Source organism: Myotis daubentonii, chromosome 5 (genome assembly GCF_963259705.1).
Source record: "Myotis daubentonii chromosome 5, mMyoDau2.1, whole genome shotgun sequence".
In the NCBI taxonomy this organism is placed as follows: Eukaryota; Metazoa; Chordata; class Mammalia; order Chiroptera; family Vespertilionidae; genus Myotis; species Myotis daubentonii.
Window position 1 is genome coordinate 21581873 of NC_081844.1, and position 70246 is coordinate 21652118.

At 51.2% G+C, this 70246-nt stretch overlaps 1 protein-coding gene and 1 pseudogene across 4 annotated transcripts; one reads left to right on the plus strand and one right to left on the minus strand.

Annotated features, from left to right (window-relative positions):
- Positions 1-2541: 2541 nt before the first annotated feature.
- Positions 2542-49427, plus strand: NOTCH3 (notch receptor 3). 4 transcript variants are annotated; one of them, XM_059696472.1, is made up of 34 exons: positions 2542-2725; positions 4849-4959; positions 5313-5391; positions 10122-10264; positions 10342-10680; positions 10772-10894; positions 10989-11222; positions 11810-11965; positions 12053-12238; positions 12827-12940; positions 13185-13298; positions 14031-14264; positions 14372-14482; positions 14922-15114; positions 15195-15346; positions 15553-15666; positions 16115-16270; positions 17445-17670; positions 18072-18273; positions 18447-18600; positions 18989-19173; positions 20011-20143; positions 20227-20484; positions 20565-20683; positions 21036-21601; positions 22762-23094; positions 25534-25688; positions 25779-26001; positions 26448-26532; positions 27571-27733; positions 28858-29162; positions 29405-29552; positions 32609-32706; positions 33476-35575. In XM_059696472.1, the coding sequence occupies exons 1-34, from the start codon at positions 2626-2628 to the stop codon at positions 34526-34528; spliced, it is 7065 nt and encodes a 2354-aa protein (XP_059552455.1). In that variant the 5' UTR covers positions 2542-2625; the 3' UTR covers positions 34529-35575. The 4 variants fall into 4 exon arrangements, with proteins under 4 accessions (XP_059552455.1, XP_059552457.1, XP_059552456.1 ...); XM_059696474.1 differs by lacking the exons at positions 32609-32706; positions 33476-35575 and adding an exon at positions 48306-49427; XM_059696473.1 differs by lacking the exon at positions 4849-4959.
- On the minus strand, positions 39055-41429 carry LOC132234896 (atlastin-2-like; annotated as a pseudogene).
- Positions 49428-70246: the final 20819 nt, after the last annotated feature.

Here is a 70246-nt window from a genome sequence, read left to right on the forward strand (position 1 = left end):
ACCAAGAGAGACAGAGCCTAGGCACAGAACCTACACAGAACGTTCTCTAGAGACAGAAGAACTTCGCTGGAGAGAGCATGCCGGAGGATCCTGGACAGGGACTGGCCTCGGAGCCTGGAGGCGGAGCCTGGCTGGAGAGCCTGGCTGGAGCCTGGCTGGAGAACCTTACTATGCTGATCAACTGAACGCTGCCTCCATGGTCCTTCCTTCTTCGCCAACTCCGTCCACACCTTTGGGGACCCCTGGACCTGCTGGGGTTGGACCCCGGCATTGTGGAAGACACAGAAAGGCTGAGGAACCAATTCAGACGAAAGGACAACAAGAAACAACCCGCGACGCCCTCACCGGTTTGGCTCAGTGGACAGAGCATCTGCCTGTGGACGGAAGGGTCCCAAGTTTGGATCTGGTCAAGGGCATGTGCCTTGGTTGCGGGCACATCCCCAGTAGGGGGTGTGCAGGAGGCAGCTGATTGATGTTTCTAACTCTCTATCCCTCTCCCTTCCTCTCTGTAAAAAAATCAATAAAAATGTATTAAAAAAAAAAAAAGAAAGAAACAACCTGGCTAGTGTGGCTCTGGTTGAGTGTTGACCTATGAACCAGGAGGTCACTGTTGGATTCCCGGTCAGGGCATATGCTTGGGTTGCGGGCTAGATCCCCAGTAGGAGGCATGCAGGGGGCAGCCGATCAGCGATTCTCTCACATCATTGATGTTTCTCTCTCTCTCTCTTCCTCTCCCTTCCTCTCTAAAATCAGTAAAAAGAAAAGAAACATAACAATTAAATGCAACACATCATCAGAGATTAGATCCTGGACCAGCAAAGACACATGCTACAGAGATATTGTTGGGGCAACAGAAAACTTTGGATATGGGCTGAGGGGGAAACTGCTGTGTTTAGATAAGAGAGTGCCCTTGCTTTTAGGGAGTATATATGTAATCATAAAGCAAATGTGGCAAAGTGTGGGTAAATATGGACCAAGGGCATATGGAAATTGTATTATTGTGCATTTAAAAATATTGTAAAAGAAAAAGGTTTAGGCCTGGCTCAATTGGTTGAATATGGTCCCACGAACCAAGTGGTCACCGGTTTGATTCTGGACACATGCCCAGGTTGTGGGCTTGATCCCCAGTAGGGGATATGCAGAAGGTGGCTGGTGAATGTTTCTCTCTCATCTCTCTCTCTCTCTCTCTCTCTCTCTCTCTCTCTCTCTCTCTCCTCTTCTCCCTTCCTTTCTTTCTCTCAAATTAATTTTTTTTAAAAAGAAAAGAAAACGTCTTAAAATTGCCCAAAGATCTCAGGGGTGCCCATGTCAGGACTCCTGTATGCTCAGCCCCGACTTTCAGCTGCCTTTTGCGTGGTCCTCAAGCTCCTCAGATTAACACCTCACCCTCAATCCATTCTTCCTCCCTGCAGCCTCATCACCAAGCCAGATAGCAGGGGGCCAGCCTGACCTCTGTCTCCTCCTCATGGCCAGCCCCACCCCGGGCCTGCCCATTCTCCCTCAGGACTCTGCCCCCTTCTCCGGATGTAGGACTGTCCCTCTGCTGGAGCGTCATTCCTTCAGTTCATGCAGGCTGAGCCTCACCGGATCCTCCTCTGGGAAGTCCTCTCTGGAGGTAAAAGGTGCACCCGGCCTCCGGAACACAGCCAGACAGAGAGCTGGAGCTTTAGACCTACCTGCTGAATTAACGAATGAAGAAATAAGGAACCCACGCTCCAGGCAGAACCCTCACCAGCCCTCCCCGGACCCTGCCCCTTCCTCTGTCCCAGCCCCGAGCCCACAGTGCTGGGTGCATCTGTGTCTGGCTCTTTCTTCTGCAGAATGACAGCTCCTCCAGGGCTGGGCGGGTGGCCTTTCAGGGGTCCCCTTTCTCACCGTGGAGACATTTTGGAAAAGTCAGTTGATGGAATTGAGTGGCAGAGCTGCGTGGGGTACGGGTGGGACGGGAGTCACCGCTGGGGCTCACACAGGGTTGTGGAGCGGAAGGCTGTTAGGAGTGTGAGGCTGTTAGGAGTGTGTATGTGCACCTTTGCCGTTATTCATGAGACTCCTCTTAGCTGGTGTCTGAGGTCTGAGGCTGCCAACGGCCCCAGGCTCAAGGCTTGGCTGGGCCTGAGTTTCAGGTTTTCCAGCGTTGGAGGTTTAAAGTCCCGGTGAAGTTCGGTGCATGTGTCTGCATTTGTGCCTGGTGGCTGTGTGCTCCTGAGCCTCTCGGGACCCGCCTGGTCTCGGTGTCGGGGTGTCTGGGGGGTCTGTGCTTGTGTCCGGGCCCTGCGTGTCTCTGGCTCTGGGTGTGTGGGGAGCAGAGATGATCACCAGGCTGGGATGTCTGCCCCTGCGGGTGGGTTGGCCCCGCATCTCCCCGCGTGGCCGGCCTGAGTTTCTGAGGGTCCGCGGGTCCCACGCTGTGTGGATGGGTGGAGGGTGCGCAGGGACCCTGGGAGGCCGGGCGAGGGGCGGGGAGCGCGGGGCTGGCCCCGGGGCGGGGCGAACCGCCGGGGCTGGGGGCGGGGCGGCCCGACAGCCTCACTTCGGCGAAGTTGGCGGCGCTGAGGCTGGCCCGGGACGCGCCCGGAGCCGAGGGAAGGAGGGAGGAGGGAGGAGGGAGGGTCGCGGCGGGCCGCCATGGGGCCGGGGACCCGGGTCCGCCGCCGCGGCCTGATGCCGCCGCCGTCCGTGCGGGCGCCGCTGCTATTGCTGCTGCTAGCGGGACCCGGGGCTGCAGGTGAGGGGCCGGGACCCGAGGGTGGAACGAATGGGGGGAGGAAGGGAGGAGAGCGGAGTGCAAGGACCCCCAAGTCTGGTGCTGGTGGGGGACCCTGGAAGCCCAGGACCAGAGCAGGGGCAGGCGCAGGGGCGCTGGAGCCCAGACTGCGTGCCAGCCCCGGGGGACAGGTACTCAGAATTGGGGGACGGGGAACCCCAGAGGCCCAAGGCACAGGGGCCCAGGAGCGATCGGGGCTGGGGATATAGAGACCCAGAAGTCCGGGACTGGGAGCTCGAGGTGCGGGGACCAGGGACTCAAAATTGGGGGCGGGGGACCCAGAATCTGGGGCTCCCTCTCCACCCACGCTCATCCGGAGTCCTGGGAAGGTCACGACTGGAGCTCAAGTGCCCCCAGGGCGGGGACCCCTCGTACAAAAGCCCCACCCCACCCCCACCCCCAACTCTCAGACCCGCGGGGCGGGGGTCGGAGGGCGGGGAGGGGGCGCGAAGTTCTCGCAGCTCCGAGCTCGGAGGAAACTTCCCAGGCCGGAGCACGGCAAAACCCGGAGCCGGAGCGGCCGCGGGAGCCGGAGTCGTTGGGGCACCCGCGCCCCCTCCCCGGCCCCGGCCCCGGCCCCGCTCCCTCCCCCAGCCGTCGGGATCCGGCGGCCCGGACCCGGTCCCCGCCCTGGGAAGGGAGGGCGGGGGTGGGGGTGGGGGGGCGAGCCCACGTGCTCCTCTTCGACTTCAGCGCCCGGACCTTGCAGCCCGAGCCCCTCCCCAGCCGGCCGGGGCCCCCCGCCCCTCCCCCTCCACATTTTCCCCTCCCTCGCTTGGGACAATGGCCGCGGCGTCTAGACACCCCCTCCCCCCGGCCGGCCTCGCGCTTTATTTGCCAGACAAAGCGGGATGGGCGGCGGGGCCGAGCGGGGGCTGTGGGGGCGCATCCCCCCCCCCCCCAAGGGAGGCCGGGCGGGCGGAGGAGGGACGCGGGCCCAGCAGCCTGGCTGAGGGTCCGGGGGCGCCTCTGTGGGGATGGGTTCTGGGCGGCGGGGTGGAAGCGCATGAAGGCCTCCCAAGCGCATACACCACCCCCACCTCCCATCCTGCCCCCACCCGCTCCGGGCAGGACCGGGCAAGAGCTGCCGCCCCCGCCAGGCCAGCGGGCACCCACATGGTCTGTCTGTCACACACTCGCAGGCACACACAGCCCTGGGTCACACATATCGAGATGTAGATGTGCACACACAGAGTACACCCCCAGACACCCCCCCCCCCCAGCTCACACAAGACATACCCAGGCACACACAGCTCACACACTGATGCACAAATCTAATCACACGTATTCACACAAAGTGTGCACACCGGCCCAAGGCCTTGCACATGCTGTCTTCACACACCCAGACACATACCCACACAGATCCAAGGGCATGCCCAGCTCACACGTGCAGATGGGCACATCCAACCTATGCACAGCCACACGTACACACACAGACACCAAATACACAACAGACCCAGCCTGCACACATATGGCACACACGTCTGAACACCCACGCACATCACGTACACATGTGTGGCTCACAGATCCCACAGCTGAGAGAGGCCCTCAGGCTGGGTCTCATGGCCCCCAGTGTGAGTTTGCAAACACCCATCAGCCCCCTATGGGGTGATAGTGTCCTGTCCCTGCTTGTCCCCTTCCTCGGAAGCCATATGCCATATTGGCCCATGCTCATGTCTCCCTTAACTCCTGTCTCTACGGTGTCTCCTTTTCTATCTCTCTGTCTCTCTACTTCTCTGTCTGATCTCTCTGTGCTGCCTGCTTCTCGTTTCCTTTTTTTATATCTGCCTCTGTTTTTCTCTATCTCCCTCCATCTTTCTATCTCTGTGACACACACACGAACACGGTGGCTCCACACCTGCCAGCACACACAATTCTCCACTGGCTCACACCCAGCCATGCCCCAGACCCGTCTGGCAGGACAGTTAGACCGTGCCACACCCCAGAGGGACACAGCCCTCAGGGTTGGGGATGCTGGACAGGGCAGTACATGTCTGGGGCCAGCTGCCCCTCCCTTCAACACACACCCTGCAACACCCAATGCTGGCTACGCCTGGGGTACATGCCCTGGCCTCTCTCCCCAGAGCCGCTGCACAGGGCTGCACAGCTGGAGAAGATTCCCAGCGTCACTGGAAGAGAGGGAGCCATGGCCCAGGACCCCCTGCCGCTGCCCCCTCCATCACCCCAGGATCTGGGTACACAGCCTCAGACCTCCCTTCAATGCTCAGCACCCTCACTTCCTGCCTCTGCACCCCCCATTTTGGCCACTTCCTCAGCCCCCACATCTGGCACAAGTCAGCACCTCCTCTTGTCCGACCCTGCCTTGTGGTTCCCAGGGCTCAAGCTGGCAGGGACAGCTGCGGCCCCAACAGCTGGGGCCAGGGTGGGGAGCCGTGGGAACCTTAGATGGAGGGGCTCCCTGCACCCTCAGAGACACCCCCAGCTCCGTGCAGCTGTTGCCTGGAAGAGGGAAGGAGGGGGGCTGTCACTCTGAGCTGGGTTTCCTGGGCACCTGGCTGACCTGCCCACCTCTGTTCGCCCCACACAGCTCCCCCTTGCCTGGACGGAAGCCCGTGTTCAAACGGAGGTCGCTGCACCCAGCTGTCCTCCCGGGAGGCTGCCTGCCTGTGAGTGCCTGGCTCAGAGCCATTCGTGGGCCCTGTGTGGGGACGCAGTCTGTCCTGCCCCCCTACTTCTGTGTCCACCGTGAATGCCTCTACTACTTCCTACATGTGTGGCTTGGGCAACTTCTCGATTCTCCTGGAATCAGCAGGGTTAAGAGCAGGAGCTCTGATGTCTGCCTGCCCTGGCTTCAAATCCCACATCATGCTACAGACTGGCTGGGACTTCAACTCTCTCTCTCTCTCTCTCTCTCTCTCTCTCTCTCTCTCTCTCTAAATATGTTTATTGATTTTTGAGAGAAAGGGAGAGGGAGAGAGAGAGAGAGGAAAACATTGATGTGAGACAGAAACATGGACTGGTTGCCTCCCACATGCACCCGGACCGGGAATCAAACCTGCAACCTGGGCATGTGCCCTGACCAGGAATTGTACTGGCGACCTTACACCTTTCAGTGCATGGGATGGTACTCAACCAACTGAGCCACACCGGCCAGGGCGGGGACTTAACTCTAAATCTCAGTGTCCTATTCTGGAAAATGAGCCCAGTAATCCCAACCTCACAGAATTCTCAGCTGCCTGCGGTCATATGTAAAGCCCCTAATGGAGGTAGTTATAATTTTTTTCAATATATTTTATTGATTTTTTACAGAGAGGAAGGGAGAGGGATAGAGAGTAAGAAACATCGATGAAAGAGAAACATTGATCAGCTGCCTCCCGCACACCCCCGACTGGGGACGCGCTCACAACCAAGGTACATGCCCCTGACCGGAATCGAACCCGGGACCCTTCAGTCCGCAGGCCGACGCTCTATCCACTGAGCCAAACCGGTCAGGGCGGTAGTTATAATTTAATCAACAAATCTTCAAGGACCAATAGCAGTGGCTTGGGAGGGTACACCATCTGTACCCTCCCCTAGCTCAAGATTTCAAGGTGGGGGCACTGGAGGCCGGTAATACAGCCCAGCTCTGCCACTTCATTGCTGTGTGACCTTGGATTACTCATTTCCTCTCTCTGAATCTCACTGCATCTGTGAAATAGGGGCTTGTCTCCAGGAAGGAGCCCAAGAGTTTGGGAAAGGCAGGGGGCTGGGGGGAGTAGGGAAGAGGCTGGGAGAGAACTGAGCAGAGGCAAATAGCTCAGTTTAAATTCTGGGTTCTGGGTTACCTTGTGCAAGAGCTTTGAGCTCACGGAGCCTCAGTTGTTGCATCTGCAAATTGGGGCAATAACAGTTCCTTATTTATGAGTTGATTGTACAGATTTAAATAAATCCTTCATACAATGAACTCAGCATACTGCTTGGCATACAGCAAGTGCTCAATAAATAGGGCTTATTTTTATTGTTTAAGAGCTTTATTGACAGGTGCTTGCAGTTTGTTGACTTTTTTAAAAAGTTGTAAACCTTTATTTACAAACTAAAAATGAGGATCTTAAAAAACACAACCTGAACAGATATGAAACAATTTAAAAACTTTTATAGGTGAATTGAGAAAAACTAGGCTTAAAAAAAAACCCACCTAAAATAAACCCCAAAACACCCATATTTGTCATTACCAAAAAGAGACATCTTTAGGTAAAAAATGCGTATCTGGTCATTGGGCAAAAAGCCAGCACTGAAGGTCTTCAGCTCCCATCTTATGTTCATTTCTTAATGCTGGAATTTCATATTCATTTCTTCTTGCTGGATGACTAAATCAGATGTCACACTTTGGATAGAGATGGTATTTACTCAGCCTGGCCTGTTTAGCCTCTGGAGCAACGAATGCTCAGCCTCTCAGCCAGTAGATCTGCGGCTTTTGTCTCTGCCATCTTGTGGCTTAGGGCTTTCTGGGCAATTGCATCGGTAATGGAAGTTGCAGCGGTACCGGTACCATCCTTGCTGTGGCTGCTCACCTTGGGTCTCATCTCCTTGATTTCCTCGTCTTCTTCATTGCTGTCCTCTCTGGGCTGTCTTTAGTGAGGAGGGCCGATAGGGGTTATCATCCTATATAATAAAGCGCTAATATGCTAATTAGACCAAACAGCAGAAGGACCGTCTCCCTGAGGACCTTCCGGATGAAGCCAGGGCTTCTAGGGCCAGCAAGGCTGCAAGGGCGGAGCCCCTTGCACCAATTTCGAGCACTGGGCCTCTAGTTATAAATAACAGCAGGGACACAGGAAGTAGGTGCCATAAGGGGGAACCTCTCAAGATTATGGGGAAATGCTTGGTTCCTTTTGTAATATTGTCCTTAGTAAGAGCAGTTCATCCCGTAGCCATTAATTCATTGGTTTACTCATGTATTCAACAACATGTGACTTTAGACCCAGGAGAGCCGCTTTGAAGGCATACACCCACTTTGAATGGAGACCACTTGAGCCCATCTGGGTGGGGAGGCTTAGTCTGGCTGAGCGGCCTTTTCGGGTTGGGAGTCCGCAAAGGTGAAAACAGGGAAAAGTGGGAGCAGACCTGAAGCCACTCACCTGGAGGTGGAGCCGCGGGCGGGCGCCTGCGCAGTAGAGCTCCGCGCCTGGAATCCTGCCGACAGGTGAATGCGCCCGCGGCTGCCCCGCCCCTCGACAGGTGAATCACCGGCGCGCGTGGCCGCCCGGAGCCCGGATTCCCGGGAGTGGAGCGGACTCAGGCCCCAGAGCTGGGCTGTGGGATCCACTCCCCACGCACCCCCAGTCTCCTTACACGTCCCAAATATTAGTGTGCTTTCAGGGGCGCCCCCCCACGGACTCTCAAGTCTTGCCCCCAAAGTAGGCTTCTAAGCCCTTGTCTCTGTCTCCCAGTCCTCGCCTCCCCTGCCCCCCCAAGACAGCTCTCCCCTCGGTCTCCCCCGAAACCCAGGCCGTGGGGCGGGGCACGGGCGGAGGCTGGAACCGGCCCGACCGGTCGGCAGGGGCGCGGGGCACAGATCGTGGGAACCCGCCGGGGGCGCGGGGAGAGGGCCGCGAGCCGCGCCCTGCCTGGCGGGTGGGACCCGCAGTCCGGGGCGCCCCCCCCCCCCCCCCCCCCGTGCAGCGCGCCCCCTCCTGGCGCGCAGTGGTGGTGGCTGTCCTGGCCCTGCGGGCCTTTGAGGAGGGGGCTGGGAGCTGGCTTCTCCCCTCAGGACACCACCTGCGCCCCTGTCCGGCCATGTCCCGACCTGTTTCGCTGGGGGCCGGGGTGGGGGGATCTTGTGGGTGACGCTGAGGACTGAGTCAGCTGCTTGAGTTTAGCCCTAAGCGCCTGGAACAAGCCAGAGGGAGGGACCAGCAGGAGGGTGGGCAGCGTCGGGGTGGGGTCTGGGTCCCCGAGCCTCTCCAGGCCCCTCCCTCTGACCAGGCAGGAGATTTCCAGTCCTAAGACCACCCCTTTTCCAGGTTTCACATTTCCCTCACACTCCGTCCAGCTGGCTTTGGGGTGGGGACTGCGGGCTAAAGGACACCCCCCCCCTCACTCCCCAGCTCCCCCTCCGCTAAAGAGGGCATCATTATTAGTGTCTACCTCGCTCCCACCAGTGGAAAGAAGGGATGTCTGTGTTCCCAGAAAGGGAGTAGATGTTTTGTGGGGCCCTTCTGTCTATCCATGTGAACGTTGCCCCTCTCTGGCCGGGCCTGTGGGCTGGTGTCTGAGTATTTGCCAGGCAGCATGTGGAGTTGGTACGTTTGTGTATGTCCCCGGATCTGTCTGTGTGCTGGCTGCTTGTCTTCTGCAGTCTGAGACTAGTTCTCTCTGCCTGGAGCACCCTTCCCCACACAGCCCATGGCCTCCTCCCTCCTGCCCCCATTCCTCTGTGCCCCTTATTTTGTGTCTTAGCTTCCGTTTCCTGTAGTTGCTGTGACAAATTACCCAAAACGGAGTGGTTTAAAACAACAGAAATGTACTCTCACAGTTCTGGAGGCCAGAAGTCTGAAACCTCGGTGTTGGTGTTGGCAGCCACCCAGCCACCCGTTCTCCAATGGCCTTCGGGGAGAGTCCTTCCCGCCTCTGCCGCCTTCTAGTAGCTCCGGGCTCTCCTTGGCTTGTGGGTGCAACACTCCACTCCAGTCTCTGGCTCTGCAGGGCCTTCTCTTCTTTCTCCCAAATCGCCCTCTGCCTTTCTCTTAAAAGAACATTATCATTGGATGTAGGGCCCACCTGGAAAATCCAGGATGATCTCATCTCTTTTTTAAAAAACTATTAAAAAATATATATATTTTTTATTTCAGAGAGGAAAGGAGAGGGAGAGATAGAAACATCAAGGAGGAGGTAAAATCACCGATCAGTTGCCTCCTGCATGCTCCCCACTGGGAATTGAGCCCTCAACCGGGCATGTGCCCTGACCCGGAATTGAACCGTGACCTCCTGGTTCACAGGTGGAAGCTCAACCACTGAGCCACACCAGCTGGGCGAATGATCTCATCTTGATGTGTCACTTAGTTACATCTGCAAAGACTCTTTTTCCAAATAATGTCAGCCACGGGTTCTGGGACGTGGACATTTCTTCCCTAGGGCCACCACTCTATACTATACCATGCCCTTCATGGCCATCATGCCCCCACCACCCCCTGCCGGCATGCTGTATACTAACGTGTGATTTGTATATCTTCTCTTCCCCCAAGCTAGCTGTGAGCATCAAGAGGGTGGGACCATTTTATTGTGTTTGCTGCTGTATTCCAATTGCTAAGAACATAGTAGGCACTTAGTGAATGTTGCGTGAGTGAATGTGTTTCTTGCCTGTCTTGTGTGTATGTCTGTGTATCTCCTGCCCCCACTGAGCTGTCTCTGCCTACAGGTGCCCACCAGGCTGGGTGGGTGAGCGGTGCCAGCTGGAAGATCCCTGCCATTCGGGCCCCTGTGCTGGTCGTGGTGTCTGCCAGAGCTCAGTGGTAGCAGGCACTGCCCGGTTCTCCTGCCGCTGTCCCCGTGGGTTCAGAGGTAAGGGATGATCTGGAAGGGACCCCGAGGTAGTAAGGATGTGGTCCACCTAACTCACCCTATTTTGGTCCCTCCAGGCCCTGACTGCTCCCTGCCAGACCCCTGCCTCAGCAGCCCCTGTGCCCATGGGGCCCGCTGCTCAGTGGGGCCTGATGGCCGCTACCTCTGTTCCTGCCCACCTGGCTACCAGGGCCGCAGCTGTCGAAGTGACGTGGATGAGTGCCGGGGGGGAGGTCCCTGCCACCACGGTGGCACATGCCTCAACACACCTGGCTCTTTCCGCTGCCAGTGCCCAGCTGGCTACATGGGGCCGCTGTGTGAGACCCCTGCAGTGCCCTGTGCTCCTTCACCGTGCCGTAATGGAGGCACCTGTAGACAGAATGGCGATCTCACCTATGACTGTGCCTGCCTTCCTGGTGAGGAAGCTGCTCTCGGGGGAGGCAGCAGGGGTGGGAAAACAGCAGGCCAGCCGACAGTGTCAATACTCGCCTCCTCCTCCCATGCTAGGGTTCGAGGGCCAGAACTGCGAAGTGAATGTGGATGACTGTCCAGGGAACCGCTGCCTAAACGGGGGGACATGTGTAGATGGCGTCAACACCTACAATTGCCAGTGCCCTCCGGAGTGGACAGGTGGGCACTGGGGCTGAAGGGAGCTGGGTGGTGGACCGTGGGGGGGGGGGATGCACAGTCCAGGTGATTGTACTGGTGCATCTGTGTGCCACAGGCCAGTTCTGCACGGAGGATGTGGATGAGTGTCAGCTGCAGCCCAACGCTTGCCACAATGGGGGCACCTGCTTTAACACACTGGGTGGCCACAGCTGTGTGTGCGTCAATGGCTGGACCGGTGAGAGCTGTAGTCAGAATATTGATGACTGCGCCACGGCCGTGTGCTTCCACGGGGCCACCTGCCATGACCGCGTGGCCTCCTTCTACTGTGCCTGCCCCATGGGCAAGACTGGTGAGTGGCTGTTTCCCATGGAGGCGGCAAGGGAGCCATTGATGGTTCTTGAGTGGGGGCAAGGATGGCATCTGACTTGAGTGTTAGAATGATTATGCTGGAGGCCAGATATGGGGAGAAGGGTACGCCTGGGAGAGGCCTGGGAGGAGGGGTTGTGTGTGGGACAGGACAGAAGCCAGGGAAATAGAGAGATATACTGTAAGCAAGAAAGAGAGGAGACCCTTGCAAGTGGCAAAGGTCAGAGAAGGTGTTTGGAAGGGGGATTTGAAAATGGAGGGAAGGGCATGTCAGGCAGAGGGTGCTACAGAAGCAAAGGCTTGAGGTAGGAGCCTTTCATGTTTCCAACTCATTTTCAAATGATTCAGAAAAAAGGATAGATCAGCCTTACAATAGCTGAATCTAGGTGGCGGGTGTATACCTCAACCTCTCTGTATGTTTAAAATTTTTCATCATAAACAATTAGGAAAGAGGAGCTACTCAATATGCTACAGGTTAATAAAAACAAAACGTAAAACACGATGCGGGTCTGTGGGACCTTTGGACAGCGCCGGCGGGTCTGCCCTTGACCTCTGCCTGTCCCTTCCCAGGGCTTCTGTGTCATCTGGACGATGCCTGTGTCAGCAATCCCTGCCATGAGGATGCTATCTGCGACACTAACCCGGTGAATGGCCGGGCCATCTGCACTTGCCCACCGGGCTTCACCGGTGGCGCGTGTGACCAGGATGTGGACGAGTGCTCCATTGGTGAGGGGGTCGTTGTCTGAGTTAGAAGGAGGGGACAGCTCGTTCCTCAGCGGGCCATACCTACCCCGGCTGTGCCTATTTCCGCAGGCGCCAACCCCTGTGAGCACCTGGGCAAGTGTGTGAACACACAGGGCTCGTTCCTGTGCCAGTGTGGCCGAGGCTACACGGGCCCCCGCTGCGAGTCTGACGTCAATGAGTGCCTATCCGGGCCCTGCCACAACCAGGCCACATGCCTCGACCGCATAGGCCAGTTCACCTGCATCTGCATGGCAGGTGCGTGGTGGATGGGGTAGAGGCTCGGCCTAAGGCTGGGTGCCTGCCGGAGGGACGGGGTGGAACCGGTTCCCAATGGGACTCTGAGAAAGCGAGGCCTGGGATGAGGTGGAGGTGGGGCCAGAGTAGAACCCTGTGAGAAGCTGGGGCGTGGGCACATGGAACCGATGGGGTCTCCTGCTGAGAGTGGAGCCTGGACCTAAGGGCCGGCTGTGGGGCATGATCGATAGCGGGGCAGGGGCTGGAGTGAGGTTTAGGTGGAGCCTGCAGACTTGCTGGGGTGTGCACCAGGCCATGTGGGGCCTGGGCCTGGAAGCTGGGGACAGGGCGTGCCTGTGGACCGGAGAGGGAAGAGGGTGGTCCAAAGGCAAGGTCCAGACGGAGGAGTCTCAGAAGCCGTGGACTAGTGGGGACCACAGCTTGGTGAGGGTCCGGCCCGAGGACACAAAGTGAATGTAGGGTTGCGCTGGGGGGAAGGCCAACGCTGAGGGGAACTGATTGGGAAGGGGGGTACCTACCCCGTTGCTCTCTCTTCAGGCCAGAGGGAAACCCCACGACCCTAATATCCTCCCCCCCCCCTCCCCCCAGGCTTCACAGGCACCTTCTGCGAGGTGGATATGGACGAGTGTCAGAGCAGCCCGTGTGTCAACGGCGGGGTCTGCAAGGACAGAGTCAATGGCTTCAGCTGCACCTGTCCCTCTGGTGAGGACCTTGGGGCCAGGGGGCCTGACCCAGGAGGTCCCTGCAGGGGCACAAGCTCCAGGATGGGAGCCTGTGAGACCGTGTTAGCGGAAAACGATTGCAATAGAAACCGCGTCATGAGAAAATTTGAAAGGGATTTAAAACTAAGTAAATGGGCTTCCCACCCAGACAAGGCAGAACTGGCGAGGGGTGACTGCTCTGACCCTGTCTGGGCCTCGGCTCACCCCACGCCCTCCCGACTCAGGCTTCAGCGGGGCGCTGTGCCAGCTGGACGTGGACGAGTGCGCGAGCACGCCCTGCAGGAATGGAGCCAAGTGCGTGGACCAGCCTGACGGCTACGAGTGCCGCTGCGCTGAGGGTGAGGGCTGGCCAATTACAGGCCGGCAGGGATTTGGAGGCGGGGCTAGTAGGGGGTGAGGGCCAATAACAGCCTTGGAAAGGGCTTCGGGGCAGGACTGCATCAAGTCAGGGCCAATGATAGCCAGGGGGCGGAGCCAATTAAGAACTTTAAAGCAGGGGTAGGGGCCAAAGCTGGTGGGATACTGGGCGCAGGGAAGTGTGCGAGGCTTGACCAACGCTATCCCAAGGCACCTCCCATGTGTCCCCATTGGCAGTTGAGGGAGAGGCAGAACTGGGCTGAGGGTGGGATTTAACCGTGGGAGGGTCTTTATAAAAAAAATATTTCTTTATTGATTTCAGAGAAGAAGGGAGAAGGAAAGAGAGAGATAGAAACATCAATGATGAGAGAGAATCATTGATTGGCTGCCTCCTGCACGCCCCCCACTGGGGATCAAGCCCGCAACCCAGGCCTGTGCCCTTGGCCGGAATGAAACCTGGGGCTCTTCAATCTGCAGGCCGAGGCTCTCTCCACTGAGCCAAGCCGGCCAGGGCTCGTGGGAGGGTCTCGGTCCGGGGCGAATTGTGTAGCTTGTAGCTGGACGCAGTGGAGGCCACTAGGGACAGGGCGGGAACTGCCCCGCTTTCTGCTGCCTCGATGGGCCTGAGGCAGAGCTGAGCCAGGATTGATTGGGAGCGTGGCTGCGAGCCGGACCTGGGCCAGTGGGCGGAGCCTGACCCTCTGGCCCTGCAGGCTTCGAGGGCACGCTGTGCGAACTCAACGTGGATGACTGCTCTCCCGACCCGTGCCACCACGGGCGCTGCGTGGATGGCATCGCCAGCTTCTCCTGTGCCTGCGCCCCGGGCTACACTGGCACGCGCTGCGAGAGCCAGGTGAACGAGTGCCGCAGCCAGCCCTGCCGCCACGGGGGCAAATGCCTCGATCTGGTGGACAAATACCTCTGCCGCTGCCCTCCTGGCACCACAGGTGGGACCCGGGGCTGGGCTGGGGCAGCAACAGTACATCCGGAGGGTTTCGGGAGTTGGGGAATGGTGTTCCCGGCGCTCTACCCCTGTCTTGTTCTCCCTCTGCAGGTGTGAACTGTGAGGTGAACATCGACGATTGTGCCAGCAACCCCTGCACCTTCGGAATTTGCCGGGACGGTATCAATCGCTATGACTGTGTCTGCCAGCCTGGCTTCACAGGTGGGCAAGGGGCTGCCACGGGAAGGGGGCCTGAAAGGGTGAGGGTGAAACCGCCCATCCTTCTTGGCCGGGTTTTGCCCGTTTCTTTGCACTGGCTTGGCCAATGAGATTGCCCACACCTTATGGTCTCTCTGTTTGTCACAAAGTTGTCCCCATATTGGCTCGAGTTTATCCTGGAATGTAGATAAGGCTGTTCTGATGGGGCGGGGGTGTTTCTGAGTGGGCCAACGTGATCTTCGGTGAAAATGAAAATGACTTCATGTAAGTTTGGGGATGAAGATGATCTGGGGGCAGGGCAGCTCTGGGCTGAGGAGTGGCTGTTCTGGTTTGCAGAAGAGCTGATGTGTTATGAGACGGAGAATGTCCTTGCTCCAGGGCGTCCCTCTCTGTCGGCTGGGTTGTCCTTGCCTTTGGTTGAGGTAGCCTGTGTGCTCCCCAGGGCCTCTCTGCAACATGGAGATCAACGAGTGTGCGTCCGGCCCCTGCGGGGAGGGCGGCTCCTGTGTGGATGGGGAAGGTGGCTTCCACTGCCTCTGCCCACCTGGCTCCCTGCCTCCACTGTGCCTGCCCCCAAGCCATCCCTGTGCCCAAGAGCCCTGCAATCACGGTGTCTGCCATGACGCGCCAGGAGGGTGAGGCCTTTTCCCATCTCATGACCCGACCCCCCTTGCCTCTCGGCCCACTTGCCGGCTCTGACTGCCGCCCCCTTCAGGTTCCGCTGTGTATGTGATCCTGGCTGGAGTGGCCCCCAGTGCAGCCAGAGTCTCACTCGAGATGCCTGTGAGTCTCAACCCTGTGGGGCTGGTGGCACCTGCACCAGCAACGGCATGGACTTCCACTGCACCTGTCCCCCCGGCATGCAGGGTATGTGCCCCCACTGACCTGCCCAGGCTCTCCTGTCTCCCTCTTCCTTCTTCCTTCCCTCTGCTCCACTCTCTTCCTCCTATATGTTTGCCTTTCTTTCTTTTCCCCCCTTGTAGCTTGGGAGGTGGGTATCAAGGTGGGGACGCTAGGGGGAGATGGGAACAAGGAATCTCTTAAGACTATTTCACTCTGCCTGCCCACCACAGGCCATCAGTGTGAGCTGCTGTCCCCCTGTGCCCCGAACCCCTGTGAGCACGGGGGCCACTGCGAGCCTGGTCCTGGCCACCTGGCTGTCTGCTCCTGCCCCCCTGGCTGGCAAGGTACATGAGCTTCCTCCTCCTCCTCCTCCTTCTCCACCTCCTCTTCCCCTTCCGCTCTCCTCCCTGGGGGCTCAGTGGGGGACTCATCCTTGACCCTATCTCTTTGGGAAGCTTCCTTTTGGAAAGGGACAGAGCTGGACACAGACACTGGCAGCCCCTATGGTCATTGCTAGAGAAGAAGACGGGATAGGTGGCTGGGGAAGCTCGGTTTCAGGCTGGGATTTGGGGAAGCTTCCTGGAGGAGTAAAACTCAGAGCATACAGTCAGCACCCGCTGCAGCAAGAAGACAGCCCTAGGACAGTGTGTGCAAAATGCCCGGAGGCCAGGGAGCGCCGAGTTCCTTCTTGCCTTCACCTCTCAGCCTTTAGGTTCTTCATGTGTGACAGGCACCCTCAGACCCCACCCTGTACCCTCTAACCCCAGATGTCACCTTATTTCCCACCCCCAGGCCCTCGATGTCAGCAGGATGTAGACGAGTGTGCTGGCCCCTCACCCTGCGGCCCCCACGGGACCTGCACCAACCTGGCGGGGAGTTTTAGTTGCACCTGCCATGGGGGGTATAGTGGCTCTTCCTGTGACCAGGACATCGATGACTGTGACCCCAGTGAGTTCAGGGGAGCCTGTGGGGGGCGCTGCCCTAGGAAACATGTTCATTAAGCCTATGCTGTGTGCTGGGCATTGTGCTTTAATTTCATCTTCGTAGTTCTCTTATTTTTCCCATTTTACTCCTGGAACTTGAGGCCTAAAGTGGTTATGTGACTTGCCTAAGGTCACGGAGCAGGTAAGGGATAAGTTGGGATCGGAGGACAGGTCTGCCTGACGCCCAGTCTCTGGGAGCAAGCGAGTAGGATTGTGTGTAAAGCATGAGATCAGAGGCCCCTAGTGAGTTCTCCAGGAGTGCTGTCCAACAGACAACGCAAGCCGCATAAGCAGTTACAATGTTTTGAGTACTCACATTTAAAAAGTTAAAAGAAACAAGAAAGGTGATATTTAATAATATATATCATTTAACCTAACATATAAAATTATCATTTCAACATATAATCAATAGAAAATTATTGAGATATTTTACATTCTTCTTATTTTTAAAGTCTCACTTGAGGACATTTTTTTCCATTGACGGGAGGGAGGAGGAAGGAAGGAAGGGAGAGAGAGAGAGAGAGACATCAGTTGGTTGCCTCCCACACTTGTCCTGGTCTGGGGCCAGGGATCAAACCTGTGATCCATTGGTCCATTGGTCCAAGGGCCGAATCTCTAACCACTGAGCAACTCAGCCAGGACTACATTCTTCTTCTTCTTCTTCTTCTTCTTCTTCTTCTTCTTCTTCTTCTTCTTCTTCTTCTTCTTCTTCTTCTTCTTTTTTTAAAATATATATTAAGCCTTCAGAATCCGAAATCTGGTGTTTGTTTTACACTTACAACACATCTCAATCTGGGCCAGCCACATGTCAAGGTCTTAATAGCCACATGTGGCCAGTGGCCACTATACTGGCCAGTGCAGGTCTGGAGGAAGCCCCTGTGCTGAGTCAAGGGATTAAGCGGACACACCTGACAGCATGTGCTTAACAGCTCAAAAGGCCCCCTAGGTTCCGCCAAGCTCGTCCTCCTCCACCAAAGTGAGGTTTCCAGGTACGGGAGGGGCTGCGGCAACAAAGGGGACGATTTGATCGCTCTGACCAAATAAGCCTGGCTTACTTCCAAGTTCCCGCTATGCAAGGCCTGGCCAGGTCAGTCAAGGCTGATTCGTGAGTGAGCAGACCTCTTCCCTTCTGCCCACAGATCCCTGCCTGAATGGTGGCTCCTGTCAGGACCGCGTGGGCTCCTTTTCCTGCTCCTGCCTCCCAGGCTTTGCTGGCCCCCGCTGTGCCCGCGACGTGGACGAGTGTCTGAGCAGCCCCTGTGGCCCGGGCACCTGCACCGACCACGTGGCCTCCTTCACCTGCACCTGCCCCCCAGGCTATGGAGGCTTCCGCTGTGAGCAGAACCTACCTGACTGCAGCCCCAGGTGGATGGATCCTCTACTGGGCGCTCAGGGACCCTGGCGGGGGGCGGGGGGGCATGGGACCTGAGCAGGAGTGGGGCTAAGAAGGGCGGGTCCTCAGGTTGGCACCCAACTCAGGACTCTGGTGCCTGATGGGGCGGTGTGGGAAGGGGCAGGGTCATCTTAGAGATGCTGGTCCCTAAGGGGGTGAGACCAGACCAGAGTGGGGCCTCCACGTGGTTCCCACCTTAGTGCCAAAGCACCTGGTAAATTGGGGCTAAGGGACAGGACAGGGCTGCAGTCTCTCCTGGCGGGAGGTAGCGGGTAGGGGTCCAAGTAGAGGCACTCAAGGCTCGGCAGGGCCCAGGGTGGAGGGCGGGGCCTCCAAAGGGGCGGGGCCTGACCCACCCTCGCTTTCCCTCCAGCTCCTGCTTCAATGGTGGGACCTGCTTGGACGGAGTGAACTCCTTCAGCTGTCTCTGCCGCCCTGGCTACACTGGTGCGCACTGCCAGCAGGAGGCCAACCCCTGCCTCTCCCGGCCCTGTCTGCACGGGGGTGTCTGCACGGCCACCTACCCTGGCTTCATCTGCGCCTGTCCAGAGGGCTTCACTGGCGCTCAGTGTCAGGTGGGGTGGGGTCACTGGGAGGTGGGTTTTGGGGGGAGGTGTCTGGAGGGGTGTCCTGGGGGAGGGGCCTGTATGGGACCCTGGGCAGGGGGCCTGCTGGGCACCCTGGGGGAGAATCTGGGGAGTGATTTCTGGGGGTCGCTGGGTGCTGAGACTGTGGGCTTCCCCTGCAGACACTGGTAGACTGGTGCAGCCTTGAGCCTTGTCAGAACGGGGGTCGCTGTGCCCAGACGGGGGCCTCTTTCTACTGCCTCTGTCCTCCGGGGTGGAGTGGCAGCCTCTGTGACATCCAGAGCCTCCCCTGCCGACAGGCGGCGGCCCAGATGGGTGAGCGGGAGCGTGTGGCTGGTGTGTGCAGCCGGGGAGGGCATGTGTGCATGTACTTCCTGCCAGTGTGAGCCCAATGGGGCTGTGACAGCACACGTGGGAGGGGCGGGGGGTGCGGCTGAGTGTGACTGTGTGACATGACTAGAGGGTGTGTGTGTCTGTCCCCATAAGACCACTGGAATGACGTCTGCAGCGTCCGGCTGAGCTGGTGTGGGCAGCAAACACGTGTGTGCCAGTGATGAGAACTGTGCAGTGTAGAGGGATGTGTGACAACCTGATGGAGGTGGTGGGACCCTGGTGACTGGTGGCAGCAGGGGTGTTAGGTGGTGCTGTGTGTGTTGCGGGCGGGGGGAGGGGGAGTGTGTGCCTGACACCCCTCTCTGTGCAGGGGTACGGCTGGAGCAGCTGTGTCAGGCTGGTGGGCAGTGTGTGGACAAGGAGAGCTCCCACTACTGCGTGTGCCCAGAGGGCCGCACAGGCAGCCACTGTGAGCAAGAAGTGGACCCCTGCTTGGCCCAGCCCTGCCAGCATGGGGGCACTTGCCAAGGCTACATGGGGGGTTATGTGTGCGAGGTAAGGGGCACCCAGGGGAGGGGAGAGGGGAACGAGTCACATGTAGGTGTGTCTGGGCACACGTTTCTGTGTGTCTGTAGCCTGGTGTGGGTGTGTCTCTAGGCGAGCCTAGTTTTTTGTTTGTTTGTTTTGTTTTTTGTTAGCTCTCACCCAAGGATATTTTTCCATTGAATTTTAAAGAAAGTGGAATGGAGGGAAGGGGGCGGGGGAAAGAAGGAGAGAGAGGGAAAAAGAGAGATAAACATCAATGTGCAAGAGACACATGGATTGGTTGCCTCCCGCCTGCACCCCCATCTGGGCCGGGGACTGAACCTGCAACCCAAGTACGTGCCCTTGACTAGAATTGAACCCGAGACCCTTTGGTGCATGGGGCAGTGCTCTAACCATGGGGCAACACCAGCCAGGGCGTCATGTCTGGGCTTTTACTTTCGTGACTGAGTATGTCTTTGTGGGTGTCACCCTGGGTAGCTCTGGGGGTGTTTCTGTCTGTCTGGGTGTGTGTCTATCTTTGGTTGGTTCCTGGACATACCTGTGTGTCTGTGCATGGAGTCTCTCTGGGCATGAAGGCACATGCAGGTGCCTGAGTGTGCGTTCCTGGTTGTGTGTCTTGGGTAGATCTGGGTATCTGGGTGTTTCTGCCGTGTGTCTGTAGGAGTGTGTCCATCTGCACTGGGTGTGCCTGGGTCCTCTGTGCCTGGGTATGTGTTTTCTGCACCCTGGGCATGTCTCTGTGTTTTGGGCGACTGTGTGTGTCTTTTTGTGCTGGGATTTTCTGTCTCCACCGGAGTGTCTGTGTCCCTCGGGGCTGAGTGGGTCCCTGTCTCGCCCTCACCACAGTGTCCAGCCGGCTACGCTGGTGACAACTGTGAGGATGACGTGGATGAGTGTGCCTCGGAGCCCTGCCAGCATGGGGGCTTCTGCATTGACCTTGTGGCCCGATACCTCTGCTCCTGTCCTCCTGGGACGCTGGGTATGCCAGGGCCAGGGTGGGGGGCAGGCTGGGAGGCGGGTCTCTGTCCGCCCCTGACTCCTCCCCTGATCTTCCTTCCCCAGGGGTTCTCTGTGAGATTAATGAGGACGACTGTGGCCCAGGCCCGCCCCGGGACCCAGGTCCGAGGTGCTTGCACAATGGTACCTGTGTGGACCTGGTGGGCGGCTTCCGCTGTGCCTGCCCCCCAGGATACACGGGCCTGCGCTGTGAGGCCGATATCAATGAGTGTCGCCCGGGCGCCTGCCACGCAGCACACACCCGGGACTGCCTGCAGGACCCCGGTGGGGGCTTCCGCTGCCTTTGCCGGCCCGGCTTCGCAGGTAAGGGTGGGCCAGGGGCTGACCTAGGCTCCGGCCTGTGTTCCCCCATCCTGGCTGATCCACGGCTCCTGCTTGCCCAGGTCCCCGCTGTCAGACCGTCCTGTCTCCCTGCGAGTCCCAGCCCTGCCAGCACGGAGGCCAGTGCCGTCCCGGCCCAGGTTCTGGGGGTGCACTGACCTTCACCTGCCATTGTGTCTCGGTAAGCGGGGGTGGCTGGTCACCTCAGGGTCTCCGGGAGGGAGTGGGACTGTGGCCTGGTGGGAGGGCGCGCCTTTAGGGGAGAAGAGGCGCAAGGGAAACGGGTCTGGGAAATGTTGATATTACCTGGAAGTCGCGGGAAGGGGTGAGGCTGGGGCTTGGAGGCGTGGCTTCTTGGGGAAGGCAAGGCGTAGGTGCACAGTGGGGCATCCAGTGGAAGGGGGAGAGGTTTGGTACGACCTGGGGAGACTGGAGGCTCAAGCGTTCCCTGGTCCTGACCCCCCATCCTCCCCCCTCTCTCCCTTCCTCCAACCGCTGCTCCGGGCTTTCCTTTTTCTCTCCCCCACCCCCAGCCGTTCTGGGGCCCGCGGTGTGAGCGGGTGGCGCGATCGTGCCGGGAGCTGCAGTGCCCCGCGGGCATCCCGTGCCAGCAGACGGTCCGTGGGCCGCGATGCGCCTGCCCTCTGGGGCTGGCAGGGCCCGCCTGCCGCGGCGTCCCGGAGCTGCCGCCGGGGACCACCAACGCCAGCTGCGTGGTCTCCCCCTGCCTGCATGGGAGCTCGTGCATCCCGGAACCTTCCGCGCCCTTCTTCCGCTGCGCGTGCGCTCCCGGCTGGGCCGGGCCCCGCTGCGAGGTGCCGGCGGCGGCGCCCGAGGCCCCCGAGGAGCCTCTGTGCCCCAGCGCCGCCTGCGAGGCCAAGAGCGGGGACCAGCGCTGCGACCGGGAATGCAACAGCCCGGGCTGCGGCTGGGACGGCGGCGACTGCTCGCTGAGCGTGGGCGACCCCTGGCGGCAGTGCGCGGCGCTGCAGTGCTGGCGCCTCTTCAACAACAGCCGCTGCGACCCCGCCTGCAGCTCCCCCGCCTGCCTCTACGACAACTTTGACTGCAGGGCTGGAGGCCGCGAGCGCACCTGCAAGTGAGCCCCTCCCTCCGTCTGTCTGTTCATGGGCCCCGCCTCTGTCCGTCCATCCATCCATCCATCCATCCATCCATCCATCCATCCATTCACCCCAGTCTGTGTCTTGTCTGTCCACGTGCCACATCTCACCGTCCGGGGTCCTGCCTCCCTATCTGTCCACTCATTTGCCTTGGTCTGTCTGTCTTTCAGTCTATCCTTAGACTGTTGGGCCATCCATTCATTTGCCCTGTCTGCTTCTTAGTGTACCTGTCCTGCCCAGCTGAGTGCCACTTCTGTCAGTTGGCCCATCCTTGTCCATGTGCCCTCTCTGTCCATCCTTGTGCCCTGCCTGTCCCAATGTTCCCATCTGTCTGTCCATCCATGTACCTGCCTCTCTCTTTTTCTGTCTACTTCTGCACTCCATTTCCCCCTCCCTGTGCCCTGTTTGTCCATCTTGCTGTCCATTCACGAATTCCTTTCGCCCCTCTGTGCACCAAGCTGTATGTTGTCCATCTCATCTGTGCATCTATCTGTTTCTATGCCAGTCTGTCTGTCCATGTGCCTCATATATTGGTCCATCTGACCATCTTTGTGTCCCACCTGTTCATCTATATCTCCTTGTCTGTCCTTCTGTCCTTCCACGCACCCCTTTTGCCTCTCTATATGCCCACACAGCTGTCCTTGCCCTTGCCTGTCTGTCCTGCCCCTCTCTGTGTCTATCCATGCCCCCATCTGTCTGTCCCATGCATTCCATCTGTCCATCCTGTGCTCTGTCCCTTCTGTCTCACTGTTGTATTTTCCTCCTTAGCATGTAATCCTACATAGCATTCTCTCTGTGTGTTGTTTACATTTAGCTTTTACTGCCGTGTAAAGGAAATGTGTTATATCCTCTCCTTTACCATCTGTCCCCAACTCCCGGCATGCCAGCCCCACGTGTTCACGGGTATGCCTGGGCCTATCCTGGGTGCCCGCAGCAGGCTCAGCACCTACCAGGTGTCATCCATAGTGATTTATTCATAGTTACTGAGCGAGTGGCTGGATTTCCAGAAAGCCTAAGGTATTCGGACACATTCCAGCCCTCTGTGCTTGCTGTCTGACCCCCTTCTGTCTCCGGAGCTGGGGTGCGCTGTGTGCAGGGGGCTGGAGGCCCCCTGACGGCGCCCCCTTCCTGCCCCCAGTCCGGTCTATGAGAAGTACTGCGCGGACCACTTTGCAGACGGCCGCTGCGACCAGGGCTGCAACACGGAGGAGTGCGGCTGGGACGGGCTGGACTGCGCGGGCGAGGTGCCGGCGCTGCTGGCCCGCGGCATGCTGGTGCTCACCGTGCTGCTGCCGCCCACGGAGGTGCTGCACGCGGGCACCGACTTCCTGCAGCGGCTCAGTGCCATCCTGCGCACTTCCCTGCGCTTCCGCCTGGACGAGCGCGGCCAGGCCATGGTCTTCCCTTACCACCGGCAGGACCCCGGCTCGGAAGCCCCGCACTTGCGCGAGCTGGCCCCCGAGGTGATTGGGTGAGTGGCTCTACCCTGAGAGCTGTGGGGACCGCGCAGGTACCGCGTGGGGGACCGGAAGGGGCACCGTGGGTGAGGTCTGGTGTGTTTCACTTCCCTTAACATCTTGGGGAGTCTTCTTGTTGCCAATAAGTCCAGCACGTCTCCACCTTGACGGCATGAACGTTTGGGGCAGGATCATTCTTTTGCGGGGTGTCCTGTGCATGTGGAATGTTGAGCAGCATCCCTGGCTTCCACCCACTTAGATACAAGTAGCAGCCCGCCCCCAAGATATGGGCCAGGGTCACTTGGGGAGCAGAATTGCCCCTGGATATAGACTTACCTCCTTCGGGAGAGGCAGGGGTATAGCAGAGTAGTTTAGAACGTATGTATGTAGTTTTTTCTTAGAAATGGAAAACATAGAACTCTCCTGTTGGTGGCCTGGTCTACCAGGCTGGACAGTGCAGAGAGCGGTGTGGTCTCTGAGCAGGGTGGGCCCTGACACAGAGGAAGGATGAGTTTTAGAGATGGGGGCATGGGCTCTGATGGGATGCAGCTGGGCTTGGCGGAGGGGTGAGGGCTGGGGGGGGGTGCGGGGGGTGGTGGAAGAGGGTGGCTTATGTGCCAGACCCTGGCTGGGGTGAGCAAGTGGCTGGAGGGCGTCTCATCAAATTGAGGACACAGGGTGAAAATTAGGGTTGCTTTGGGGCTTGTAGAATCTGAGGAGTCTGGAGTTCCCTGGAAGGCACCCAGGGGCTGAAGTTAGAGACAAGAAAGACAAAAGGATGTTGCAGTCATTGAAGTCATGAGGGAACTCAAAGAAATGGGGAGAGAGGTGGGGATAGAAGACTGATCTGGGGCCCAGCCGTGTGGCTCACTGGTTGAGCATCGACTTCTGACCCGGAGGTCATGGTTTGATTCCTGGTCAGATCACATGCATGAGATGTGGGCTCCATTCCCAGTGGGGGGCATGCAGGCGGCAGCCGATCAATGATTCTCTCTCATCATTGATGTTTCCATCTCTCTCTGTCCCTCTCTGAAATCAATCAATAATCTATCTATCTATCTATCTATCTATTTTAAAGAATGCTCTGGGAACACTGAGACCTAAGGATTGGTTGAGGGAAATTAGCTCAGAAAAGAGAGGCACCAAGCAAGAGCTCGCTGCCTGAGGTGCATGGAAGCCAATACTATGGCACTGGCAAGGCTCAAGTCTGTTTCCCTGATCCAGGGTTTGGAGCAAGATTTAAGGGGTTTCAGTGTCAGATCTTTGGACCCTTCACCTCTCAAAAGGTTCCAGCATTCAGGTTCTGGTCATGTTCTGGTTCTCTGGTTCTGTGGGGAGAGCAGTTGAGGGTTCACAGGTTATCCAAGGTGTTTTGTTGTTGTTGTTGTTGTTGTTGTTGTTGTTGTTAATCCTTACCCAAGGGTATTTTTTCCATTGATTTTTAGAGAGTGGAGGGGAGGGAGAAGGGAGGGGAAAGAGAGAGAGAGAGACATTGATATGAGAGACACCTTGATCGGCTGCCTTGTGCATGTGCTCTGGCTGGGGCTGGGGTTGGAACCTGGAATTGAACTGGTGACCCTTGGGCCGATGCTCTAACCACTTAGCAACACCAGCTAGGGCTACCCATGGTTTAAACTTTAGTTCTGGGGTCTTGTTAGAAATAGGATAGGACCAGTTCTGTGGTTATAAGAGGAAAAGGGGCAGCTGGAGAAATAGGAAGAGATGGGTTACGGGGTTCTTAGGATCCCGAGGAAAAAGGGATTTGGAGGGTTGGATTCCTGGAAGCAGAGCCTGAGATGGGCACTCAGATATCTGTGCCCTATGGAGGGTGCTCTCAGGAGAGAGGGATGAAGAGAGCAGGATGGGGTAGGGGAGAAACTGAGGCAGGAGGGAGCCCCAGCCACTGTCTGGCTTCAGCCTGATTCCTCGGGGTGCTCGCTCCCGAGCACGAATAGCACCTCAGTGCCAGTCCCACCTTGAGGCAGGAGGGCCAGCTTTTGTATATCTCACATCAGCCAGTCACTGGCTAATGCTCCCCTAAGAGGTGTCTCTTCCCAAGGGAGAGGGTTCCCACCTTGCCGAGTGAGGCCAGTTCTCCCGAGAAGTGGAGGGGCGGGCTCCCACTGTTAGAAGCCAGAGCTCATAGCAGTCCGGAGACGGATGAAGCAACCTGATAAGGGAGATCTGGGCCTGTGCCGACAGCAGCCATGAGAGATGTTGCCATGAAAACATGCCCGTGGGAGCCATGGTCTGGGGGACTCTGGTGGCCTCAGCAAAACTGGTTTGGGGAGTGTGGTGGGGTTGGATGCCAGATGGGGGCAGGTGGGCCATGGTGACATGGTGAATGGACACAGCTCTTTGGAGCCTGGCACTGGGGTGGGACATGGGGCTTGGTGCCAGCCTGGCAGTAGGTGCCCACTAAGCCAGCTGATCTCTCCTCTGTGTCCCCACAGCTCAGTGGTGATGCTGGAGATTGACAACCGACTGTGTCTGCAGTTGCCCGAGAATGACCACTGCTTCCCTGACGCCCAGAGCGCGGCCGACTACCTGGGAGCGCTGTCTGCGGTGGAGCGCCTGGACTTCCCATACCCGCTGTGGGCTGCCCGGGGTGAGCCCGGCTGGTGGGCGAGCAGGGTGGACCCGGGGCTCCCAGGGTGGGGTCCAGGCCGTGGTTGAAGTCCTTCATTTCTGCCTGCAGGAGAGCCGCTGGAGCCGCTGGAGCCTAGCGTGCCGCTGTTGCCGCTGCTGGCTGCCAGTGCGGTCTTTCTGCTGGTCATCCTTGTCCTGGTGGTCATGGTGGCCCGGCGCAAGCGTGAGCACAGCACCCTCTGGTTCCCCGAGGGCTTTGCGCTGCACAAGGACGTGGCCGCTGGCCACAAGGGCCGGAGGGAGCCTGTGGGCCAAGATGCACTTGGCATGAAGTGAGGACCCTGGCCTTACCCCTGAATTTACCCCTCTCCTGTGACCTCCTGACTCCCTGGCCCCTCTCCACAACCTCCTTATCTTGGCTATGTCTCTTACCTGTTACGAAGTTAACTCTATTCTGTTACGACATCCTCCTCTCTAACCCTGGATGTATGGCCATGACCCTCACCTATCCCACAGCTCACTACTCTGACTCCTGACCCCACTCCTGTCTCCTTCCACAGTTCCACCTTTAGACCCTGGCTGTCGCTCATCGTAACTTCTGACTTCACTCCCTCATTGGACCCTGTATCTCAACCCTGCTCCCTGCGCTTACTGACCTATCCCAACTCCAGACCCTGACCTCACCTCTGGGACCTCTGCTGTGACCCCACCCTAAATCTTCCAGGTCACATGTCTCCATTGTCCCCTCTACCCGTCCCCCTATCCATTGTCTCCACAGGAATATGGCCAAGGGGGAGAGTCTGATGGGGGAGGTGGCAACAGACTGGATGGACACAGAGTGCCCAGAGGCCAAGCGACTGAAGGTTGTTACCCCCTCTTCTGAACCCTGTTTTCAGGGTCTTGGGTGGGGCCCCGAAGGTCAGTGGGAGAACTCAGAGGACGTCACCTGGATCCTTAAGCTCAGGTCTAGCTTGATCAGGCTTTGTGTTTGGCGCCCAAAGGCTCTTAAGTGAGCTGGCAGACTGGTTAAGAATATTCTGTCCTGTTTCCATAACATCACTCATGCCTTTTGGACCGTGGGTCTGAAATTTATCAAGCTCCTGCGAGGGGCCCAGTTGCTATGCTCATGAAGGTGCATCGATACATTCGTGAGTGACTATTCGGTCCCTGTACCTCACGATCATATTCACGTCCCCAGATTAATCCTGGCCCTTGAAGGATTCCCTTGCCCCCACATTTCTTTTCCAATGATTTTTAGTTTCCAGAATACAAGTTTTGCATTTTTTCCCGGGAAATATAATTCTAAATATTTTATGCTTCTGGATGCCGTTGTCAGTAGAATTGTCAACTTAATCTTGTTTTCAGTGTGTTTGTGTCTAGAGCAGTGGTCCTCAACCTTCCTCACGCCGCGACCCTTTAATACAGTTCCTCGTGTTGTGGTGACCCCCAATTTCATTGTTACAAATGGAACATAATTAAAGCCTAGTGATTAATCACAAAAACAATATGTAATTACATATGTGTTTTCTGATGGTCTTAGGCAACCCCTGTGAAAGGGTTGTTTGACCCCCAAAGGGGTCGCAACCCACAGGTTGAGAACCGCTAGTCTAGTGTATAGACAGGTGTGTGCTGACAGTTACGATGCTGTGTCTCTTCCTTGATCACCCACCTTGGGTTCCAAGCCCTTTCCCCTTTCCCATTTGGATTAAAATTCCAGGTTTTCCTCTAATGAGTTCTCTGACCTCCTATATGTCGATTTCCTGTTTCCTTATCTAGAAAACACTCGGGTTTTTTGAGGGGGGTGGGGGGGGGGGCTGTGTGTGCCTCTCCATGAGAGAAACCCAGACTGTCCCTCTGTCTCCCCCAACTCCTTGTGAGAACCTGGATCCTTGTGCCTCCAGGTCGAGGAGCCTGGCGTGGGGGCTGAGGACGCTGTGGATTGCCGCCAGTGGACTCAACACCACCTGGTTGCTGCTGACATCCGAGTGGCACCAGCCATGGCCTTGACGCCGCCGCAGGGGGATGCGGATGCTGATGGCGTGGATGTCAACGTGCGTGGCCCAGGTCAGTGATGGCACCTCCCGCTCTCCGCTCCTACTTGTGAGGGTTTGAGTCTGCATCTGTGTTCTGGGGAGAGCGAGGTATGTCTGGGTGTTTGTCTATGGGGCTAGTTGTTAATCGGGACTCTTCGTTGTAAGTGATAATAGCCCAGTTCATACAAGTTTAAGTAAAACAGGGGATTTACTGGCTCTTGTAACTGAAGCATCAGGTGCATTTGGATCCAGGACTCACCACCCCTTGGCTCTGGCCCAGGCAGGCTTTTTCCTGGGGACGCTATGACCACAGGCAGGACCAGCCTTATAAAACCTTTTTTCCCATCTACACCAGAAAAAGTCCCAGAATGAGTTCTGATTGGACAGACCAAGGTCACATGCCCATCCCTGAACTAATCAGTGTGGTCTGGGGCCTGGAATATGCAGACTGACCAAGCCTGGGCCCTATGCCTGTCCCTGGGGGAGGGGGTTTGGCCCTAACCCGAGCTTGAGGATGGAGAATGGGGTGCAAGTGTCTCCCTAAGGAAACCAGGCCAAATGCTCATGGAGTGCTGCTGACCATGTTAACTGGATCCTGCTGGATTCATCTTTGCCATATTTCAGGGTATTCTCCCCCTAGCTCTGTTTTGCTCCAAAAGGCCTGCATCTTTTGAAGTCCCTAAGGGTTTCATGTCCCTGGGGGTGCTCATAACTGGTGGGTGTGGGCATTTGAAAGGCACAGCCCCTTTGCCTCGAGCTGGAGTATAACTGTAGGTATAACTCAGCCTCCAGCCTTCCTTCCCCTTTGGGATCAGGATGAAATAACCCGCTGGGAATTGGTCTGAGGGGCATGTGTCTGTCTTCCTCCCTCCCTTGTCCTTTGTCCTTTTCTGCCTCAGAGCCCTTCTGGGGCAAATCACATGCCTATGAGTCTTCATCCTGGGTTGGCTTCTGGGGCCCCTGGCACAGATGTGTGTATGTGTGTGTGTGCGTGCGTGCATGCAGATGTACTTCCGTGTGTGTGTGTGTGTGTGTGTGTGTACATGCAGATGTACTTCTGTTTGTCCCACTTCCTCCTAATGCAGTGCCCTCAGCAGGATTCCCTGGAAAGGCCCCTGTATCCACCTTCCCGTGATATGTTCCTGTTCCCTGCAGACGGCTTCACCCCGCTAATGCTGGCCTCCTTCTGCGGGGGGGCCCTGGAGCCCATGCCAGCTGAGGAGGACGAGGCAGAAGACACGTCAGCCAGCATCATCTCAGACCTGATCTGCCAGGGGGCCCAGCTTGGGGCGCGGACTGACCGCACGGGTGAGACGGCCTTGCACCTGGCCGCCCGTTATGCCCGGGCTGATGCCGCCAAGCGGCTGCTGGATGCTGGAGCAGATACCAATGCCCAAGACCACTCAGGGCGCACCCCCCTGCACACGGCTGTCACTGCCGATGCCCAGGGCGTCTTCCAGGTGAGATGGGCCTGCCGCTTTGGACATCAGAGCTGAGACAGGCATCGGACTGATCTGGGTTGGAGCCCCAGTTCTGCCTTTCAGAGCTTTTTTTTGTAAAATGGGGATATATGGGAGTACAGTGTCTCCCTGAATCTCATTGATCCCAGGAGATGTGGGAGTTGGGTCGTCAGAGGGCTTAGAGGTGCTCCTGGTTCCCCTGAGTGTGCCATGACTCCCCCTGCTGCACCTCCCTCCCCTAGATTCTCATCCGGAACCGCTCCACAGACCTGGATGCCCGCATGGCAGATGGGTCGACCGCATTGATCCTGGCAGCCCGCCTGGCGGTGGAGGGCATGGTGGAAGAGCTCATTGCCAGTCACGCTGATGTCAATGCTGTGGACGAACTTGGTAGGCTGGTGGGTGGTGGGGGCTGAGAGGATGTCACATGGACCCTGACTGTCTTGTTTGTGTGAACCCTCACCCACTGTGAACACTGTGATCCAATCACTGAAGTTCCTGTCCACATAACAGGGCTGCAACATGGACTTACACTCTTGTGCATTTTTTTGAAACATGTTTTTGCAGAGGTGTATTAAGTGCATCATTCTCTTTTTAAAACTTAGAGTATCTGCTTTCTTTTTTAAAAATATATTTTATTGATTTTTTATAGAGAGGAAGGGAGAGGGAGAGTTAGAAACATTGATCAGCTGCCCCATGCACACCCCCCACTGGGGATATGCCTGCAACCAAGTACATGCCCCTGACCGTAATCGAACCCGGGACCCTTCAGTCCGCAGGCCGACACTCTATCCACTGAGCCAAACCGGTCAGGGCTCTTGTGCATTTTTTTTATGGCATCCACTAGCTCATCGACACATGAGTGACTTAGAAAAAGGTGCCCTTCCCCAAGACACTTCATTTCCACCTACTTGGTTAGAGGTAATCACTGCTGCCATCTGCCAGGCAGCTGTTACAATAAATTTGCTAACCGACTCATTTATATGAGGTGGCCTCTCCTTCCCCGGTGGCTTGCTAGCAGAGTCCCTGGAGGTGGCTTCTTGCACAGAGTTGTGGAGATTCACAACCTGCCCTTATGTCCAGAGGACCTCACACAGACGTAGACACACTCAGATGCTCACAAACATTCTTTGGAGCAGGTGTTCTTTTTAAAAATATATATTTTATTGATTTTTTTACAGAGAGGAAGGGGGAGGGATAGAGAGTTAGAAACATCAATGAGAGAGAAACATCGATCAGCTGCCTCCTGCACACCCCCTACTGGGGATGTGCCCGCAACCCAGGCACATGCCCTTGACCGGAATCAAACCTGGGACACAGGCCAACACTCTATCCACTGAGCCAAACCGGTTAGGGCTGGAGCAGGTGTTCTTTTTTTTTTTTTTTTTAAATATATTTTATTGATTTTTTACAGAGAGGAAGGGAGAGAGATAGAGAGTTAGAAACATCGATGAGAGAGAAACATCGATCAGCTGCCTCCTGCACACTCCCCACTGGGGATGTGCCCGCAACCCAGGTACATGCCCTTGACCGGAATCGAACCTGGGACCTTTCAGTCCGCAAGCCGACGCTCTATCCACTGAGCCAAACCGGTTTCGGCTGGAGCAGGTGTTCTTAACCTACCAATGACACGTGGGATTGGTGGTGGGGGCCATCCTTGCATTGCAGGGTGTTAAGCAGCACCCTGGCCTTGAACTATTAGATGCTAGTAGCCCACCTCCCAGTTGTGGAACCAGAAATATCTCCCAACATTGCCAAATGCCACTGGGGGGAAAATCACCCCTGTTTGAGAAATACGGCTTTAGAGGAGCACTATCCAATAAACTGTCTGTAATGACGGAGTGTTTTCTACAGTGGCTGGCCCATTTTTCACCCCCACCAACAGTGTATGAAGGTTCCAATATCTCCACATCCATGCCAACACTTTTTATTATCTGTTTTTTTGTTTATAGTGGCTGTGAATTGCTATCCCATTGTGGTTTATGATTTTCATTTTCCTGATGGCTAATGATTTTGAGCATCTTTTTTTTTAAAAAATATATTTTATTGATTTTTTACAGAGAGGAAGGGAGAGAGATAGAGAGTTAGAAACATCGATGAGAGAGAAACATCGATCAGCTGCCTCCTGCACATCTCCCACTGGGGATGTGCCCGCAACCCAGATACATGCCCTTGACCGGAATCGAACCTGGGACCCTTCAGTCCACAGGCCGACGCTCCATTCACTGAGCCAAACCGGCTTCAGCTGAGCATCTTTTTATATGCTTATTGGCCATTTGTATGTGTCTTCTTTTGCAACATGTCCATTCAGATGTTTTGCCTATTTTTGATTGGGTTATTTGTCTTTCTATATTTTTAAAATCTACTTTTATTGATTTCAGAGAGGAGGGGAGAGGGAGAGAGAGATACAAACATCAATGATAAGAGCAAATCATTGATAGACTGCCTCCTGCACACCCCACATGGGGATTGCCCTGTCTGGGAATGGAACCGTGATCTCTTGGTTCATAGGTCAATGCTCAACTGCTGAGCCAAGCCTGCCAGGCTGTCTTTCTATTATTGAGTTACAAAGGTTATGTATTCTAAGTATGTTTCTTATCAGATATATGATTTATAAATATTTCTTTCAATTTGTAGGGGGAGAGAGAGAGAGACATTGATTTGTTGTTTCACTTACTTATGCATTCATTGGTTGATTCTTGTTTGAATCCAGACTGGGAATAGAACCTTCAACCTTGGCATATCAGGATGGTGCTCTAAACAACTGAGTGAGGGCTTCACTTTCCTTATGTCGTCCTTCAAAGCACAAACATTTTAATTTTGATAATGTCTAGTTTATGTATTTTTGTTGTATTACTGCTTCTGTTTTTGGTGTCATGTCTAAGAATCTTTGTCTAATTCACGACTATAAAGATTTACTCCTATATTTTATTCTAAATATTTTATAGTTTCAGCTTTTACATTTAGGTCTTGGAGTGATTTTTTTTATATGGTGTGAGGTAGGGGATCCACCTTAATTTTTTTGCATGTGGAGATCTAGTTGTCCCAGCACCATTTGTTGAGAAAGCTATCTTTCCCCACTGCATGGATTTGACACCTATTTTAGTTAATTTAAATCTAAAGAGGCATATGGGACTGGTGGCAATTGCATCAAATAGCACACCTCTAGGAATAAACAAGTGAGGGCTGCATAGTTCCCTCTGATATGGAGAGTGACATATACAGGAGCCCCAGGCCATGGAAGACACCTGTACAGTGTCTCCCTTGGACAGAAAGTCATTCTACGGATCTGCACACATACACAGACCCAAACACAGGTGCTCAGATCCTCATGGCAGGTCCGCTTCTTCTCACCAGGCCATATTATGGGCATTTCCTGCTTCTCTGCCTTGGAGGGTCAGGACATGAGCCTGATTCTGACCTTGACCTCTCTGCACTCCCCCCAGGGAAATCAGCCTTACACTGGGCTGCAGCTGTCAACAACGTGGAGGCCACCTTGGCCCTGCTCAAAAATGGAGCCAACAAGGACATGCAAGATAGCAAGGTGAGCCCCAGCCCTTGGCTCACCAGGGAGTCATCCCTAGCACAGACCTCCCCCTACCAGGTAGCAGAGAGTGGGGTGGAGTAGGCAAGTGGGAGCATTCACCCAGCCTGCAGCCAGCTTTCAGGGGTGAGAATTGGGCTCAAGAGGCTCCAACAGTAGATCAGAAGAGGAAGTGTGTGGCAGTTACTATGTGACCTTGGTAAAGTTGCTTAACTCCTCTGGACCTCAGTGTTCTCATCTGTGAAATGGAGAAGCAACAGTACCTATCTCATTGCCTCTTCCAAGGATTCAGTGAGGTAATGTGTTACCTCAATAGAAGGTAACTTTTTGATCGTTGTTTAAAAAGCCTTGGGAGCTGGTGTTACTCTACTCAGATAAGCACAGTGAGTCTCAGAGGGGTGCAGGATGGATTCTGTCCTTATTTAAAATTTCCATACTTTTTTAATGGAATTTTGGCATTAATTAAAAAATTGCATTAAAATATTAATTTTGATGACTGAGAGTTTTGCTGCCCCTTTAAAATTTGTGCCTAAGGCGAGTGCCTTACTCTTCTCACCCTGTTCCTGGCACTGGGGCCTGGCACTTAGTAGGTGCACCATAGCTGTGGTTTAAATAAAAGAACTTGCCTTGGCTTCCCCATCAGAGCGAGGAGTTGAACCCAGGTCGGTCAGGCTGGAACCTTAGCTCTCAGGTTCCATCAGAGGACGGAGGCCCTGGTGTTGCCGGCCCTTGTGACCCTGACACCTGGCTGGTTCTCGGCTCCCCCCAGGAGGAGACACCACTGTTCCTGGCTGCCCGGGAGGGCAGCTATGAGGCTGCCAAGCTGCTGCTGGATCACTTTGCCAACCGGGAGATCACTGACCATCTGGACAGGCTGCCCCGTGACGTGGCCCAGGAGAGGCTGCACCAGGACATCGTGCGCTTGCTAGACCAGCCCAGTGGGCCGCGCAGTCCCCCGGGCTCCCATGGCCTGGGGCCCCTGCTCTGCCCGCCCGGGGCCTTCCTCCCTGGCCTCAAGGCGGCACAGTCAGGGGGCAAGAAGAGCCGAAGGCCACCAGGGAAAGCAGGGCTGGGACCACAGGGCACCCGGGGCCGGGGCAAGAAGCTGACGCTGGCCTGCCCAGGTCCTCTGGCTGAGAGCTCAGTCACACTGTCGCCTGTAGACTCTCTGGACTCCCCACGGCCCTTTGGTGGGCCCCCTGCATCCCCTGGAGGTTTCCCCCTCGAGGGGCCCTACATGAGTGCCACCACCACGGCTGTGTCCCTGGCACAACTTGGTGGTGTGGGCAGGGCAGGTCTAGGGCGCCAGCCCCCCGGGGGCTGTGTACTCAGCCTGGGCTTGCTGAAACCTGTGGCCGTTCCCCTTGACTGGGCCCGGCTGCCCCCACCTGCCCCACCAGGTCCCTCGTTCCTGCTGCCACTGGCACCGGGACCCCAGCTGCTGAACCCTGGGACCCCCATGTCTCCTCAGGAGCGGCCCCCACCATATCTGGCGGTTCCGGGACATGGTGAGGAGTATCCAGTACCTGGGGCCCATGGCAGCCCCCCCAAGGCTCGCTTCCTCCGGGTCCCGAGTGAGCATCCCTACCTGACCCCATCCCCTGAGTCCCCTGAGCACTGGGCCAGCCCCTCGCCTCCCTCACTGTCAGACTGGTCTGATTCCACACCCAGCCCAGCCACTGCCAGTAGGGCCACGGCCACAGCTGCGGGGACACTTCCTGCCCAGCCACTCTCCCTGCCTGTCCCTGGCCCCCTAGTTCAGGCTCAGACCCAGCTGGGGCCCCAGCCTGAAGTCACTCCCAAGAGGCAGGTGTTGGCTTGAGATGCTCCTCAGTTCTTGGGGTTTGGGCAACTGAAGAGACACCCTATCCTGATTCTGTTCTCCCCCATTTTCCTTTAATCCTTTTCATTCTCTTTTCTCTTTTCCAATCCCCCTGCACCCCCTACCCCTGCAGTGTGACTGACATAGTTTACCAGCCTAGGGCTTCAATCTTCCCTTATTTGTAAGGGGTTCAGGCTGACCCCACCCTTGGGTCTTGTGATGAGTCTGGGACCTCCTCCTGTCCTCCCCTCCTCCTACTCTCCAACTCACCCTTCCTTCCTTTCTTGCCTCCTCTGGCCTCTTTCACTCCTCACACTCTGACATGAGTGGATTATTATTTTTTTTTTTTTTACATTTTGTATAGAAACAAAATTCATTTAAACAAACTTATTATTATTATTATTATTTTTTACAAAATATATATATGGAGATGCTCCCTGCCCCCCTGCAAACCCCCCAGTGCCCCCATGGGGCTGAGTCTGTGGGCCCATTTGGCCAAGCTGGATTCTGTGTACCGAGTACACAGGCATGACTGGGATCCTGTGTACCGAGTACATGACCCTGGTGTGTACCAAGTAGTCACCCTTGGGCGCACCCTCTGGGGCCAGGGGTTGGCAAGATGTGGGAGCTTCCTCCCCACCCCACGTCCCTCACTTCACTGCATTCCAGATGGAACTTGTTCTATAGCTTTGCTGGGGAAAGGGCTCTTCTATCTCAGAGAGCCCACCCCCAGATTGTCTCCCACCCTTAAGCCTGGGCCACCTTCCTTTGGGAACTTGGGGGTGGGTGGCGGGAACATGAGGATTAGGGGAGATATGTGCATTTCACTTTGTGTCCCTGTACAAATGGGACTGCAAGATGGGAAGGAGCTGCCCGAGTGGCCCCTCTCCTGGGACTCCCCTGGCCCAGTGCCATGGCAGAATATAAGTATTTTTTGGCTATTTTTGTAATATGGCTTCTGATCACAATTTCTATGTAGCTAAGTTCCTAGGCCTTTCATTGTACAGCCCCCACTCCCCTCACCATCTAATAAAGGAATAGTTAACACTCAGTGTCATTGATCTGTGTCTAGATAAGGTGGGGGAGTGATAGTGGTGGATCTTCTGTCTCTCCAAGGCTAAGGTTAAACCTATTTAGCTTGCCTACCCGCTTGTGTTTCTTCTTTTTTTGATTCAATCAGATTTGCTTGGAAACATTGTTTAATGGGAATGCTAAGAAAGCTGTCAGTTGGTGGAGCTTTTAAGGTCACCAGCAGATTAAGAACTATGGGCGGCCAGTTTGGAGTGGTAGGTACGTCTGCAAACAGCAGAAAAATGGAGCTAGTATGCAGGGAGAATCAGAGAAAAGTGCTCCAATGGTTCTAGAGTTGGAAGGCATGAGTATCTTAGTTTCAGAAGTATCAATTCCAGTTAATTGAGTATTCATTCCATTGACATCACAGTTATTTTTTCATTGCCTTCTAAGTGCCTGATGCTAGTTTTGCATGAAAGTCATCTCTACTTCATGTTTCCTTGGGGTATGGAGACAATGTAATAAGTGCCATATGGCACTTTCCAGGGACCTAAGAAGCTCTGTAATAAATACTCCTTTACATATACCAGCTTGGGTGGGTTTCTATATCTTGCAACCAATTGTACTCCAAGACAAGGTTGTGTTCATATAGGGACATCCTCCAGGAAAAGAGGATGGGTTAATATTCATTGATTTCCCTGTCACTTGGAGTGCTTGCAGTTGCATGTGACACAAAAATTAACCCAGCTGGTTTAAACAAACAAACACAATTATTAGCTCATGTAACTAATAAGGACCAGCTTCAGGGAGATTTGATGCAGTGACAGAAAGAGGGCTGAATTTCTCTTCATCTCTACAGATTGTTCTCTGGGCATCAGTGTCATCCTCAGGCTCCACATCGTACCCAATCTAATTTCTCTTCCCACCCTCACAGCTATAGTGCTCCTTCTGTGTTAGCAAAATAAGTGCAAAGATCATTAACCATATGGCACTTTCCAGGGACCTGAGAAGCTTCTAGACTTGGAGTTGATTTGTATTGATTCCAATTGGGTCATGTGCCCGTCTTCTTACTGATAGTTTCTCAATGTTGGCATTATTGACATCTGTGGCCAGCTCATTCTTTACCAAAGGGGGTCTCCTGTGCATTGTGGGATATTTAATGGCATCCCTGGCCCCGGCCCACTAGATGCCCCTTTTCCATTGTGACAACCAAAAAAGTCTCCAGGCATTGCCAGTTGTCCCCTGGTGATGGTGGTTGGGGGGGATTGCTTTTCAGCACTGCTGCTCTAGCCAGACATTATGGTAATGGGATAGGGGATGTGCTGATTTTTTAAAGCAGTCAGCCTGTGCTCTTGAACTGGGGATGGGGTAAATTGAGGGGCAGTCAGGTTTAGAGAAGCAGGAATTTTGTGTAAGCAGCTAATAAAACTCCATGCTGTTTCCCAGAGGTTAGCAGAGTGAATGCCTCCCAGCTGCCACAGGGGTAAGCTGCCTGATAGCATATGCCCTATTACCTTCTTTTCCTGTCTTTTCTCAATACTCCACTTCCTTGCTTGTATTTTTTGGGTAACCTCCAAAGTAAACTTACTTCTACTCAAATCCTTGTCTCAGGGTCACTTCTGGGAGGACCCCAAATATGACAGGGGTTGTTGGTATAGGGCAGAGTTTGCTAAATTATGACACTCATGATCAGTCATGAAATTTAATTCATGAAGTGAAATTTCTCAGCCAGAACTGTGCTTATTGCAGCACTATTCACATGAGCCAAAATATGGAAAGAACCTAATGTCAGTCAATGGATGAATGGCTAACGATGTATGTTTATCTTCTTTCTGGTTGAGATGTGTCTTTCAGCAGGGCTAGGAGTTTGCCAGGAGGGTAAGAGGAGGGGAAAAGAAATAGCATAGGGAGGGGCACAATGGTGTGATACAGCATGGAGGTCTCATAGGAAGGGTCAGCAGTTTGGAATGGCTGGGTCCATGCCTCTCTTTCTTTTTTTCTTTTTTTTTTTTTATATATACAACAGATTTTTAATTATGTACTGAAAATAAATTACAGGAAATAACTTTAAAATGCAACAGAGAACAAAGTCACAATAAACATTCCCATTGGATTCCCTTGGGGGTGAGATTGCAGTGCTCAAGGAAGATAAATATCACAAATATATCAAAAACTTCAAATAGTTTATGCATTCACACACCGACGTGAGCCACAAACATTCCTTCACAGGGACTGTACTTATTAGCCTACCACAGAACCAGATTTTGCCATAAACTACAAAACTTTTAATACAAAATTGTTATTTATATATTTACTAGGGGTTCGGTGCACGAAATTCATGCACTGGGTGTGTGTGTGGGGGCGGGGGGAGTGTCCCTCAGCCCAGCCTGCCCCCTTTCACATACTGGGAACCCTCAGGCGTTGACCCCCATCACCCTCCAATCGCAGGATCGGCCCCTTGCCCAGGCCTGACGCCTCTGACAGAGGCGTCAGGCCTGGGCAGGGGACCCTCATTTCCCCCCATCACTGGTTCTGCCCCCAGCCCAGGCCTGATGCCTCGGCCAGAGGCGTAGATGCCCAACACCCTCCGATCGCCTGATCGGCCCCTTGCCCAGGCCTGACACCTCCGCCAGAGGTGTCAGGCTTGGACAGGGGACCCCCATCTCCCCCTGATCACTGGCTCTGGCCCCCGCCCAGGCCTGAGGCCTCTGGCCCAGGAATCATGCCTGGGCAGGGGACCCCCATCTCCCTCTGATCGCTTGCTCCACCCCCCGCCCAAGCCTGATGCCTCTGACCCAGGCTTCAGGCCTGGGCAAGGGGACCATCATATCCCCCCAATCCCCGGCTCCGCCCCCCACCCAGGCCTGATGCCTCGGCCAGAGGAGTTAACCCTCATCACCCTCCGATCACCAATCACCGGATCGGCCCCTTGACCAGGCCTGAGGCCTCTGGCAGAGGTGTCAGGCCTGGGCAGGGGACCCCCAGCTCCCCGCGGTTGCAGGCTCCGCCCCTGCCCAGGCCTAACGCCTCTGGCCTAGGCGTCCGGCCCAGGCAGTGGGGACCCTCAGCTGCAGCGGCCCCGCAATCGTGCGCTTCGCTTTAGGCCCAGGCAAGGGACCCCTAGCTCCCAGGACTGCCAGCTTCGACTGTGTCCAGCTCCCATCGCTGGCTCCACCCCTACTTCCTGCTATCACTGGCCAGGGCGGCAAAGGCGCCTGATTCTCCGATCATGGCTGGGGGGCAGGGCAAAGGCGGCCCCAGGGCCGCCTTTGCCCTGCCCCCCAGCTCTTAGCTCCCCCCTGGGTTTCCGATCACTGTCAGTGGCAGGGGGCTTCTTCCTGCTTTCCCTTTCGCCTCCCTGCATTGTGCCTACATATGCAAATTAACCACCATCTTGTTGGCAGTTAACTGCCAATCTTAGTTGGCAGTTAATTTGCATATAGCCCTGATTAGCCAATGAAAAGGGTATCGTCGTACGCCAATTCCATTTTTCTCTTTTATTAGATAGGATATTTCATATACATGCCCTATCTGTGAGTTTAGAAAATAAAAGCTACACACTGTACAGACACTCTTCACTCATAGCTGTAGGCAACATTTGGGGATGGAATTCCTCCCCCAATAAAATTAATGGCATATTTTATGTACATGAAAGCTAAACTGTATGACAGTTCAGATTCCCAGATATGCATCTCCTTTTAGGGCAGGTTTATAAATTTCAAAAGGCAAGACAAATGTACACCTCAGAATCACTTTCTTAGCTACAAGAGTTGTCATGTAATTTCTGTGAAGTTTCTGATACATGCATTTATGTAATACTGGTATTGAAGGCAGTAAAGCAATATATACTTTTAATGTAGTGGCTCAATAAAGGCTTCATTGTCATTCCAATCTGATTCTTTATACAGTGATTCATTGCTTCTCTAAAAATTAAAATTCAATGGGACACTGTTAGAGAGACTCTAAATAGATTTCTTAAAATATTTCCCTGAAATATCCTTTTACATAAAACAAATTTCACTAACATTAGCTTAAGTAAAAAAGAAAAGAAAGATTTAAAAACATGGCACAAATGTACATGATAAACTAATGCTCCTCAGCCAATTTCCATGCCTTAGGAGCCATGAACAGAATGCTTAAAACCAACCAACAATTTTCACACTCTGTGGCAGCCATCTGTGAAGCCAGTTGTACTAAACTACTTCTACAGTTGATTGTAAACTTTGGTTTATTTGTATTTGAGTTCTCATTGTACAGCAAGCATGAACAAGAGGGAGAGTGGAGTCCATGAGGAGATGAACTGTCAGTCTGTCTTTAACCGGCCATGATGAGACACCTGTTCAGTCAGGCCTGCTTTGATAGAGTTTGTTACAGACTGCCTTATGTTTTCCTCCATCAAATTATCACCCAGGGGCTTCAATACCTGTTCCCACAGTGTTTCAGCAAGCTGATCAATCACTGTTCCAATTTCTCTGAACTCCCCAGAGTATTTAACATATGCCCAAGTACAAAGAGATGTCAGTGCCAAACGAATGACCAGGTTACATAAGATGGCTATAGAGTTTAGACCGATGAAGCCAGTCAGTCCTGAGATTATATACATAGCAAACATGACTGCAAACAGTGTGGCAGGTGTACGAGCAGCATAGAAGATATTTTTGCCATCGTTGTGCTTTATGAAATTTGCATAGGTTTCTTCGATTTCAGCTTCAAGCTGGTCCTGATAATGACGGCAGAAATCATCTCCACCCATTTTTTTAATTGAAGGAAACTGTTTAATTGCCACTTCCTTGAGATCCAGATGTTTTCGTTCCAGATCTGAAGGTGCAATGTAAGGCTTGTCTCCACCACATACCTGTTCCATATTTCTGCAATTAATCTCTCTTGCTCCTGCTACTGCAGCAAGATTATTAGCTTCAGCTGTTGCCTGAAGCATGGACTTTGGATGTGGAAGTTCCTCTCCTTGATAAATTTTAATGTAAGCCTTAAAATATTCTACAAGATCCCTGCAAGTGACTTTAGATCCACTTATCTCTTTTTCCACCAAATTCTCAGGGGCAAGCAGCAATGGCACCAGATTTCGAAGCTCTCATTTAAAGTCTTCATCAATGTCTTTCAATCTCCCATCAAAACTAGGATTAGTTGCAACTTTAAGACCAGGATGTGGTAAAAGGAAGCAACCAAGATTTGAGAAACAATCGTGAATGTGCTTCCTTACATTCTGTAGCTCTTCATGCTGATTTTGCTCTACTTGCAAGTGCTGAAGATCATCTTCTTGAATATTCTGAGACAAATTATATACCTGGACTGAGCTAGTCATAGTGCTCAGAGCAAACACTGTTGCACAGTCCTTGATTGTTGACTGGCTATCGAAGGCACCCTGAGTATCCATTAGCAGCACAGCCACTTTTGTTCCATCAGGTCTGTCAATCACAAACACTTCATCCCAGACTTGTATGCCTGTTGTTTCTCTTTCACAACCACCTCGCCATGTAAAGCCAGTCAATGGTTCGTTGTTTCCACCAATCCAACTTTGATGATCCTTGTTACACATATATCTAAGCATGAAGTCCAGTAGAAATGATTTCCCTTTACGAAAAGCTCCTGCCACGGATACTACCACTAGGTTAAGATCACGAACGTGCTCCTGTAGCATTATCTGCTCCAAAGCTGCTTCATCAAGCTCAAAGTTATGCAAGAACAATCTGTACTGGACATGGTTTCTTCATAACCTCATCAGCGTTTACTAGGTTCTCATCTTCATAATCCTCACCTAGCGAGGTCGTGGACGAGACGTGGTTAACCTCGGTGCCGGGTCGCTGGTCCGCCGCGGGCGCCGCAGCTCCAGGTGCGGCTGCTGCCTCTGCACCACTTCCTCCCCCTCCGCCATCTTGTACCGATTTAAAATGAACTCCCCACTCTTTTTTTTTTTTTTTTAAAATATATCTTTATTGGTTTCAGAGAGGAAGGGAGAGGGAGAGAGAGATAGAAACATCAATGGTGAGAGAGAATCATTGATTGGTTGCCTCCGGCATGCCCCCACTAGGGACTGAGGCCACAACCCGGGCATGTGCCCTTGACTGGAATCGAACCTGGGACCCTTCAGTCTGCAGGCTGACGCTCTATCCATTGAGCCAAACTAGCTAGAGCTATGCCTCACTTTCTTGTTGCTAATTTACTAAACGGATTTGTGACAGTTTTCATGGAGCAATGAATGGATTTGGAACTGGAGACGGTACCAGGGACCAGATCACAGGGTCTTAAATGTGAAGATGGGGAATTTTACACTTTACTCTGAGGGTAATGGGGGGCATTGGAAGGTCCCTGAATAGAGAGGGAACACAGCCAGGACTCCTGTTCTGGAGGCCGGTGCAGAGGACAGACTAGAGGAAGGTGATGCTGCAAACTTTTTTTTTTTTTTTTTAAAAACAAAGATCTTTTAAAAGAAATATACTTTATTGATTTTCTACAGAGAGGAAGGGAGAGGTATAGAGAGTTAGAAACATCGATGAGAGAGAAACATTGATAAGCTGCCTCGCGCCTCCCCCCCCAGCGCCCCCACTGGGGATGTGCCCGCAACCAAGGCACATGCCCTTGACCAGGACTGAACCTGGGACCTCTGAGTCCGCAGGCCAACGTTCTATCCACTGAGCCAAACCGGTCAGGGCGATGCTGCAAACTTTTACAACAGGTGGGAATGTCGTAGCCTGAGTTCGGGTGGGGCTGATAGGATGGGAACTTGGGGAGGAAGAGTAGAGAAGATTTGTAGACTAATTCTGAGAACAGGGAGAGGGATCCAGGGGCTGTGGTCACTCTAAGAAGTTGAGCCTGGGGAACATTTGTATAACAACACCAAGGGATCCACTTCCTCCTTCCCTCCTTTAGGGCAGGGTTCAAGGTGCATTTCTTTTGGGTAGCAGCTTTGCCAAGCAGGGTGGGCACTGACAGGCCCTGGGGAGCACTGATGGGGTAGAGAGAGCATTTGTGACAGCCACCCACAACAAGAAATCATTAGTCCTTTCCTATTTTTTGCCACCAGAGCCTGGGGGCCGGAGAAGTGGACCCTGGGGTCTCCAGTTTCCAGGAGGGAAAGAAACCCATAGGGTCTCTCCAGCCCGAGCCCTGGGGGGCTTGTTAGCGGCTGGGGGCCCCTGAGACAGCAGCTCTAGGGATCCGTGTATAACAGGGCCCAGGTCCTCAGCCTCCCCCTCTTAGGCTGCAAGCAGTGAGCGATGCAGGCAGGAAGCTCCCTTGGCCACGGTGAGTATGAAATCGGGGCCTTTGCCGAGCTGGAGAAGCCACCCGAGCCCACCCCCAGCTCATGTGTGGTCTGAGCACATGGGGCACCAAATGCACACATGCATGCCCTGCAAGCAGCAGGCACACACAAGCAGGCATATGTCCTGGAGCTTCCTAGGCGTGAATGCACACATGCTCATTGAGTTACTCAGCAGCGAGGGCTTAAAGGTGGTGGGGCAGGGGCTCCTGCTTCCGGGAGAGCTTCCTGATGAGAAGAAGGAGGAAGAGGAAAAGGAAAGCTTCAGTCCCTGTGTGTTCCTCATCCTTTACCCTCTCCCTGGCAGTGCCATGGGCCTGACCCTGAGCTCAGTACCCGCTGCCTCCCGCTAACTCTCCCACCAAGCCAGCAGCTGGCCAGGGGATCTCGCCATAGGTGCGATTTTCATGGGTTCCAGGTCTGCAAATAAGAACTTCCTCGTCCTGTAAGCTGACTTCCTTTTGGCCAGACACTCACCTGTCACAATTTGGACACTTTGAGGCAAACTCAAAGTCACAGCTTCTCAGGTGTTGCAGGGATCAATTTCAGCCTCATCCAGGAAGTCTCCCTTCCTCCCTCTCTCTGAGGTGTGTGCAAGGGGCTGGCACACATGCCACCTCTGTGGCGAGGGTGGCCCGGGGCCTGGATGACCGTATGTGTCCACTATGTTAGGTGTGTGCCTGCCTCTGGCATTCCCAGAGCTGAACAGAGTCTCCTCTGACCTGTGACAGGATGGGCTCCACCCCACCCTCCTGTTGCAGCTCTGCCAGCTCCCACCCACTGCTTTCTCTCACACCCACATCTTGTCAGAAAATCCAGCGGGCTCCACCTGCACACTCTGTCCATAAATGGCCACCTCTCACCACCGCCCTGGCCCAGCCCTCATCCTTCCCACTCATGTTCCCCAAACTCTGTTCTCCCACAGTGGCCAGAGGGCACGGGGAACACCCGAGTTAGGTCAGGTCCCTCCTCTGCTCAGAGTCCTCCGTGGCTCCCACATCACTAGGTGTAGAAGCTGAAGTCCTCACTGAGACCCACAAGACCCTATGCAACATGCTCCCGTCACCTCCCACCCCCATCCCCTCCCTCTCACTTCCCCCTTCTGCCCCTCTCTCCCTCCTGCTGCTCCTGTTCCAGGCACAGTCCTGCTCAGGGCCTGTGCACTGGCTGCGGCCTCTACGTAGGACAGTTTCTTCCCCTAGGATCCTCTTGACTCATTTGCTCATTTCGTTGTTTTTCTTTTATTCTTTATTGTTGAAAGTATTACATAGGTCCTACTTTCCCTCCATTAATGTCTTCCAGCCTGCTCCCATCCTCCCTCCTCCACTCCCCCTTCCCCCCCCGTCCCTGCACCCTTCCCCTTCTGTAGGCCCTCACCCCACTCCACGGTCTGTCCAAGGGTCAGGCACGTATGCAAACAACTTCATTGGTTGGTCTCTTTCCCTTTTCTTTCAAGTGTGAATTCAGGGCCTCTGTTTTGCTGGAGAAGCCACCTTGGCCCCTCCCCAGCCCTACCTGTGAGATCTGAAAAGGAGGGAGGGGAAACAAGGAATTCTGAGTGACTGAACAGTAAGCCTCAACAAGCCCTTTCCTGGCCACCTTCTGTAAAATTGCCACCCTCCTCAGACCCTCGATTACCCTTTAAGTGCAGTGCTTCTCTCTCTCTCTCGGCGGCACTTATTGTCCAACATGCCCTCTCACTTATTTACTTATCGCGTTCCTTATTTATTGCCTGGTTCACGTCTCTAGAAATTTTTGCTCCTCCAAGGCTGGGATCTCTGCCTGTTTAGTTCCCTGCTGTGTCCTTAGTGCCCAGAGCAGCACCCAGCGCAGAACAGGTGCTCAATGAGTAAGTGTGGGATGAAAAGGAGCCTGCAGACTCGCAGCCCTTTAAAGTACACCCTCCAGCGACACAGTCCCGGCACCACCATGGTGAGATGAGAGATTATCCCTATATGCTCTGCCTCCTCAGCAGTGCAAAGTCGAGAACGACAATCCCGCCTCTCCTTGCAAGAATTCTGAGACCACAGGGTTTGTAGCATTGTTCAGGGCATCTTAAAAACTATTATCTGAGAGCTCACGGATCAGTCTCCACTTTCATAGATGGGACTCCCAGGGCCCAAACCAGCTGCCCAAGGACACACTGCCCTCGTAGGTGCAGGCACCAACCTTCAAACGTAGGCCTGTCTGATTCCAGAGCTCGGTGTGGTTGTCCCTGCAGGTACCAGAAGGGCTGTTTTGAGCACAGAATTTCTGCTCCACGTCATGGGATGTTTGTCAGGGAGTGACTTTCTTGTCCTTGGAGGCCTGTGAGTAGAGGGTGGATGGTTGTGGTAGAAGAGACGCCTACATTGAGTGCATCTTTAAGATGCCTGAGAAGGTCTGACCTATTCCCATTGGTCACTTACAGGTCATTATGAAGGGATGTTTCTCAATGTGAGGAGTTAGAACATTCTTCCCTTAATTGACTTTTGCAGAATTAAACTTGCAGCACACTTCCAAGACATTTAGATGGCCCTTGTCAATTTCTCTGGCCCCATTGCTGTGGGTGAGTATTTTCAGGGGCACAGTCATTCATTTTTTTCTCTTCCCGTAAGGATCACTGGTTTGCAGATCACCCCAAGTGCCACTAGATGGCGGATAAATCAGGACTCTGCTCTCTGTGGACCCCACCTTCTTGTCGCTGAGTTGGTGTCTGAGGCTCCCCAGGCTGAACTATGTTTATCTCTCAGCCAATTAACTCTCAATGAGCAGGGAAAGACTGCATTGGACCATTTCCCTTAAAGCAGAGCCCCATGTTCCAAGTGAGTGAAAAATACCCTAGAAATACTCTAATATTGATACTGTATCTTTTTTTTTCTGAGGTAGAGAGTAATCAATGCTAACCATTCACTATTTCTACTGAAGTCTCATAATTTCAATTAAAATGGCCCATTATTTCAGACTTATGTCCCATTTAATGAATAGAGAGGTGTCCATGGGGCACAACGCCTGGGGCCCGCCTTACTATTAAGAGGGCCCATGATGTTGTTTAAATTTCTTTTAAGATCAGAAGGAATAAATGCAGTTTTAGGATTGAAGCGTGCCTTCATCTTTACACCAATGCAGCCCTAAAGCATAAACATTTAAAAAGTAAAAAAAAAAAGTAGATAATGACAGTGTTACAAGCTTTGCCTTTCTCGGGTATTTGAACTGTAGCAGACACAGGAGTAAATACTTGGCCCTCACCCCCTTGGCTTTTATTATGTCCTTGAATTCTCTGCACATGGTGGCAAATTAGAAGTGCTGGGCGATTACTGTCTCCTGGTAGGAACTCTCAAGCAATGGCAAAGGGAGTTGATGGGTAAACACCCCAGTTTCCTCACTGTCCCTTAGGGTTCCTCAGGTGGGATTAAAGTCTAGTTGCCAGTGGTAATTTCCTTGACAACGTGCCTTTGTTATGTCTCTCCCTCCCCCAGGCTCCCGCCTATGTTTTGCAGGATGATGGTCCAGATCAGTGGTTCTCAACCGGCGGATCACGACCCCTTTGGGGGTTGAACGACCCTTTCACAGGGGTCTCCTAAGACCATCAGAAAACACATATAATTGCCTATTGTTTTTGTGGTTAATCACTATGCTTTAATGATGTGCAATTTGTAACAATGAAAATGCATCCTGCATATCAGATATTTACGATTCATAACAGTAGCAAAATTAGTTATGAAGTAGCAACGAAAATAATGTTATGGTTGGGGGTCACCACAACATGAGGCACTGTATTAAAGGGTCGCGGCATTAGGAAGGTTGAGAACCACTGGTCTAGATAAACTATTTGCTCTTGAATCCTTGCCTCAGGATCTGTGTCTAGGGAACTCAGATTAAGGCCCTGGTGTTCTTACCACCTCTCCCTAACCCCGGTATCAGTATCTATTCCTTACAGATTTTTGTGATTTTCTTTTCTTTTTAAAAAATGGAAATGTATTTGCCCAGTGGGCGTGGCTCAGTGGTTGAGCTTCAACCTATGAACCAGGAGGTCACGGTTTGATTACTGATCCGGGCATATGACCAGGGTTGCAGGCTGGATCTGATCAATGATTCTCTTTCATCATTGATGTTTCTCTCTCTCCCTCTCTCTCTCTCCCTTCCTCTCTGACATAAATAAAAATATATTTTAAAAAATTGGAATGTATTTGACCTGTAGCATTGTGTAAGTTTAAGGTGTATAACATGCTAATGTGATCCTTTCATATGTTGTAACGTAATGGCCATTGTACCAATAATTAGCACCTCGGTCGTGTCACAAAATTATCATTTTTTTTGTGTGGCGGGAATAGTTAAGATCTGGTCTCTTAGAAAGTTCGATAATTATACTACAATATTGTTGTGTATATTCATTTTTCTATGCCTTAGATCTCTGGGACTTATTTATCTCCTAGTTGAAAGTTTATATCCTTAAACAATATTTCTCCTCTTCCTCCACCCTTCAGCCCCTGGCAACCACCATTTCAACTCTGTTTTTATGAAAGTTTAACTTTTTCAGATTCCACATATGAGTGAGATCAAATGGTGTTTGTCTGACTTATTTCCCTTAGAATAATGCCTTTAAGGTCCACCCATGTTGTTGCATATGGCAAGATTTCAGTCTCTCTCATGTACACTAATAAAAGAGAACGATGCAAATTGACCATACCTTCACGTTACCTACCAGCCAATCAGGAATGAGCATGCAAATTAACCGAACAAAGATAGTGGGTTAATTTGCATAGGCAGGCGCAGAGTGGTGGGGGGGCCAGAGGCAGGCGTTCAGCACCGCCCCAATCGCTCTGGGCCTCTGGGCAGCATGGGAAGGTGGGAAGGTGGCTCTGGCAGGAGGGAGAAAAGGTGGTGCTGGCAACCAGGGGAAGGAAGGCCCATTCTTGCCCGAATCTTCCTGCATCGGGCCTCCAGTGCCTGAATAATATTCCACTGCATATATCACCACATCTCCGCTATCCACTTACCTGTTGAAAAGCACTTAGGCCAGGGGTGGGCAAACTTTTTGACTCGAGGGCCACAATGGGTTCTTAAACTGGACTCAGAAGAAGGAGCTGCGGCCGTGTTTCCTGACATTGCCATGTTAACACTGCTGCTGGTGAAGGAGCAGAGGGAAGAGCAAGAGAACCCTCCGCTCTTTTGGCTCTGCGGGTTGGATAGAACAGCCGAACGGGCCGGATCCAGCCCGCGGGCCGTAGTTGGCCCACGGCTGACTTAGGCCGTTCCCACATCTATGATTTTCTTGTTATTAAAGAGACACTTGTTAGCTGGGTGATATTAGGAAAACAAGTGACATCATTTCTTTTTTCCCCATCACCATTTGTCCCCCCTTCACACTTTTCCACCTCCACTGCGCCCCACCTCCCCCATCACCACCCTGTTGTCTGTGTGACACCCTTTCCGAGTCTCTCTTTTCCTTTTTGTAGAACAAGGATGTGTAGCTGACCCTCAGTAACTTGGTCTATTGCATTTTCTCAGCCCTCTCTCCTCAGACTCCTAAGAAGCGGTGGGAAAATGCCACCTGGCTGGTGACAGAGTTTGTGCTGGTGGGTTTCTCCAACCTCCCACACCTGAGGACCACCCTCTTCACGCTGTTCTTCCTCATGTACCTGGTCACCCTCAGTGGCAATGCCACCATCATCGCCATTATCCATGTGGATCGGACCCTTCACACCCCCATGTACCGCTTCCTGGCGGTGCTGTCCCTGTCGGAGACCTGCTACACGCTGGTCACCATCCCGAATATGCTGGCTCATCTGCTCATGGAGAGCCAGGCCGTCTCCATTGCTGGCTGTCGGGCTCAGATGTTTTTCTTCCTGGGCCTGGGCTGCAGCCACTGCTTCCTCCTGACCCTGATGGGTTATGACCGCTACGTAGCCATCTGCCACCCGCTGCGGTACTCGGTGATCATGAGACCCACAGTCTGCCTCTGCCTGGGAGCCCTGGTTTTCTGTTTGGGGTTCTCAGTGCCCCTCATCGAGACCAGCATGATCTTCTCGTCGCCCTTCTGCCACAGCGACCGCGTGGAGCACTTTTTCTGCGACATTGCCCCTGTTTTGAAGCTCAGCTGCGCCCAGAGCACAGGCAAAGCACTGGGCATCTTCTTCCTCAGCGTCCTGGTGGTGCTGTTCTCCTTCCTCCTCATCCTCCTCTCCTACGCCTTCATCGTGGCTGCCATTGTGAGGATCCCTGCGGCCGCTGGCCGGCGCAAGGCCTTCTCCACCTGCGCGGCCCACCTCACAGTGGTCATCGTGCATTTTGGCTGCGCCTCCATCATCTACCTGCGCCCCGCGTCCGCAGGAAACCCTGCCCAGGACCGCCTGGTGGCCGTCTTCTACACGGTGGTGACGCCGCTGCTGAACCCGCTGGTGTACACTCTGCGCAACAAGGAGGTGCGGGTGGCTCTGAGGAGGACCCTGGCGCGCAGCTGCGGGGTTTGCAAATGACCACTCGCTCTGCATTGTGGCTCTAGCTTTTTCGTGGTCGTGTGTCCTGCCTGACATTCAATTTCTCCTCCTGGAAAACGGTGGCGGCTCCCAGAACCTTAAATGACACAGTCTGCTCTAGCCGGTTTGGCTCAGTGGATAGAGCGTTGGCCTGAGGAAGGGCCCGGGTGTGGATCCAAACCAAGGGCATATACCCGGCCTGCAGGCTCCATCCCCAGTAGGGGGCTAGCAGGAGGTAGCCAATCAATGATCCTCTCTCATCATTGAGGTTTCTATCTCTCTCTCTTTTCACCCTTCCTCTCTGTAATCAATAAAAGTATTTTTTAAAAGCACATATGTACAAATGTCAACATGCTGGAAGTTTATTTTTATTTTTTAAATTGTTTTATTGCTTAAAGTATTACAAAGGGTATTTACATATGTCTCCTTTTTTCCCCCCCCCTTGACAATCCCCTGGCCTCCCCTACCCCCAAGTGTCTTATGTCCATTGGTTATGCTTATATGCATGCATATAAGTCCTTTGGTTGATCTCTTACCCATCCCCCCCCCCACCCGCCCACTTGCTGCCCCCTCCCCGCTTCCCGGCCTTCCCACTGCAGTTTGACAGTCTGTTTGAGGCAGCTCTGCCTCTGTATCTATTATTTTTTTTTTTTGAAATTTGCTCTCTATGTTTATATTATTATTTTAATTCTGTTTCTTTTGAAATATGAGTGTTTTTCAGATAAGAATACAAAACTGAAGTTAGTCCTGGCAATTCAAACCTGTCTTGTAATGCATTTGTTATTTGATTCATCTATTCTTATTCTTGGTCACCTTCTAGTACAGCTGCATGCTTTAACTGTCTGACTTGTCTTTGAAAATCTTAAGCCACATTCTTTGGAACAGTTGCTTCATGTTGGTTGAAATTCTCTGTGGCACTTTTTTCCATTCATAGGAGCCAACAGCCACCATAGCAGACACATAGTTTCCAAGAACTTAGGCATGGTTCATGATTCCTGAATCTCAACAATTTCTTGTAGGAATTGCAATACCATGTACAGAGTCTGAAACCTTTGTGCTGTAAGTTATAATGAGTACACTCTTATACTGTAAAGTTAAATTAGCACACATCATTTAAAAACATTTCCCTTCTTGTAGCTAGCATAGAGACTGCTGGGGTCCAACCCCAGCAGGTCCAGGGGTCCCCAGAGGTGTGGACGGAGTTGGCGAAGAAGGAATGACACGGAGACAGCGTTCAGTTGGTCAGCAGCCTAGCCAGGATCTCTAGCCAGGATCTCCAGCCAAGTTCTGTTCAGGATCTCCGGCGAATTTCTGGTCAGGATCTCCAGCGAAGTTCTGGTTAGGATCTCCAGCCAGGTTCTGTATCCATGTTCTCTTGCTAGGTTCTGCAGGTTCTCCAGCCAGGTTAGGTCACCAGATTCTAGTCAGGTTCTCTTGCCAATTTCTGTAGTCAGGTTCAGTCCAGGATCTTTTGCCATGTTCTCTCCAGCGAAGTTCTTCTGTCTGTAGGTTCTGTGTAGGTTCTGTCTTCTTGGTTCTCTTCTAAGTTCTGTCTTCTGTATCTATTATTGTTCAAAAGTTTATAATGGTCTTTATTATCCATGAATAAGTGAGATCATGTGGTATTTTTCCTTCATCGACTGGCTTATTTCACTTAGCATAATGCTCTCCAGTTCCGTCCATGCCGTTGCAAATGGTAAGAGTTCCTTCTTTTTTACAGCAGCATAGTATTCCATCGTGTAGATGTACCACAGTTTTCTAATCCATTCATCTACAGATGGGCACTTAGGCTGTTTCCAGATCTTAGCTATGGTGAATTGTGCTGCTATGAACATAGGGGTGCATATATCCTTTCTGGTTGGTGTTTCTGGTTTCTTGGGATATATTCCTAGAAGTGGGATCACAGGGTCAAATGGGAGTTCCATTTTTAGATTTTTGAGGAAACTCCATACTGTCTTCCATAGTGGCTGCACCAGTCTGCATTCCCACCAGCAGTGCACGAGTGTTCCTTTTTCTCCACATCCTCTCCAGCACTTGTGGTTTGTTGATTTGTTGATGTTAGCCAGTCTGACAGGTGTGAGATGGTATCTCATTGTTGTTTTGATTTGCATCTTTCAGATGATTAGTGACTTTGAGCATGTTTTCATATGTCTCTTGGCTTCTGAATGTCTATTTAGGTCCTTTGCCCATTTTTTGATTGGATTGTTTATCTTCCTTTTGTTAAGTTGTATGAGTTCCCTATAAATTTTGGAGATTAGGCCCTTGTCAGATATGTCATTGGCAAACCCACACAGTGGGTTTTCTCGTTGTTTTGTTGATGGTTTCTTTTGCTGTGCAGAAGCTTTTTATTTTGATGTAGTCCCATTTGTTCATTTTTTCTTTAGTTTCAAGTGCCCTAGGAGCTGAATCAGTGAAGAAATTGCTTCGGCATATGTCTGAGATTTTGTTGCCTTTGGATTCTTCTAGAATTTTTATGGTTTCCTGTTGTACATTTAAGTCCTTTATCCATTTTGAGTTTATTTTTGTGTATGGTGTAAGTTGGTGGTCTAGTTTCATTTTCTTGCATGTATCTGTCCAATTTTCCCAACACCATTTATTGAAGAGACTATCTTGACTCCATTGTATGTTCTTGCCTCTTTTGTCAAATATTAATTGAGCATATTGGTTCGGGCCGATTTCTGGGCTCTCTATTCTATTCCATTGATCTATATGTCGGTTCTTGTGCCAGTACCAGGCAGTTTTGAGAACAGTGGCTTTGTAATACAGCTTGATATCTGGTATTGAGATCCCACCTACTTTGTTTTTTCTCAGGATCGCTGCAGCTATTCGGGGTCGTTTTTTATTCCAGATGAATTTTTGGAGAGTTCGTTCTAGGCCTGTGAAATATGCCGTTAGTATTTTTTTTTTAAATATATTTTTATTGATTTTATACAGAGAGGAAGGGAGAGAGATAGAGAGTTAGAAACATCGATGGGAGAGAAACATCGATCAGCCGCCTCCTGCACATCTCCCACTGGGGATATGCCCGCAACCCAGGTACATGCCCTTGACCGGAATCGAACCTGGGACCTTTCAGTCCGCAGGCCGACACTCTATCCACTGAGCCAAACCGGTTTTGGCTGCCGTTAGTATTTTAATGGGAAGTGCGTTGAATTTATAGATTGCTTTGGGTAGTATGGACATTTTAATGATGTTGATTCTACCAATCCAAGAACATGGTATGTTCTTCCATCTGTTTATGTCTTCCTCTATCTCTTTTTTCAACGTCCTGCAGTTTTCTGAGTAGAGGTCTTTTACATCTTTAGTTAAGTTTATTCCTAGGTAGCTTAATTTTTTTGGTGCGATTGTAAATGTGATTGTTTTTTTAGTCTCTCTTTCTGTAAGGTCACTATTGTTGTATAGAAATGCCTTAGATTTCTTGGGGTTAATTTTGTATCTGCTACATTGCCAAATTCATGTATTAAGTCTAGTAGTTTTTTGATGGAGTCTTTAGGGTTTTGTATGTATAATATCATGTTGTCTGCAAATAAGGACAGTTTTACTTTTTCTTTTCTAATTTGGATACCTTTAATTTCTTCTTCTTGTCTAATTGCAATGGCTAATACTTCCAGTACTATGTTGAACAGGAGAGGTGAGAGTGGGCATCCCTGTCTTGTTCCTGTTTTTAGGGGAAATGGTGTTAGTTTTTGTCCATTGAATATGATGTTGGCTGTGTGTTTGTCATATATGGCTTTTATTATGTTGAGGTATGATCCTTCTATTCCCACCTTGCTGAGAGTTTTTATCAGAAATGGGTGTTGGATTTTGTCAAATGCTCTTTCTGCATCAATTAATATGATTATGTGGTTTTTATCTTTCAATTTGTTTATGTGATGTATCACGTTTATTGATTTGTGGATATTGTACCATCCTTGCATCCCTTGATCATGGTGTATGAGCTTTCTGATGTACTGCTGGATCTGATTTGCTAAGATTTTGTTGAGGATTTTGGCATCTATGTTCATGAGGGATATTGGCCTGTAATTCTCTTTCAATGTGTTGTCTTTACCTGGTTTTGGTATTAGGGTGATGCTGGATTCATAGAATGAGCTTGGAAGTGTTCCTCCCTCTTGAATTTTTGTAGTAGTCTGAGGAGGATAGGTTTTAGTTCTTCCTTGAATGTTTGGTAAAATTCCCCCGTGAAGCTGTCTGGTCCTGGGCTTTTGTTTGCTGGAAGCTTTTTGATGACTGCTTTGTTGAGATTTTTAGATTCTTCCTGATTGAGTTTTGGAATGTTGTATTTTTCTAGAAATTTGTCCGTTTCTTCCAGGTTGTCTAGTTTGTTGGAGTAGAGTTGTTCATAGTATTTTTTAACAATCATTTGTATTTCTGTGGGGTCTGTTGTTATTTTGCCTCTATCATTTCTGATTTTGTTTATTTGGGTCTTTTCTCTTTGCTTCTTGGTGAACCTGGCTAGAGGTTTGTCAATCTTGTTTATCCTTTCAAAGAACCAGCTCTTGGTTTCATTGATTTTCTGTATTGTTTTTTTGGTCTCTATGTCATTTATTTCTGCTCTGATCTTTATTATCTCCTTCCTTCTGCTCACTCTGGGGTTTTCTTGTTGCTCTCTTTCTAATTCTTTGAATTGTAGAGTTACATGATTTACTACCATTTTTTCTTGTTTTTTGAGATCGGCCTGTAGAGTTATAAACTTCACTTTCAGGACTGCTTTCATTGTGTCCCATAGGTTTTGGATTGTTGTGTTTTCATTGTCATTAGTTCCAGGATATTTTTAATTTCTTCTTTGATCTCATTGGTAACCCAATCAATCTTTAGTAACATGCTATTCAGCTTCCCAGTGTTTGCATATTTTGGGTTGTTTTTATTGTAGTTTATTTCTAATATTATGCCCTCGTGGTCTGAGAAGATGCTTGATATGATTTCAATCTTCTTGAAATTGGGGAGACTTTGTTTGTGACCCAATATGTGGTCTATTTTTGAATCTGTTCCATGAGCACTTGAGCGGAATGTATATTCTGTGGCTTTGGGGTGAAGTGTTCTGAAGATGTCAATTAAGTCCATCTGATCTAGTTGTCATTTAGGATTGCTATTCCTGTGCTGATTGTTTGTCTAGAGGATTTATCCAGTGATGTCAGTGGTGTATTAAAGTCCCCTAGTATGATTGTATTGTTGTCGATCTCTCCTTTGATATCTTCTAGGAGTTTCTTTTTATATATTTGGGTGCTCCTGCATTGGGTGCATATATGTTTATCAGGGTTATATCTTCTTGTTGTATAGATCCCTTTAGTATTATGAAGTGGCCTTCCTTATCTCTTGTTATGGCCTTCACTTTGAGGTCTATTTTGTACGATATAAGTATTGATACCCCAGCTTTTGTTTTTCATTTCCATTTGCCTGAAAGATATTTTTCCATCCCTTCACTTTGAGTCTGTGTGAGTCCCTTATTCTGAGGTGGGTCTCTTGTAGACAGCAAATGTATAGGTCATTTTTTTTTATCCATTCAGCCACTCGATGTCCATGGTTGGAGCATTTAGTCCGTTTACATTTAAAGTTATTATTGAAAGGTACTTGTTTGTAGCCATTTCTTTTTTTTGTGTGGCTGTTTTCTTTCTGAGCTTTTTATTTCTTCTTTTTACACCAGTCCCTTAAGCATTTCTTGCATTGCTGGCTTGGTGGTGATAAACTCCCTTAGCCTTTTTTTGTCTGTGAAGCTTCTTATTTCCCCTTCAAGTTTGAATGATAGCCTTGCTGGATAGAGTATTCTTGGATTCAGTCCTTTGCTTTGCATCATTTTGTAAATTTCCATCCATTCTTTTCTGGCCTGATGTGTTTCTGTTGAGAAATCATTTGATAATCTAATGGGAGATCCCTTGTATGTAACTTTCCCTCTCTCCCTTGCAGCCTGTAAGATTCTCTCTTTGTCCTGAACATTTGCCATGGTAATTATGATGTGTCTTGATGTGGGTCTTTTTGGGTTCACCTTGTTTGGGACTCTCTGTGCTTCTGTGACTTTTTCCTTGCCCACCTCAGGGAAGTTTTCTGATATTATTTCTTCGAATAGGTTTTCTAATCCTTCTTCCTCTTTCTGTTGTTCTGGCACCCCTATTATTCATATGGTGTTTTGTTTCATGTTGTCCCAAAGCTCCCTTAGGCTCTCCTCCTGTCTTTTAATTTTTTTCTCCAATTGCAGTTCAGTTTGGGTGTGTTTTGCTTCCTTGTCTTCTAATTCACTAATTCGGCCCTCCTATTCTCCTAGTCTACTGTTGAAACTTTCAATGGTGTTTATTATAGCAGCTATATCACTCTTCATTTCTTCTTGGTTCTTACCTAAGTTATTGATTTTTTCATTCATTTCTTTTTGGTTTTTACATAAGTTATTGATTTTTCATCTGTTTCTTCTCGCTTCTTGCATAAGTTGTTGATTTTTTCTCTCCATCCGGTTTATGCACTCTAGGACCCTTAATCTGAATTCTTTTTCTGTCATGTTGCATGTCTATGTATCACTTAGCTGCTTTTCTGGCGAGTCCTCCTTTTCTGTCCTTTGGGGGTTTCTTTGTCTACCCATGTTTGATCTCACCGACATATCTGGATGTTGAGTTGTTCAGTGGCTGCTCCCTGGGTGGCAGTGGCTCCTCGGGCTGTGGTTGCTCCTCGGGCAGTTGTAGTAGCAGCTGCTCCTCAGTTGGCAGCAGGTCCTCTGGTGGGTGCTGTTCACAGCCGTGGTGGCTCTTCTGGCTGGTGGGGGGAGGCTTCACACACAGCTGCTATTCCTCAGACAGAGGGTGTGGTGATCAGGAGGCCGCTGTTGCTTGGATCTGCTGCGTTGATTTAAAGGAACAAAATACAACACAACAAGGCACATGTACCAGGCACTGAACACAAATGTATTCACGATATTAATAACCCCAAATAAAGGTGACCACCCGAGCTAAGAGAGTTAGGGGATAAAGAAGAAAGAGGAGAAAAAGATAAAAGAGAAAAAGAAAAAAAAGGAGTGCAAAAATGAAATTGGGAAAAATGAGGGGAAAAAAAGTAAGAGAGAAAAGAGAGAATGAAGTAGAAGAGGGGAAGAGACTATTTATATGAGGAGAAAACTCCGATAGAACTGCCACTAATCCCAACAAATTCCAGCAACAGATCCCTGAAGATGAATGCAAACTACAAACAACCAATAATATCAAGTGAGGAAAGGAAAAACAGAAGCACAAAAATAACTGGGGGGTGGGGGTGGGGTGGGGGGAAACAAAGTAAAAAAAAAAAAAACCCAGAAAAAGAAAAAGAAAAAGCAAAACAACCTCACAAACAATCCTAAAAAAAAAAATCAATATACTCAACAATCAAGCAAACAACAACAAAACAATAGAGAGAGAAAAGAAAAAACATTTGGATAGTGAAGAAAGATAAGGGAGAGGTGTATAAGGATTTAGAGCAGGCGATTGGAAATAGGATATGTAAGTAGGGTGAAATTTTGACAGGGGGTAAAAAGAAGAAATAGGGAAAATCTAAAGCAGGAATAGGGTAAGAGAAACAGGACAACAAAGGGGGAAAAGTGAGGAAGAGGGTTTTAGAATAGAGGTAAAATTGAGGTAGAGAAAAATGATGCTAAAGGAATGATGAAAATAGAATGTAGAAGAATAATCCCAAAATAAAATAAAGAGAAAATAAAATGACACTTTAAAAAGTGGTAAAATGGTAGCAGTAATAATACTGGTTAAAAATAAAAATGTAGTAATTAAAAGGATAAAATGAGGTGATGAAAAAAGAAAAAAAAATTGGTTTCTTAGTTAAAAGGTGAAAAAAGAATAAAAAGAAATGTGCAGTAATGAAGGTGCTTCAGATCTTCTCTTCTTTTTGGCATGCCTTAGTCCCGCCAGGTATTCAGGAGAGTGTTGAATTTCCCTCCGATACACTGTTCCTCCATGTTGTAAACCACAGTTCTGATTTTAAGGCAGGCCATATTTGTTTCCCAGACTGCCTTTATTTGTATTTACAGAAGAGTCAGTTCGTGGCTCTGCCTCTGGGTGGCAGTGTGTCTGGATTGACCTCTGAGGCTATAATTCCTCTCTGTCCAGGAATTGGGGTTTATTTTCTCTACTGTACTTGAAACTGTCTTGGGAAAGTCCACCGCCCAGAGCTGGTTCCCCAGTCGTTACTCCCCACTCTGTTTCCCAGGCTCCCCCAAAATAACCTTCCCCTACAGGCTCTGCGAGTGACCCCAACTGGGTAATCCCATGCACTGGGTTCAACAATCAAACACACAGATTTAAGGGGAAGTGTAAAAACAAGAGCCTGAGAAGTTGTGCGAACTCACAAGGCTTCACCTTCCAGGTCTGCGCGCGCTCTGGCCCCTGGCACCAAGTAGCTGGCAGACTGGCAAAATCTGAGGCCGCCTCTTTGCATCCAGTCCAACTATGGGCTTATTTTTAGCGTTCCCTTCTGCCAGAAGCCCTGCGAGAGCCCTTCCATACTCGCGGATCACGGTGGCCCCAATGGCCGTGGGCTTTGTGGGGCGCAGATTTCCCCCCACGTGCGTTCCTCTCTCCAACCTGAATTGCAAACCGCACCTTTGGGGGAAGTCTAACCTTTCTGTGGGGAGAAGCAAGGCTCGTCTGAGTTCACGTAGTCGCGCTGCTTGAGATCCGTTGTTTCCAGGTTAGTAGCCGATCTCTGGATGCCGGTAACAGCCACTCTGGATGGCGCGGTCTCCGTGGCTGAGCCAGCGCTCCAGGAGAGATTTCAGCCACGATCTCTAACCGTCCCCTTTTTCTGGGAGTCCTCTGTCTTTCCTGGCTGCAAACTGTCTCTCAGCTGAATATCCTCTGCTTATTTGGGCTGTATGTTACCCGTTTCAGCTGCTCTCCCTTACCTGCTCTGGGACAAGGCACGGACAGGTCTGTCTAAACCTCTGCCATTTTCCTTTTTTCTGGAAGTTTTTTAAAAATAAATAAACTAGAGGGCTGGTGCATGAAAGTAGTGCATAAGAGGGCGGTCCCCTCAGCCCAGCATGCACCCTCTCCAATCCTGGACCCCTCAGGCAATGTCTGACTTCTTGTTTAGGCCCAATCCCTGGGATTGAGCCTAAACCAGTAGTTGCACATCCCTCTCACAATCCTGGACCTCCAGCTCCTAATTGCTCAGGTGCCTGCCTGCTTGGTAGCACCTAACTGCCCCCCCCATCACCCTTTTGCTCGAATTGTACCTCACTGCTTCTGTATGCTGGCCTGATTGCCTCTAATTGCCCCCCCCCCCCCAGCCTGGTCACCTCTAATTCCCCCCCCCCCGCTAGTCTGGTCACTCTGAACTGTCCTCCTTGCTGGCCTGTCACCCCCAACTGCCCCCCCTTGGCATGGTCTCCCCTCATGGCCCTCCAGCTGGCCTGGTCACCCACGCAGCCTGCTTCTTCAGTCGTTTGGTCATTCCTCACTAACCCCTTCCTGGCCTGGTCACCTCTTTCTGCCCCCCTACCATCCTGGTCACCCCCAACTGTCCCCCTCTACCAGCCTGGTTGCCCTATGCAGCCTGCTTGTTCAGTCATTTGGTTTTCATTTGCTAATCCCCCTGTCGGCCTGGTTGTCGGAAGCCATCTTGTGAGGGTGTGAGGGTTAATTTGCATATCACCTCTTTATTATATAGGATGGGAGATGGTGACATAACCATGAAACAATGTACATCCAGTCTGACATAACCCGAGGACTGCCTGTATTTCTTTGGTGCATGATGAGAGAAAAAGAAAGAAGGGGTATTTAAAATTTTTTATTGCTGTAAAATATATAGAACATAAAATTTGTTGTATTAACTTTTTTTGTGTGCCGTTGAGTGGCATTAATTATATTCACAATTTTGTCCAGCCATCACCATGGTCTATTATTCAAACTTTTTTCATCTTCAACTGAAATTCTGTACCCATTAAACAATGACTCCCCATTTTCCTTTCTCCCAGTCCCTGGTCACCTCTAATCTACCCTCTGTTACTGTAAATGTACCATGCTAGATATTTCCCATAAATGTCATAATTTAATAGATGTCCTTTTGTGTCTGGCTTATTTCACTTACCATGTTTTGAAGGTTCATTCATGTTGTAACATGTAGCAGGACCTCCTTCTTCCTATGGCTGAATAATATTCCATTGCATGGATATTCATTTTGTTTATTCATTCATTTGTTAATGGAAACTTGGGTTGTTTCCATCTGTTGGCTACTGTGAATAGTGCTGCTATGAACCTTCATGTGTAAGTATTTGTTTGCGTCCCTGTTTTCAGTTCCTTTGGGCGTGTACTTTGGGGTGGAATTGTTGATTAATAAGGTAATTATTTGTTTAACTTTTTGAGAAATCACCAAACTGTTTCCATAGCGGTGTATGTTTCCTCCAGCAGTATAAGAGGGTTGCAATTTTTTCTCACTGTCGCCAACACTTGTTATATTCCATTTTTTAAAATTATACCGATCCTAGTAGATGCAAAATGGTATCTCATCATGATTTAATAGTTCACTTTTGTTTAATTAAACCCTAGTGATGGATTGAAATAATAAAAAATATCTTCTCTGACTCGAATGAAATTACATGAGAAATCAGTAACAGGAGGAAGATTGGCACTTCACAAATATGTGGCTATTAAACAACACATTCTTAACCAATGCTATCTAATAAAGAGGGAGTATGCTAATTGACCTTCATGCTATTGCAAAAGATGGCGGTGCTCACAGCCAATAACCATGGAATATGCTAATTGACTGCCCTGACATCAAAGATGACAGTGCCCTCAGCCAATAAAGAGGGAATATGATAATTGACTGCCACACCCTCAAAAATAGCAGCACCCATAGCCAATAAGGAGTTTACATGCTAATTGACTGACCCACCCTAAAAAATAGAAGCGCCCACAGCCAATAAGGAGGGAATATGCTAATTGACTGCCCCACCCTCAAAGATGGTGGCACCCACAGTCACAATATGGTGGCACCCAGTCCCCTCAGCACCGATGGAATGCCTGCCTCCAGAGTCCCCCATTCCCCTCAGCCCTCCATCCGCCCAGGTTTGGCCCGAGGTGCAGGCAAGCCTCAGATTGTGGCTGCCCAGCCTCCCAGGGCCACCTGAGCCTCAGGTAACCAGGGCTGGCTGAGGCTAGCACTGCCGGCAGTGTCAGCAGCAGAGGTGTGATGGGGGCGTTGCTTTCCCCTGTTGGTTGGGTCGCCTCCTGCCCCTGAGGGCTCTCGGACTGTGAGAGGGGGCAGGCCAGGCTGAGGAACCCCCCTCCAGTGCATGAATTTTCATGCACCTGGCCTCTAATGGGACAAATAAGAAATTACAAGTTAGATTAGAAAATACTTTGACCAGTGAGGTTGAAATGGCCCCGGTGAGGTTGGGACGGCCCCGGTGGGGCTGGGATGGCCCTGGTGAGGTTGCAACGGCCCCAGTGAGGCTGAAACCGCCCTGGTGAGATTGAAATGGCCCCTGTGAGGTTGAAATGGCCCCGGTAAGGGTGAAACAGCCCTGGTGAGGTTGAAACTGCCCCAGTGAGGTTGCAACAACCCCAGTGAGATTGAGACGGCCCCTGTGAGGTTGGGATGGCCCCTGTGAGGCTGGGACTGCCCAGTGAGGCTGAGACAGCCCCTGTGAGGTTGAAATGGCCCCGGTTGTTTGAAATGGCCCCTGTGAGGTTGAAACTGCCCTGGTGAGGTTGAAACCACCTCGATGAGGCTGAAATGGCCCTGGTGAGGCTGAGACGGCCCTGGTGAGGCTGGGATGGCCTCTGTGAGGCTGGGACGGCCCCGGTGAGGCTGGGAAGGCCCCAGTGAGGTTGCAACGGCCCCGGTGAGGCTGAAACTGCCCTGATGAGGTTAAAATGGGCCCTGTGAGGTTGAAACGGCCCCGGTGAGGGTGAAACTGCCCCAGTGAGGTTGAAACTGCCCCAGTGAGGTTGGGATGGCCCCTGTGAGGCTGGGACTGCCCCAGTGAGGCTGAGACGGCCCCCGTGAGGTTGAAACAGTCCCAGTGAGGTTGAAACGGCCCTGGTGAGGTTGAAACGGCCCCGGTGAGGTTGAAACTGCCCCAGTGAGGTTGCAACAGCCCCGGTGAGGTTGAGACGGCCCCGGTGAGGTTGAGACAGCCCCTGTGAGGCTAGGACTGCCCCAGTGGGGCTGAGACAGCTCCTGTGAGGTTGAAACGGCCCTGGTGATGTTGAAACAGCCCTGGTGAGGTTGAAACGGCCCCTGTGAGGTTGAAACGGCCCCTGTGAGGTTGAAATGGCCTTGATGGGGCTGAAATGGCCCTGGTGAGGCTGGGACAGCCCCGGTGAGGCTGAGACGGCCCCGGTGAGGTTGAAACGGCCCCTGTGAGGTTGGAACAGCATCGGTGAGGTTGAGACGGCCCCTGTGAGGCTGGGACGACCCCAGTGAGGCTGAGACGGCCCCTGTGAGGCTGGGACGACCCCAGTGAGGCTGAGACGGCCCCGATGAGGCTGAGACAGCCCCGGTGAGGCTGAGACGACCCCGGTGAGGCTGAGACGGCCCCAGTGAGGCTGAGACGGCCCCAGTGAGGTTTGAAATGGCCCCTGTGAGGTTGGAACAGCATCGGTGAGGTTGAGACGGCCCCTGTGAGGCTGGGACGACCCCAGTGAGGCTGAGATGGCCCTGGTGAGGCTGGGACGACCCCGGTGAGGCTGGGACGGCTGCGGTGAGGTTGAAATGGCCCTGGTGAGGTTGGAACAGCCCCGGTGAGGTTGAGACGGCCCCTGTGAGGTTGAAACGGCCCCTGTGAGTCTGGGACGGCCCCTGTGAGGCTGCGACAGCCCCTGTGAGGCTGACACGGCCCCTGCAAGGCTGTGACAGCCCCTGTGAGGCTGCGATGGCCCCTTGGAAGCCGAGAAAAATACCATATGATCTCACTCATTTATGGATAATAAAGACCATTATAAACTGATGAACAAAAATAGATACAAAGGCAGAGCAGCATTGAACAGACTGTCAAACTACAGTGGGAAGCCTAGGGAGGGTTGGGGGGGCGGGTAAGAGATCAACCAAAGGACTTGTATGCATGCATATAAGAATAACCAATGGACACAAGACACTGGGGTGCAAGGGAGGCCGGGGAAATGTCAAGGGGGTGGAAGGAGACATGTGTAATACTCTTTGTAATACTTTAAGAAATAAAACAAAATTAAATTAAAAAAAGAAAATACTTTGAGATGTATGAATATGAAAACACAACATACCAAAACTTAGAGGGTGCAGCAAAAGCATTGCTCAGAGGAAAATTCATAACTGTAAGTGCTTCCATTTAAAAAGAAGAAAGATTCCAATTTAATAATTTAACTTTATACCTCAAGGAACTAGAAAAGACATCAAGATAAAAACTGGTGGTGGTTCTTCCAACGTGATATTTTCCAGGAAACTATGGTCTGTGCTTAATATGCTGCACCTTCCACTTGTCCCAACAGGTCCACCTGCTCTATGTCTCAGGAGACCAATGTACGGACCACAGTGATTGTTCTCTGCTGTCTGGCTTTTGGTTGGTTTTGGCCAATGGTAGGCACAGGCAGGAGGTGGAGGACAGGAGGAGGGAAAGGTCATGATGTTATTCCCATGGATCTCTCTCTAAGTGGTGCCATTGGCGACTGTTCTCTTAAAACCAGAAACCACAGTCCCTTCCACTAGGCCACTTTCTCTTGTATCTGTAACCACCCTTTCCTTTGTACCTTCAGACAAGTAGGTATAAACAGATCTCCAGTTTTTGTAGCTCTGGGGTGCTTTATCAGCCCTTAACTCTACCCAGACATTTGCCAACAGCCCCGTTAAGAATCTGTTCCTATATTATCTACTAGAGACCTGTTGCATGAAATTTGTGCACGGATAGGGTCCCTAGGCCTGTCTGGCAATCAGGGCTGATTGGGGTCTTCCGGCTGCCAGCAGGGGCCTTCCTTCATTCTGCGCCTCCCCTTGGTGGTCAGTGCAAGTCATAGTGAGTGATCTAATTCCCGTTCTTCCAGTAAAACTCTGGAAGGGGCACTTTGCATATTAGCCTTTTATATATATAGATCAGGAGTGTGTCAACCGTTTCCTGTTGGATCCTATTTGGTACACTTGCAAGTGGAATCTCTTAAAAAGGAGGGAGGCAAAACCTCAGAAAAACTCTCCCTATCTACACACTTCTGATCATGTTGGGGAAACCTAGCCACCATTTCTCTGACTTCTCACACTGTCCACTGTGCCTTGCCTTTGGGGTGCCTCTTCAGGCTTTTTGTTTTCTTTTCTTTTTAAAATATTTTATTGATTTTGTACAGAGAGGAAGGGAGAGGGATAGAGAGTTAGAAACATCGATGAAAGAGAAACATCGATCAGCTGCCTCCTGCACACTTCCTACTGGGGATGTGCCCGCAACCAAGGTACATGCCCTTGACTGGAATAAAACCCGGGACCCTTCAGTCCACAGGTCAAGGCTCTATCCACTGAGGCAAACCAGTTAGGGCGGGCTTCTTTGTTTTCTAATTTTACGGCCCATTTTGCATAGCTTAGCAATAAGATTTTGAAAATCCTAAATGGATGGGTTTCTTGAACCCATGTTGAAACATGTGTGGTTTTAAGTCACCAAGTTTGGGGTAATCTGTTAATGAAGCATTAGGTAATGAATAAGGGATGTGTACGGGGGAAGAAGCACACTGAAGGCCTTCTTCTCCCTGATGTGAACTCTAGGAAGAGCCTATGATGCCAGATGGCTCGCACAGCATCCGTGTTCTCTCTTCTTGCTCACAGAACCCTGCTGTAGATTAGGTCTCAGGGAAATCTTGGAAGTTGGGCTTCTGCTAGATCCAGAGTTGAAAATTATCATTTCAACTTTTCCATGTGTGCTGCCTAAGCGATCAGAGTTGAAAATTATGATTATTATAAGCCAATCATAACTACATTCTCTTGTTAGAGATTGATATAGAAATGGGCACATGCATGACTCAGTTTTAGCCAATATGAGTGGGAGGGAAGGCAGCAGAACAGGAGTCTGTAATTTCCTTAGCTTTAAAAAAGCTGTGAGAAGAGACGTTTTCTTTGCTTGCCTCTGTTTGCGTCTCTGTGAGAAGGTGATGTCCGGAGCTTCTGCAGCCATCTTGTGACACAGCATCCAAGAATGGCAGAGTAGAAAGGATGAAAAAACTCTGTCCTCCAACATTTCTTGGTGTGTCAAAGAATAAATTGTCATTTTATTTATGGGTCTCATTTAAACCCACTTGCATTTGGGTTTTTCGATACTTGCAGCCCAAAGCCCACTCCTCAAGCTGACATAGTTTTACTTCCCAACCCTTCCTTTGCTACTGTCCAGATGCCAACGACGGAGGGGCAAGATTTAAAAAGTTATAGGGAGTAAAGATGGCTCATTTTCTTTCCATATCTAGCTTTGTCCTCTGGGAGGCTCCTCTCTGTCCTCTGTCCCCAGGGCCTCTACAGAAACTTTCTCAACTCCTTTCCTGCTGGTACAATTTTGGGGGAAATGGGTGGTTGTTCTAGAAAACAATTAGTCAGAAATGAACATCATGTTGGCAAACATGGATTGTAGTGTTCCTTTAGTGGGACTGGATTACCTTAACCCCTTCTTTGGGAAAACAGAATAAAAAAAAGTTTTTATTGATTTTTTAGGGAGAGAGGAAGGGAGAGGGAGTGAGAGAGAAACATCAATGTGAGAAAAACATTGATCAGCACCCCATCTAGGGATTGAAACCGCAATCTGGGCATGTGTCCTGACCAGGAATTGAACTGGTGACCTTTTGGTGAATGGGACAATGCTCAACCAACTGAGCAACACTGGGTAGCACAACAGAATTTGACAGGTGTGTTTGTGTTAGGATAGGGCTTTCATTCTATCGCTTTCCTGGGAGAAGCATTGGCAAAATCAAAGAAAGAATGACTGTTGACAAAATGATTAATTAAAAGTTATGCTATCACTTCTATTAGGAGTGTGCTGGGCTGCATATCTGGCGCTTCGGCCAGACGGGGCACGCTGTGCTCTCTGTTTCTAAAACACATAGATAGGAAGGTAGTCACTGTACTGATGCTGTACTGTGTCGGTAACAAATTGTGTAAACAAGGCTTTGTAACTAACTTTGTGGTTTTTGCAAATAAAAACGCTGGAACTCCTGTAGTCGGCACTGCAGTTCAGGCTCTGCTTCAGCAGGGTGTTGTAACTGTAGTTGCTGGCCAACTTAATAAAGGCTTCTAAATCTTGATCTGAGTCCCTGGTGGTCGTCTCTGCAGGTCGCCCCATTACATTTGGAGGCCCCAGCGAGATCCACTCTGGCCGAGTTGCCAGTGGACACCTCGGACACCCCAGGTGAGGACACTCCAGTCTCTGTCCCGGGTCCCAGGGAAGCAGAGTGTTTTCCTCCCAAAACTGCAATCTGAAAACGACGAGCCACCTGGACCTCCAGCGGGGAGGTAAGAATCTGGTATCTGTCTGTGGGACGTTCCCTTTAGGACTCAAAAGAGGGCTGGATGCAGCAGAACCTCAGAGTCCGACCGCCAGGATGCGACGGCTTCTGGGGGTCCTGGTCTGGGCAACCTTAGGTTGCATTTCTCTGGTTTGTTTTGTCTTTGTTCTTTGTTGTCTTTGTCTTTGTCAAAATGGGTCAGGGTCAGTCGTCTTCGTTGACCCCCTTACAAAGTTTTCTTGAGAATTTTCAGGACTTCAAGAGACGCGGAGAGGACTATGCCACCCCCATTAATTATTTTGATTTGTAGGGGCCCCTATCAGTCAGGCCCACTCCAAGTGAGTTGTAGGGGAGCTTGATCACCTCTCTGGAAGTCAACGACTTCCTCAGGCAAATTAATCAGGAGTCAGTTGGACTGTTTAAACTCTGAGTAAATATCTGGTAGAAGTCAAAAACTCGGACTGTCTGGTGTATGAATGTAAGTGTGAGAGTCTGTGTGAAGCGAAAGCTACTTTGTGCCATCTGGCTGGAAAACATGAGAGTATTTGTTATCTCTTTCTGTTGTTTGTTTAAAGATAGGGCAAACCCAACTTTAGGGGGAAGACAGTAGAGAACTTTTAATTGCTTTTCCCTGATGTATAATTTTGCTGTGTTAGGTTAAAATTTTAGAAGTCTAGGGTTAATTTAAAGGTATAAGGCTGCAACCCAAAGAAGTTTAAACAAAGGCTTGTTGGGTTAAGATTAGTACATTTTCTCATGGCCTGTGTAGGGTGAGAGAGAGGGACTGCCAGATTTTTATCATGTGGTCCCGAGACCTGCGACCTGCCTGCCCTTCCTGATAGGTTTACAGTAAGTCTCTGTTGGCGACAGCATCCGGTCTGACTGGGGGAGGAAGAGAACCAAAAACTGCTCCGGAGTGGGTGTGAGATGGGGTAGTGGCAGTAGGATTCGCTAGATAGGGTAGTAGGCTCTCAGCCTGCTGAGACGGAGGAGCCTTAGGCTGGGGGACAGGGGGATAGTCAGAGAGGTCAAAAGCGGTAAAAGAGGAGAAGGATTTGAGCCTCTGGGGCTTAGAGTAAAGAAGGAAAAATCTAGGAGGGAGAGCAGCTAAGGACAGAGTAAATGGTTAATGCAGAAAAGAGGGGGCCGTCGGCAGGGAGAGCAGGGAGAGATAGTTTTTATTGATTTTTACTTATCTGAACTATGCTGGACTCAAGGCCGCAAGCTGCTACTAAGCACAAGCTTTTCTCTGTCCTGTTTTGTTCTCTTTAACCCTTCCAATACTAAATTATACTGATACAATATCCTTGAAATTACATAAGGAAGCAGTTCTTACCTGTTCTTAGTAATCTAAGAAATACTGGCTTTTTATAGTAATCATTAAAGGATTGAGGTTTCTAAGAATAAGGAATTACTGAGTAGAAGGTCTGAGGCATAGTTATGCATTTTTAAAGGACATAGAAAGAAGATTAAAGGCTAATTTGAAAATATAAAATTTATAAAGGTTCTGTATGTAATGAAAAGAAGAAAAAAATTGAAAAGAAATTAATTAAATGATACAGGCCAGTAAGCCAGAAAGAGTAAATAATTTATATTCTGCCTCCCTAAACAGAGGGTAAATAGTTATGCCAAAGTACTTATTGGGGACTGATAAAAGAAATCCAACAGTTACTGTTTTGTTATAACTCTGGAGAGTCCATAAAAAGGACTGGCAAGTTAAAATCAGAAGACCTTAAAGCAGGTCAGTAGCTTTTTCTCCTTATATAATTCCTCTGAAATTTGGCAATACTTAATAAATAAATCATGGCAATACATTTCTTTGCATAAATTCAATAAGATCGGTTTCCAATAGTGGTTTTATTGACCGAAAACTTTGACTGGAGTATCATGTTTTAAAGAGCGCTGTCTGATCTCTGAAGACTTGAAGGCAATAAGAGTGCCATGGAGAAAGCCTGGTATCTTGCTTGGAAGCCCTGAAAATAGCTGGCACTGGAGCATCAGGCCCATGCCCTACCATCACTGGTGGTTAGTCAGAGTACAAGGGGAGCAATAAGGGAACCTCTGCATCCCTGCAGAACCCCCACACACTCTGGGCCACGATGAGTAGGAGGGCTGCTGAGAAGGGCCTTAAAGCAAGGACAATGGGCCCGGGAAGAGCCACTGCAGATGAGGAATTCACCTAACTCAGCAGATACTGCAGGCCGGCCTGATGGCGGCTAGATGGCTTGACTTCCTGGCCCTATGGGGCACATTAAGATTCAATCATGAAATTCCAGCAAAGGCAGTCAGTTACCATTCTTGTTGTGTTTATGCAAACAATCAGGCCAAATTGAATACAGTAAATAAATTAATATTTTAATAAATGGAGGGATAATTTTAAGAAGAAAAAACTCTATTTAAATATTTTCTTTCCCTCCCACCAGACCATTTGTTACAGTTTGTCTCTGCCAGGTCACAAGCCCACCTCCTTCTGTGCCCAGGCCTCATCGTCCCTCTGACAGACAGCAAGGATCTCTTGGCTCTGAGAGAAACTTCTGACCCGCCTCAGCAGGAAGTAATTACAGAAGAAATCCAACGTCCATTTTCCCTGAAAGAATTCAGAGCCAGGATCCATGAGGTAATATATTAGGCAGTTAGACAGACATGAGCAGAGCAAGGACGATGGGCCAACTGGCACTGCCAGATGTAACTAAGTCTTTCCCACTCTATGTGTGTAAGACAAGGGGACTCCCCAGAAGCAAGAGAAAACTAGGCTGCCGATGAAGCAGCCCGGGAGGCTGCCCTAAAACCAGTGGGGCCTCTACAGATTCTTGTGACTCTTCCAGACCCTGACCTACCCACCTCACCAGCTTACATGGAAACCCCATCTAGAAAAGCTGAAATCCATAACCAATCTTTACTCAAGTTCTTTTAGGCTTTACAGTCTACCAAAAAAAAAGCAGACCAGAAGCACATCCAAGATGCTCTGCCTGTATCCGGTTTATCCCTTCCAACCTGGTGACTCTGTTTGGGTAAAGAAATTTGCCACCCAAGGACCGACTCCGACCTGGAAAGGACCACTCCCACGGCAGTCAAGGTCGACGGGGTCCTGATGTGGCTTCATCACGCCCGGCTTAAGACAGCCCAGGCAAAATAGAGAGTCCAGGACTCTTCGGACCCTCTAGAGATTACTCCTGGCCCTCATTCCAGGCCCTTATCTTATAAACAGGCCCACTGACTTTATTCGGCAAAGAATTAATTCTAGCAAGCTTATAGTCCTCAGGGGTCAATATAACTCCCTCCCCAACAATGACCCAAAAGAGTCAATGATTTGACTCATGTACATGAAACCAGTGGGGAATGTGCTGGGCTGCATATCTGGAGCTTTGGCCAGGCGGGGCATGCTGTGCTCTCTGTTCCTAAAACACATAGATAGGAATGTGCTGGCGCTTCGGCCAGATAGGGCACGCTGTGCTCTCTGTTCCTAAAACACATAGATAGGAAGGTAGTCACTGTACTGATGCTGAACTGTGTCGGGAACAAATTGTGTAAACAAGGCTTTGTAACTAACTTTGTGGTTTTTGCAAATAAAAACGCTGGAACTCCTGTAGTTGGCACTGCAGTTCAGCCTCTGCTTCAGCAGGGTGCTGTAACTGTAGTTGCTGGCCAGCTTAATAAAGGCTCCTAAATTTTGATCTGAGTCCCTGGTGGTCGTCTCCGTGGGTCGCCCCATTACAAGGATGGCTAGTACAACCCTCCTCCCCCTGAAAATGACAAGTGTTAGTAGAGATATGGAGAAATTTGAACCCTTGTACACTGTTGTTGGGAATATAAAATGATGCAGCTGCTATGAAAAACATTATGGTGGTTCATTGAAAAATAAAAAATCAGAACTACCATATGATGCAGCAATTCAACTTCTGGATATACATCCAAAAGAACTGAAAGCAGGATCTCAAAGATGTATTGTGCACCCATGTTCATAGCAGCGTTACTCACAAAGGCCAAAAGGTGGGAGCGACACAAGTGTTCATCAATGGGTGAATGGGTAAGCAATATGTGGTATATACATACCATTTTATATTCAGCTTTTAAAAGGAAGGAAATTCTGACACATGCTACAATGTGGATGAACTTAGAGGACATTATGCTAAGTAAAGTAAGCCAGATACAAAGTCACAAAATATCCGTGTATCCCTCCTTCTCATACATACAGTACCCCACTCCAAGGAATATAGCCTGAAGAGCCATCCATTCACTGCATCCAATTTGAAATCTAAGATCTGTCCTTCAAGCCCTGGGAAGGCCTCTCCTAGTCTGGTGACCTACAAGCTTAAAAAAAAAAAAAAAATTCAGATCACCCTGGCTGGATTTCTCAGTTGGCTGGAGTGTCAACCCATACACCAAAAAGTTGCAGTTTCAATTCCCGGTCAGGGCACATACCTAGGTTGTGGATTTGACCCCGGATCGGGGCATGTATGGGAGACAACTGATTGATGTTTTTTTCTCACATTGATGTGTATTCCCCCCCACCCCCCTCTCCCTTCTTTTCTCTCTAAAATTAAAAAAAAAAATACCCTTGGGT

Coding starts and splice junctions, on each gene's coding strand:
- NOTCH3 (XM_059696472.1), top strand. CDS start 2,626: ATGGGGCCGGGGACCCGGGTCCGCCGCCGCGGCCTGATGCCGCCGCCG. Junction 11,223..11,809: donor CTGCCCCATGGGCAAGACTG/GTGAGTGGCTGT, acceptor GTCCCTTCCCAG/GGCTTCTGTGTCATCTGGAC. Junction 20,485..20,564: donor TTGCCGGCCCGGCTTCGCAG/GTAAGGGTGGGC, acceptor CTGCTTGCCCAG/GTCCCCGCTGTCAGACCGTC.